Source organism: Temnothorax nylanderi, unplaced genomic scaffold (genome assembly GCF_030848795.1).
Source record: "Temnothorax nylanderi isolate EJ_2023f unplaced genomic scaffold, tnyl_v1.0 TNYL_tig0372_pilon, whole genome shotgun sequence".
Taxonomy (NCBI): Eukaryota; Metazoa; Arthropoda; class Insecta; order Hymenoptera; family Formicidae; genus Temnothorax; species Temnothorax nylanderi.
Window position 1 is genome coordinate 598 of NW_027249434.1, and position 72089 is coordinate 72686.

General features: G+C 36.8%; 5 protein-coding genes, 1 long non-coding RNA gene and 2 pseudogenes across 6 annotated transcripts in view; 4 read left to right on the top strand and 4 right to left on the bottom strand.

Moving 5' to 3' along the window:
- Positions 1 to 15922: 15922 nt before the first annotated feature.
- LOC139781892 (uncharacterized) lies at positions 15923 to 20271 on the top strand. Its single transcript, XR_011720723.1, has 2 exons — positions 15923 to 19251; positions 19382 to 20271. It is a non-coding gene; the product is annotated as an uncharacterized lncRNA (long non-coding RNA).
- Positions 20272 to 20929: 658 nt separating this feature from the next.
- LOC139781885 (uncharacterized) lies at positions 20930 to 25982 on the bottom strand (annotated as a pseudogene).
- A 94-nt stretch (positions 25983 to 26076) lies between these two features.
- LOC139781886 (uncharacterized) lies at positions 26077 to 27486 on the bottom strand. The gene has a single exon (XM_071720775.1). It carries the CDS (start codon positions 27484 to 27486, stop codon positions 26077 to 26079), a length of 1410 nt encoding a protein of 469 aa, XP_071576876.1.
- LOC139781887 (uncharacterized) lies at positions 27196 to 30296 on the bottom strand. Its single transcript, XM_071720776.1, has 5 exons — positions 30176 to 30296; positions 29773 to 29850; positions 28880 to 29260; positions 28285 to 28437; positions 27196 to 28215 (listed from the first exon to the last, which is right to left on the bottom strand). Exons 1-5 carry the CDS (start codon positions 30294 to 30296, stop codon positions 27872 to 27874), a joined length of 1077 nt encoding a protein of 358 aa, XP_071576877.1. The 3' UTR covers positions 27196 to 27871.
- A 733-nt stretch (positions 30297 to 31029) lies between these two features.
- LOC139781891 (uncharacterized) lies at positions 31030 to 34842 on the top strand. Its single transcript, XM_071720779.1, has 5 exons — positions 31030 to 32107; positions 32191 to 32457; positions 32722 to 32887; positions 33123 to 33274; positions 33354 to 34842. Exons 2-5 carry the CDS (start codon positions 32310 to 32312, stop codon positions 33749 to 33751), a joined length of 864 nt encoding a protein of 287 aa, XP_071576880.1. The 5' UTR covers positions 31030 to 32107; positions 32191 to 32309; the 3' UTR covers positions 33752 to 34842.
- A 3733-nt stretch (positions 34843 to 38575) lies between these two features.
- Positions 38576 to 42887, top strand: LOC139781896 (uncharacterized). The gene is made up of 4 exons (XM_071720783.1): positions 38576 to 38963; positions 39475 to 39855; positions 40298 to 40450; positions 40520 to 42887. The coding sequence occupies exons 1-4, from the start codon at positions 38684 to 38686 to the stop codon at positions 40861 to 40863; spliced, it is 1158 nt and encodes a 385-aa protein (XP_071576884.1). The 5' UTR covers positions 38576 to 38683; the 3' UTR covers positions 40864 to 42887.
- A 13165-nt stretch (positions 42888 to 56052) lies between these two features.
- LOC139781888 (UBX domain-containing protein 7-like) lies at positions 56053 to 56968 on the top strand (annotated as a pseudogene).
- Positions 56969 to 67651: 10683 nt separating this feature from the next.
- Positions 67652 to 72089, bottom strand: part of LOC139781895 (uncharacterized) — a 6495-nt gene continuing 2057 nt past the window's right edge. Inside the window, exons 1-6 of the mRNA XM_071720782.1 lie at positions 69399 to 72089; positions 69254 to 69295; positions 69036 to 69180; positions 68775 to 68940; positions 68492 to 68713; positions 67652 to 68225 (exon numbers count right to left, since the gene is read on the bottom strand). The exon at positions 69399 to 72089 is cut by the window's right edge and continues 2057 nt beyond it. Of these exons, the coding sequence (XP_071576883.1) occupies positions 71809 to 72089 (281 nt within the window). The 3' untranslated portion in view covers positions 67652 to 68225; positions 68492 to 68713; positions 68775 to 68940; ... (1 more) ...; positions 69254 to 69295; positions 69399 to 71808. The remainder of the gene's footprint in view (positions 68226 to 68491; positions 68714 to 68774; positions 68941 to 69035; positions 69181 to 69253; positions 69296 to 69398) is intronic.

Genomic DNA, 72089 nt, shown 5'->3' on the forward strand with positions numbered 1-72089 from the left:
TTTGTATTCAGCGACCCCAAAACCCTCAAGTAACAAATTTAGGGCGAATCTGGTCAATTTTCAAAAACTCATCGGGTATACTGGATCTGCCATTTTGAATTTTAGAAAACTGACATCAGATTCGTACTCAGCGACCACAAAAACCCCCGAGTACCAAGTTTCAAGCGAATCGGATCAATTTAAAAAAACATCCGCCATATTGGGTCCGCCATATTGGATCTGTCATTTTTTATTAAAAAATCTAGTCAATTGTTATGTAATTCAAGCTTTTGAATCCGAATCCACGGTCAGAATTTCGAAACTAGCTCGCGCTTTTTCATTACGGCTCAAAATGTACTAAAAAAGTAGGGGAGACCGGGGCTAAGCCGACACTATTTTTTCAAAGGCAATTTTTAATATTTAATTAAAATTTTTAGGCAAATTCAATGGTACATATTTAAAGAGTGTTTCTTCAGGTACAAAATTGATTCAGGAAGTTTTGCTGTACGTCGCTTTGTTTTGCCGCCAGGAAAGAAAAAGTGACGCGAAGACAAATTTTCGAATTGAAAAATGCCGGGGCAAACTCGACACCCCGCCGGGGCAAACTCAACACTTTGTCTGATCGACACAATTTGATCTGGAACTTATTTTTTACTGTCTGAAAATGAAAATACATTGTTTATTGTGTATTTAAAAAGTACAAAAATTCGGAATAAAGTAGCTAGAACAATCATTTGAAATAATGAGAACAAAAATTGTTGAACTTTCAATTATCTTCATCTAAACTCATGTCTGAAAAACAATTAATGCAGGTAAACTCGCGATCGGACGTGCGCATACATTTGTCATGAGCCATACGGCTGCATGACAAGCATCGTTTGTTACTGGGAGCCGACGAAACGGCGTGGTGTTGACTTTGCCCCGGACGTCGTTTTTCACTTTTGTCACTTCAAAAACATGAAAATTTTGAAAATATGCAAAAACGATTATCGGATTCATATAGAGCATCAAATTTCCCATCAAAATCACTTACCGGTAGATTCGCAAGAGTAAAGCTCGATGAAAGAGTAGACATTTTCGAGAGATCAGAAAAATTACTTTTCACTATCAAAAACGCTTATGTCGCGTTAAAAATTACACTATAACTCAGAATGTTACCAAATTCCGTTGATAATACTGGCACATAAAGACGCATTTACAGTAGGAAAGGCAAGTTTCTACGATAGATTTAAATTGGCAAAAAGCCTAGTGTCAAGTTTGCCCCGTTGTCGGCTTAGCCCCGGTCTCCCCTATGTTTTTTGAGATTAGAAAAAAAACACAAACCAACTTTTGAATTCTGACCTCGGATTCGGATTCAGCGACCCAAAATACGTAAGAATTTACTAGTCCGGTCCGCCGGACAAAAAAAAATTTTTTTTTTGTGGGGCTGTGTAGTATTATGATATAATTTTTTACGTCTTACAAGTAATACGTAATAAATATTACGAGTTTCAGTAGTATGAATGTATTGTAAGTTTGGCATATAAATGAAATTTTATTTTAAAGAATATTCCATTAATTTCTTTTTGATCTTTAAATATGTTTGTAATGTAAATTTAGGATTACCCATGACCTAAAACATACTAGTAACACGTGCAAAGATTGTTTAATTTATCTTGGCACTTTTATATGCATGATGTCACTAATATTTTACGTCAATACTTAAAAGAGCAAATCCAGCAGATTAATCATTTCTTGCAAAAAGATATTTCGAAAAACTATTAGTTATTATAACATTCAATTATTAATAATTATAATATATTATATATTATAATGTAGTAATTATAATATGTTATATCATAATATATAACTGTTAGTTATTATAATATCAGTCACAGTTAAAGGAATTATCTTATATTCTTTGTAATTAGTTATTGTAACATGGAAATTATTTGTGGAGGAAGATTGTTCGAGTAACTATGAATCTTACATGAAGAGATTCCTGTGGTATCATGGTATGAATCGTACATCCCACATTGCTTTATATGTATAGAGAACATTGCATATATGGAGAGGTCTGTATAAAGACCGAGGTAACTCCTGTTTTTTTTCCATGAATTACATTTAACTTAATCTTTGAAACAAATTTATTTTTTATTTTTAAAATCGTGAATAACATTCATATAAAAATATATTAAACTTTTGGCAAAATTGATGATATTTTCTTAAAAAAGAAAGAGAATATCACATTAATAGAAATCACAGAAATAGAATAACAAGAACAAAATCACAACTATAATGTCTATATAACATCTATATAACAAGATACAATAAACTTAAAGAATATATTTGGGAGTTGTTTTTATGTTTCATAAATTGATATATAATATACAGAACGTATTAAGTTATTTATTAATGTAATTTCCTAAAAATTGACAGTTTTGTGGGATACAGTTCATCCAGGACTGCAGATCTGTAATACAACATTTCTTAATTTTTTGAAAAGGTTTTTGAAGCTGGTTTCATTATGTTATTAAATATCTTTCTGTGATTAAGTACATTTTCTTTCTTTTACTTATGTTGTAGATAACACAGGCACACAAATAAAAAAAGTGGTCTGTTCTTTGACCAGACCCACCTATCTTTATGTATTTTGACGCGCTGAATCCGAATCTGAAGTCCGTTTAGCCCAAACACCCTCAAAATTTCGAGTAAATCGCAAAAAAATAGCTAAAAATTGCGAAAAATCACGTTAACGAGTGCGAGAAAATTCGGAAAAATTTTTTCTGACCTGGATCAAGTGTGTTTCTTTTGTATTTTGACGCGCTGAATCCGAATCTGAAGTCCGTTTAGGAGCCCAAACACCCTCAAAATTTCGAGTAAATCGCAAAAAATAGCTAAAAATGGCGAAAAAATCACGTTAACGAGTGCGAGAAAAAATTCGGAAAAATTTATTCTGACCTGGATCAAGTGTGTTTCTTTTGTATTTTAATGCGCTGATTCCGAATCTGAAGTCTGTTGAGCTCCATTACTAAAAAAATTTGGCAAAATCACAAATTAAAAAAAAATGAAATCGTGAATAGTAAAAAATCCAGAAAAAAAATGTCATGGATATGATTACTTCAGAACAAATTGTACGGAATCAGGTTTACTTTGATGTTCTTCTTATACTGTTTTTCTCCTGTAGCGAACTCTTTTCTCTTCGAATGACCTATGCAGTGGGTTTCTCTTTCTCTTCCTCCCATCTGATTCGTTTCTCTCTTTAGTGTCCAACAGTAATCTGCCATCATGTTGATATCCCATCTTCCTTGGTATTGAAATTCCATTTCACGTATATCTTGATGGAATCGTTCTCCTTGTTCTTCACTGTAGTCTCCAAGGTTTTCAGGAAAGTAGTTAAGATAAGAATGTAGGAAGTGCAATTTGAGATTCATCAAGCAACCTAACTTTTTAAAATTTTTCAACAACTCTTCAACCAAAATCTGGTAATCCTCACTCCTCTCATTTCCTAAAAAGTTCTGAGACACATTCCTGAAACTTTGCGACGCTGCTTTTTCAGTGTCATTCATCTGTGTAATGAAATTTTCGTCTCGAAAAAGAGTTCGAATTTGAGGACCATCAAAGATACCCTCTTTCAATTTCGCATCACTTATCGCGGGAAACTTCTTTCCTAAGTATTGAAAACAGTCACTATCTTTATTCAAAGCTTTGACAAACTGCTTCATGAGACCAAGCTTGATATGAAGAGGTGGTAGCAGAATTTTCGAAGGATCAATCAATTGTCTGCGTTTAATGTTCTTTGATCCTGGATGAAACTTCGTTCTCTTTGGCCATTCTTTCTGAATATAGTGATTTATCCTATCCCTACTATCCCATAAACATAAGAAGCAGGGATTTTTTGTGAAACCTGATTGTTGGCCTAGGATCATAGTTAAAATTTTCAGATCACCGCAAACTTTCCATTGATGTTCCAAATACTTTATTTTCTCCAATACTATCTGCAAATTCTCGTAAGTCTCTTTGAGCTTCGTTGAGTGACCTATTGGAATAGATGTACCAGTGATTGCTTGTACCTGTAACCAGGGCACCTCCACGTGGTGACGGTGGGCAACAGATACACCTGGCAGAGTCCCTGGGTTAACGGCGTGCATGCCGTCATGGCAGGTACAACTATGATCCTAGGCCAACAATCAGGTTTCACAAAAAATCCCTGCTTCTTATGTTTATGGGATAGTAGGGACAGGATAAATCACTATATTCAGAAAGAATGGCCAAAGAGAACGGAGTTTCATCCAGGATCAAGGAACATTAAACGCAGACCATTGATTGATTCTTCGAAAATTCTGCTACCACCTCTTCATATCAAGCTTGGTCTCATGAAGCAGTTTGTCAAAGCTTTGAATAAAGATAGTCACTGTTTTCAATACTTAGGAAAGAAGTTTCCCGCGATAAGTGATGCGAAATTGAAAAAGGGTACCTTTGATGGTCCTCAAATTCGAACTCTTTTTCGAGACGAAAATTTCATTACACAGATGAATGACACTGAAAAAGCAGCGTCGCAAAGTTTCAGGAATGTATCTCAGAACTTTTTAGGAAATGAGAGGAGTGAGGATTACCAGATTTTGGTTGAAGAGTTGTTGAAAAATTTTAAAAAGTTAGGTTGCTTGATGAATCTCAAATTGCACTTCCTACATTCTCATCTTAACTACCTTCCTGAAAACCTTGGAGACTACAGTGAAGAACAAGGAGAACGATTCCATCAAGATATACGTGAAATGGAATTTCGATACCAAGGAAGATGGGATATCAACATGATGGCAGATTACTCTTAGACACTAAAGAGAGAAACGAATCAGAATGGGAAGAAGAGAAAGAGAAACCCACTGCATAGGTCATTCGAAGAGAAAAGAGTTCGCTACAGGAGAAAAACAGTATAAGAAGAACATCAAAGTAAACCTGATTTCGTACAATTTGTTCTGAAGTAATTTATATCCATGACATTTTTTTCTGGATTTTTTACTATTCACGATTTTCATTTTTTTTTAATTTGTGATTTTGCCAAATTTTTTTAGTAATGGAGCTCAACAAACTTCAGATTCGGAATCAGCGCATTAAAATACAAAAGAAACACACTTGATCCAGGTCAGAATAAATTTTTCCGAATTTTCTCGATCTCGTTAACGTGATTTTTCGCCATTTTTAGCTATTTTTTGCGATTTACTCGAAATTTTGAGGGTGTTTGGGCTAAACGGACTTCAGATTCGGATTCAGCGCGTCAAAATACATAAAGATAGGTGGGTCTGGTCAAAAGAACAGACCACTTTTTTTATTTTGTGTGCCTGTGTAATTTATAAAAAAGACTTCTTTCGTCAAGTTTACTTAATCTAAAATATTGGTGCAACTGAGCTATAATATTAAAGCACAATAAGATTCCAGCTTATTGACAAGTTATCGATTTTCTAGAAAATTTGAAGTTATTTTATATAACAAGGAGAAGGCAAGTTATTTGTAAATTATATTTAGTAATGGTAGATCTATCAATATTATTTTAATAAATTTTAAACTCCACCAGTATCTCGAAATACTAAGGGAACTCCAACAAAATCTATGTACCAATGTCAGGATGTGTATGGATATCAGGATTTAGTGCAAACTGTATATCTCTTAAACTTGGCGACATAGAAAAAAATGTTTCAGATAAAAGTTTATGGTTTAAGGATAGGATATGATTGCGTTAATGGTTTAACCTGTTTTAAATGAAATTATATGATTCCTTTACATAATTATGTAAAATTATATACATAATTATGTAAAAAATATGAAATTGCATATTGCACAACTTTTTAAATAGCAACTATGTATTTTCTTTTTATCAATTAATTAATAAATGGTACGAAAAGTATTAAGGTACAAAGGTACAAAAAAATGTGTGAATACTTTACAAAATTTTTACGATTTTATATAAAAATGCTAGAATAAAATATAAAGTATCTCATAAACTATTGACTTTTAATCATTTTACCTGAACACTTTTATATGCAGAATAACTAGAGAAATCGTATTAATACGATTTTCTATACGATTCTCTATTAATACGATAATTTCGTAAAGTATTAACACATTTTTTTATATCTTTGTACGTTTATACCTTAATACTTTTCGTACCTTTTATTAACTAATTGATAAAATAAAAATACATAGTTGCTATTTAAAAAGTTATGCAACATACGATTTCATATATTTTTTTAACAATTACATATTTTCTTTACACCTTCTTATTTTATGCATAAAAGTATTACGATCATTAAAATATGAATAGTTTATGAGATATTTTACATTTTATATTTATAAAATATGCTACAATAAAGTATCTATAAAATATCTGGTAAATTATTAATTTTTGGACAACTACACGGTAATTATGCATATTAAGACCCCACTCGCCAATGACCTTGACATATGTTGTCAAGGTCATGACCCTGAGTAACCTTGACCTTGAAAAAGTGGCGGTCACGATCCGTTCAAAAGTTACGAAACATTAAAGTTCTCGCTTTGCAAAATTAGTTGTATATCGCCACAAATATTCACACAGATGATCGACTAACTCATCTTGTTTAATACCATCTCTACTTAAACGAGCTCGTAAAGCACGCTACGAACTCATATGACAACTCGTTTCGTGTGGAAAGTATATGCGTGGAGGCAGTAGGTTCCGCCCCCTGCGGTCACATGGGTTCGTGGCGTGCTTTACGAGCTCGTTTATTGTATATCGCCACAAATATTCACACAGATGATCGACTAACTTATCTTGTTTAATACCACCTCTACTTAAACGAGCTCGTAAAGCACGCCACGAACCCATGTGACAACTCGTTTCGCGTGGAAAGTATATGCGTGGAGGCAGTAGGTTCCGCCCCTCTGCGGTCAATAATACAATAAACGTCACCATGTGACGGGATTAAGTATCTTACAAGTACGTTCGAATCTGTTGGCGTAGTTTTGAACTCTCTATAATTACTTCGAAAAATAAAAACAGTACGCTCAAGTACACTCAAATCTGGACGATGGGTTCGAACTCTCTAAGGGTCACTTCGACCAACGCCGATTAACTTTAATCGACGATTAACTCAATCAGCAGTGTCGCCAACAGCAAGATATTTGTCGTTGTGTATGTCGTTCTTAAGGGTCGGCAGGAGACACGGTGGAGACCTCTGTCGGGTTGGCTTAGCTGCGACTCGCTGCGAGTCCGTATTTTATTTATTATAAATTTTTAAGAGCAAAAATGCAAAATCGGGCTCTGTAGCGGACTGCATTATTATATAAAGAGTATATGAAAAAAAAATTCACGAATCTATGTAACTTATTTTATGAGAAATCTTGTTATTACGAATTACGTATTCGTAATAACAAGATTTCTCATAAAATAAGTTACATAGATTCGTGAATTTTTTTTTATATACTCTTTATATAATAATGCAGTCCGCTACAGAGCCCGATTTTGCATTTTTGCTCTTAAAAATTTATAATAAATAAAATACGGAGTTAAAGTGCAGTTTAACGTGCACTTAGTGCATAAAGTGCACCTGAGTGCACCTGAGTTTGCCTGGGTCTCCTGCCGACCCTTAACCAATCTTTTCAAAATAATATACTACTTTTCTTTAATTTGAATAAAGCTGTTTCGATTTTTATTTAAAATATCTATCTCGAAAACGTGTTTATGTAACATGGATAGAATTATTAATTTTTTATTATTTGATGATGAATACGAGGGTTATGATCTTCCAATAAGAAGATCAATTTCGAATTCCAGTGATATATATGACACATAATTTACTGCCATTTGATTGGTAGTGAAGTATGCATGTGCTTTATAATTTTCACACTACTGTGTCTCTTTATTTTAATTGACAAAAACCACGTATAATCAAGCCACGTATAAATTATTTAGAAATTTTTGATGATTATATATAATATAATAAACAAGACAAAATAAATTTATTATAAAAAAGTAAAACGTTAAAAAATTTTATACATACTATGGGAATACATATATGTATTCTGTCAGTTTATTTTAATTTATTTTAATCAATATTCTCTCAGTTCTGTGAATAGTATATTATATATTATAACAACACAAATGTCGATACAAATTAGATTATTAACACACACAGACATATGTATATAATTAAATAGATAAATAAATAAATAAATATATGGGGCATTCTTTCTCAACGAGAGACCCCCCGCCCCCAAAGTTGGTTTTGACGTAAAGAGTTCTAATATGGCTTAAAATTTAGGTAATTATATCTACTTTTAAATGCAAAGTGGCAAAATAAAAAATTCAAGATGGCCGATCCAATATGGCGGACAATGTACATAAAATTGCTTAAATTCGCTTGAAACTCGTTACTCGGGGGTTTTTGGTGTCGCTGAACACGAATCTGACATTAGATTTTCAAAATTTAAAATGGCGGATCCAATATGGTGGACGATTTTTTAAAATTATATCGAATTCACATGAAAATTTTTACACGGGGGTTTTAAGGTGATTGAATAGAAATGTGACATAAGATATTCAAAATTGAAACAAAGGCGGATCCAACACAATGTTCCCAAAGCATAATAAATAGCAAGACAAGTTTTCAGTCCAATAAGCAAAGGCAAAGCAATATGAAAGTTCAGCCAGTGAAGGCAAGACTAGTTAAGGTTCCAACTAGTAAAAGTAAGACACGTTGCTGGTCCAACCAGCAAAGTAATGACTAGTTAAGGGCTCAATCAGTAAAGGCAAGACAATACCATAATCCAACCAGCAAAGGTAAGACTACTGAAGTTCAATCCTGTAAAAGTAAGAGTAGTCGGTTGTCCAACCAGAGAAGGCAAGATGATGATTAACTCTAAAGCACAAGTCAAAATGACAATAACTATTTTAATATCAAAGTTAATAGGTCAAAACATTAAAAAAAAAATTATTATAAAAAAAATTATTATAAAAAAATTATTATAAAAATAATGCGTAAAATAAATATGCTAAACTATGTTATTGTCTTGCCTTTGCTGGTTGGACCAGCAACGTGTCTTACTTTTACTAGTTGAAACCTTAACTAGTCTTGCCTTCACTGCCTGAACTTTCATATTGCTTTGCCTTTGCTTATTGGACTGAAAACTTGTCTTGCTATTTATTATGCTTTGGGAACATTGTGTTGGATCCGCCTTTGTTTCAATTTTGAATATCTTATGTCACATTTCTATTCAATCACCTTAAAACCCCCGTGTAAAAATTTTTATGTGAATTCGATATAATTTTAAAAAATCGTCCACCATATTGGATCCGCCATTTTGAATTTTGAAAATCTAATGTCAGATTCGTGTTCAGCGACACCAAAAACCCCCGAGTAACGAGTTTCAAGCGAATTTAAGCAATTTTATGTACATTGTCCGCCATATTGGATCGGCCATCTTGAATTTTTTATTTTGCCACTTTGCATTTAAAAGTAGATATAATTACCTAAATTTTAAGCCATATTAGAACTCTTTACGTCAAAACCAACTTTGGGGGCGGGGGGTCTCTCGTTGAGAAAGAATGCCCCATATACAGGGTGTCACTGAATGTTTGGTACTTTTCTCATATTTAGATAGAGCGAGCCAAACTGAGTCGAAAAGTCATGTACCATTTTGCAATTTTCGCGATAGTTGATGAGTTATTAATGATTAAAAATCGCCGTATTGGCCCGCCCACCGCCAAATCCAAGCGCGCGGTGAGATGCGGCCGCCCCGCGGTCGGCGTGCGGGCAGTTGTTTACTACAAGCGGCGATGATGACACGGCGCGACGCACGAGCGGCGCGTAACGCCGGGCCCCCGTCCTGAGCGATGATAGTTTCTCGCCTTTTTTAAACAGAAATAAAATTTTCTAACATAGAAAAATTTTTTGTGCGTACGTATGTACATACGTGTGTACATGCATACACACAGGAACATATCAATTGTACTGCTTAAAAAAGCGATTACTCAATTTACTTTTTTTCTTTTAGTAAGTAACGGTTGTCTTTAAGAAAGAATATTTTCTTGATGATAGTCTTAAAATGTACAAATTTTAGAAAGAGTCTTTATCATGTACTCGAAAGAAGAATTTATACTCCTTCAAAGAACATAATAAAATTTTATCAAAGAAAAGTCAAAATAATAAATAAAGTAATATGAGGACCCTCGAGATTAAAATAGGAGAAGTCAAGGCTATGAGGGTCAGACGCAGATCACAGTGCGTAATATCAGAAATAACTGATTTATTCGTCGTTTTGATACATTACATCGATCCGTACGTTTCGGCTCAGTTTTGAGCCATCTTCAGCGGTAGTTACAGAAATTAAGTTACACGTTCTCCGTACCGTATGGTGAGTATACTGATTCAAAGTATCAGAAAAATAGACCAATTGATCCATATCTGTAAATTTGTTCAATTAATGTTGAGATATTAAAAAGATCCCTTAGGAAACTCACCATTCGGTCTGAAAAACGTGGAATACAGAGCCATATACATAATGAATACTCTCTGCGAGAAGACTTGACGATCTTATCGACACGACACATGCACAGCAATGATATGAAAGGTCTTGCAAGAAGAGGCATGTCGTAGGTCAACACACCGGCGAGGATTATAACAAAGCACGATTTGACACCGTCTCAAAATGACACGGATTTTTTGCATCATGCATATGTCACGGTTTTGAGCAAATTGTAATCCATGCTCATGAACTTTGGTCGTTGGCAAATCGGGGTTTTACTATTGGTACATGTAATATTGTGACGGTGTCAAATCGTGCTTTGTTATAATCCTCGCCGGTGTGTTGACCTACGACATGCCTCATCTTGCAAGACCTTTCATATCATTGTGTGTCGTGTCGACAAGATCGTCAAGTCTTCTCGCAGAGAGTATTCATTATGTAAATGGCTCTGTATTCCACGTTTTTCAGACCGAATGGTGAGTTTTCTAAGGGATCTTTTTAATATCTCAATATTAATTGAACAAATTTAAAGATATGGATCAATTGGTCAATGTTTCTGATACTTTGAATCAGTAAACTACTCACCATACGGTACGGAGAACGTGTAACTTAACTTATTCTGTAACTACTGCTGAAGATGGCTCAAAGCTGAGCCGAAACGTACGGATCGATGTAATGTATCAAAACAACGAATAAATCAGTTATTTCTGATATTACGCACTGTGATCTGCGTCTGACCCTCATAGCCTTGACTTCTCCTATCAAAATAATTAGCAAATCGAATTTTTGTTTTAATTTTATATTCTTAACTGAAGAACTGAATAATTAGAATTTAGAATATTATTTATTTTAAGTAATATTATCAAGAAAACATTTTTTGTAAAGATCATCGTTACTTAAAAGAAGAGAAAACTGAGTAATTGGTTTTCTTAGCACTAGAATGATATTTTTTTGCGTGTGCGTATACGGCATGCCATTTTACTATTTAATACCATCATAAAAATTCTACCAAATTAAATTGATACTCAAAGAAAAGAAATTATTATTGTGTCTAGACATACTTATAATTTATCGAATTATTGTTAAGCTATAATTGAAAATGCAGAATTACAATTATGTCTAGACAAAATATTAATTCTGAATTTATTTTACGTTATGACATAAAAAATTTTCGGGAATTAAAATTATGTACATAATTGTAATTCCCGAATTTTACTTATGTACGGAATTTAAATACTTGAATTTCTATTATGTACACAATTGTAATTCTGGAATTACTTTTTTTCTTTTGGTAAGTAACGGGGTTCTTTAAGAAAGAATATTTTCTTGATAATAATCTTAAAATGTATTCATCACAAATAGAAAAAGTCTTTATCATGTACTGGAAAAAAGAATTTATACTCCTTCAAAGAACATTATAAAATTTTATCAAAGAAAAGTCAAAATAATAATAAGCAAATCGAATTTTTGTTTTATCTTTATAATCTTAATTGAAGAATTAAACAATTTGAATTCAGAATATTACTTGTTTTAAGTAAAGAGAGTAAACAGTTACTTAAAAAAAGAGAACTAAAATAGAGAAATTGGTTTTCTTAGCACTAGAATAATATTTTTTGCGTGTGAATTTTGCGGACATAAATAGCAATCGCGATATAAGATCGCGAGCCAAAAAATAATTATTTTTTCTTTCTGTGGCAAGAAAATGATAGAGCGCTATCATTTCCACACACTACCTTGCGGCAGATAGCATGGTGTATTTTTTTAAGTGGTATTCTTAGTAGGTCTAATCCACTTTGTATTAAAATATTCTCATATTTTAATGAAAGAACTGTTCGAAGTGCCTTCCTCGTTCTCGTATACAGAGTTCGGCCCTTCGATTAATATTGCGCGTCGCGCGGTGCGCCATTTCCGGCGTGATGGTATCGAAAGCTGCGAGAATTTCTTCTCGTACCTCAGTTTCTGTACCACCACGCCGGTGTACTCGACTAAATCTTTCATGTAACCCCAAACGAAATAGTCGAGCACGTTAATATCCGGCGACCGCGCCGGCCAAATGATTGTGCCACTTCGACCCATCCATCTGTCCAGATATCGCGCGTCTAAAACATTTCGCGCCTGTCGCGAAAAATGCGCATTTTCCAGTACGATGGGGCTCCTGCGGATTTTTCGCGAAAGGCGCGAAATGTTTTAGACGCGCGATATCCAGACAGATGGATGGGTCGAGGTGGCCTAATCATTTGGAAAAAGGCACTTCAAACAGTTCTTGCATTAAAATATGAGAATATTTTAATGCAAAGTGGATTAGACCTACTGGGGGTACCATTGCACTTAAAAAAATGCGCCATGCTATCTGCCGCAAGGTGGTGTGTGGAAATAATAGCGCTCTATCATTTTCTTGCCACAGAAAGAAAAAATAATTATTTTTTTTTCTCTTCCTTTTTTTAAGCATAACATAAAATAAATTCGGAATTAATATTTTGTCTAGACATAATTTTAATTCTGCATTTTCAATTATAGCTTATTAATAATTCGATGAATTATAAGTATGTCTAGACATAATAATAATTTTTTTTCTTTGAGTATCAATTTAATTTGGTAGAATTTTTATGATGGTATTAAATAGCAAAACGGCGTGCCGTATACGCACACGCAAAAAATTATCATTCTAGTGCTAAGAAAACCAATTACTCAGTTTTCTCTTCTTTTAAGTAACGATGATCTTTACAAAGAATGTTTTCTTGATAATATTACTTAAAATAAATAATATTCTAAATTCTAATTATTCAGTTCTTCAGTTAAGCATATAAAATTAAAACAAAAATTTGATTTGCTAATTATTTTGATAGGAGAAGTCAAGGCTATGAGGGTCAGACGCAGATCACAGTGCGTAATATCAGAAATAACTGATTTATTCGTCGTTTTGATACATTACATCGATCCGTACGTTTCGGCTCAGCTTTGAGCCATCTTCAGCGGTAGTTACAGAAGTTAAGTTACACGTTCTCCGTACCGTATGGTGAGTAGTTTACTGATTCAAAGTATCAGAAACATTGACCAATTGATCCATATCTTTAAATTTGTTCAATTAATATTGAGATATTAAAAAGATCCCTTAGAAAACTCACCATTCGGTCTGAAAAACGTGGAATACAGAGCCATTTACATAATGAATACTCTCTGCGAGAAGACTTGACGATCTTGTCGACACGACACACAATGATATGAAAGGTCTTGCAAGAAGAGGCATGTCGTAGGTCAACACACCGGCGAGGATTATAACAAAGCACGATTTGACACCGTCACAATATTACATGTACCAATAGTAAAACCCCGATTTGCCAACGACCAAAGTTCATGAGCATGGATTACAATTTGCTCAAAACCGTGACATATGCATGATGCAAAAAATCCGTGTCATTTTGAGACGGTGTCAAATCGTGCTTTGTTATAATCCTCGCCGGTGTGTTGACCTACGACATGCCTCTTCTTGCAAGACCTTTCATATCATTGCTGTGCATGTGTCGTGTCGATAAGATCGTCAAGTCTTCTCGCAGAGAGTATTTATTATGTACATGGCTCTGTATTCCACGTTTTTCAGACCGAATGGTGAGTTTCCTAAGGGATCTTTTTAATATCTCAACATTAATTGAACAAATTTACAGGTATGGATCAATTGGTCTATTTTTCTGATACTTTGAATCAGTATACTCACCATACGGTACGGAGAACGTGTAACTTAATTTCTGTAACTGCCGCTGAAGATGGCTCAAAACTGAGCCGAAACGTACGGATCGATGTAATGTATCAAAACGACGAATAAATCAGTTATTTCTGATATTACGCACTGTGATCTGCCTCTGACCCTCATAGCCTTGACTTCTCCTATTTTAATCTCGAGGGTCCTCATATTACTTTATTTATTATTTTGACTTTTCTTTCATAAAATTTTATTATGTTCTTTGAAGGAGTATAAATCCTTCTTTCGAGTACATGATAAAGACTTTTTCTAAAATTTGTACATTTTAAGACTATTATCAAGAAAATATTCTTTCTTAAAGACAACCGTTACTTACTAAAAGAAAAAAAGTAAATTGAGTAATCGCTTTTTTAAGCAGTACAATTGATATTTCCCTGTGTATGCATGTACACACGTATGTACATACGTACGCATAAAAAATTTTTCTATGTTAGAAAATTTTATTTCTATTTAAAAAAGGCGAGAAACTATCATCGCTCAGGACGGGGGCCCGGCGTTACGCGCCGCTCGTGCGTAATCATCGCCGCTTGTAGAAAACAACTGCCCGCGCGCCGACCGCGGGGCGGCCGCATCTCGCCGCGCGCTTGGATATGGCGGTGGACCGGGCTAATACGGCGATTTTTAATCATTAATAACTCATCAACTATTGCGAAAATTGCAAAATGGTACATGACTTTTCGACTCAGTTTGGCTCGCTCTATCTAAATATGAGAAAAGTACCAAACATTCAGTGACACCCTGTATATATATATATATATATATATATATATATATATATATATATATATATATATTTATGGAGGGGTAATTATCGGGTCCATTTCGGGGGTCTAGGAGTTAATATGGGGACATTTGGCACATTTGAGGTCCGGACCCGGTATTGTTCTAGATGAAAGGGATGATGTAGGTACCGGTCCCTATAATTCGCTCTATATTCAACGGATGATATCGGGACCTGGTTTTCCAGGATTCAGCGGTTGATATGAGGACCGAATTCACTCGCGATTATTAGAACTAAATGCTAAATATAATGATAAATATTGAGTCTATCTAATATACCGTAACGCTAATAATGCGAGGGAAATGTTAGAGAGATCAACACACTTCTATCGTATATCTATAAAATCTTCCCAACCATTTTCTGCGATGTAAGGTTCCATCTGAGGACCGCAAACAAAGAGCTACAGGAATTTTTTGGGACCATACTGCAAAAATATAATTATTGACTTATATTTATAGAAAGAATTGTAATGTAGATTTCTTTTATTGGTTATACATCATTTAATTTGTCTTAGTAAACGATGTTGTCAGAATCATTGTATCAAATATAAATTAAAAAACGTTCTTGCCACGGAGGCAGGTCGTACTTGTGTTCTGTCGAAAATATATACGTACGAAAGTATAAACTACTGATAGCAACTAAATGATGTAATCACCGTTTTAATCAGGTTGAAACAATTTTATGTATAATGACGGTCCTCTTTATCATGACTTAAATGACGGTACCCATAATATCTTTTATAAAACAGAAAAGCTCCCACTATATACTAACTCAACCCAAGTGACATATATTTTTCAAAAAATGTATAAAATTTTTAAATTGTGCCGCAAATCAGAAAAACATTTGATTAATAATAAAAATATTATTATGAAAAAAGATATCAATAACAAATAAAAAATTGTCATTACTAATAAGAGATGGTTAAATATCTTGCTAATAAATTAAAACTGATGAATTAATTAAGATGTAATATAATAAGAGAAAATTCTTACATAACAGCGCTTTTTGCATTAAATTTTCTTCGCAATCAAATTTTTTAAAAATTAAATTGCATAATTTTTTATCGGGTTTTCTAACTCCAATTAAATATATCACATATTACTTGAGTTAGGTAACGCATTTTTGTAACATTATTTTTTTATAATTCAGATCCAAGTCATCGATTGAGCCTACTCAAAACTTGATTGCTTCAGCCATTATTGAAATCCGATAATCTCAAGTAAACGCAACTAACGGCTCAAGTAAAGACTCGGAGGTCTCGCACTGCGTCGCGCTACGCATGCACTTGGTGTGAGACACTACCGTATACCGTATCTCTTGATTTGCAACGATCAGACTTTACAAGTGTTTGCTTTAGGCACAGAATAACATCCCAACTGCATGGTCCCAAGAAATACCGTTAGTACTCCATAATCGGTCCTCTTATGTACCCTTACAGGAAACAATATTGTCTTTTAATTACTACGTAAACAGAAGAAGTTTTTCAATTTTTGTCGATTACCGTCGATTCCAATTTACCAGCGTAAATACATTTACGAACTGGCTGACACCGAGTAATCGTGCTAATATTATTTCCAGTTAGAACTCCGGAATCACCCTTACAACACAGTACCTGATACCGACAACTACCGTTACAATGCAGAATTAAAAAAAAAAGTTTACAGATAAACCATAAGTATTCCCATTCGCGATACAAATTTTGATGGGACATACGCTATTATATGGGAATATGTATTTGCCAAAATTCGGACACTGACTAATTTTGAAAAGATTGTTCCCATCTGCGGTCTCAGTAAATACCCTTACAACACATAGTACCCATAAGTACCGTTACAATAAATAATCGAAAATTAAAATATCATTGATAACTGGCCATAATGTTATATTTTTTAAAAAATTGACGCATATCGTAACGCTATTATTTGCGGATTTACATTTAGCGACACGCGCAAACGTTGGCATTCCTATTAAAAATTATGATATCAGGATTTAATCTTATAACTCAGTAAGCCTACATCCCTAAGTATTGCTACAATGCGAAACGAAAAATTAATATCTACTGATAAACTATGAGGAGAACGATTTCTGTTATAAAGACGTTGAGATCATACGCAATCTGTAAAAAGAAAAAATAAAATAGCACTCTGTTAACATCTCAATGTAGGACAGCATTGAAGCAAATTCTAATTGAATATAATAATATATAATTATTTGATGACTCTCTAATAATTTTGACTCTACTTAACTTGATATATTGGGGGAGAGAAATCTACTGTAACAAATGACACCAACTTTTACATTAAAGAGGACGCAAATTCGAGTCAAAACGTCAGTAAGTACGTAATTTTGTGTAATTATTGTTGAACAATATATTAATTGCACAACAACAACCGCGTCGACTCTCAACGGCAGTCTTATTTTCTTTCTTATTTATTAGTACAGAGCCTCAGGTTAACTTTAAATATCAAAGAATGGCGAGTATAAATCAAGTAATCACTATTTACAACGTTGAGGCTTTATTAACAATTGCTTTGACCATAGAATAATATTTTAACCGAATGGTCCCAAGAAGTACCGCTTGTCGTCTGAAAGCGATCCTCGTATATACCTTTACAAGAAACAATATTGTCTTTTAATTAGTACGTAAACTGAAGAAATTTTCAATTTTTATCGATTACTGTCGATTCCAATTTACCAGCGCAGACACATTTACAAGCCGGCTGACACCGAGTAATCGTGCTAACATTATTTCTAGTTAGGATCCCGGAATCACCCTTACAACACAGTACTTGATACCGAAAACTACCGTTACAATGCAGAATAAAAAAGGAAAGTTTACAGATAAACCATAAGCATTCCCATTCGCGATACAAATTCTGATGGGACATACGCTATTATGTGGGAATATGTATTTGCCAAAATTCGGACACTGACTAATTTTGAAAAAAATTGTTCCCATCTGCGGTCTCAATAAATACCCTTACAACACATAGTACCGATAAGTACCGTTACAATGAATAATCGAAAATTAAAATATCATTGATAACTAGCCATAGTGTTATATTTCTTTAAAAATCGACACATATTATTTGCAAATTTACATTTAGCGATACGCGCAAACATTGGCATTCCTATTAAAAATTATGATCCCAGGAATCACTCTTATAACTCAGTAAATCTACATCCCTAAGTACTGTTACAATGCGAAACGAAAAATTAATATCTACTAATAAACTATACATAGAACAATTTTTCTGTTATAAAGACGTTGAGGTCATACGCAATCTATAAGAAGAAAAAAGAAAATAGCACCCTGTTAGCATCCCAATGTAGGACAGCATTACAGCAAATTTTATTGTTAACTGTTGCCAAGACCATTAACGATTCTGTGACATCGATATCATTGTTTACAAAAATTGAGTAGAAAAAAAGAACCATTCACACGAGATTCAACTTCTTTCTATTACGTGTAAGTGACGGGAAAAATTAACGGAGCCGGCCGGGACTCGAACTCAAGACCCTTCGTTCACACGTGTAGTACTTAAGCCGGGATTACGATGAACTTAACGTAACGGGACGCGACGGGACGCGAAGTAACGTAAAACCTAAACACATTGTTTTTATATGCGGCTGATTACGATCGACTTTACGTAACGTGACGTGAAGTATCAGAACTCAACGCGACTGAAAGCTTGCCAATGTCAAGCTTCACGTCGCGTTTCGTCGAATCGGGCTGTTCACGTGACTCTTTCAACCAATCAACGTTCTCGACTCTCGACTGTCGACGCGCGGCTGCATTCAAGTTCAAGTGTGACATTTGACATTGTGTTGCGCATTCGGAAATAGCGGAGCAATATTTAATATTGAATATGTCGATCAACGACACTTTATTAGTAGAGTGTGTGCGGGCGCATCCCGAAATATATGATAAGGCACATGCAGGATTCAAGAATGCCGGAATAAAAGACTCTGCATGGAAGAGTGTGGCCGAAACAGTGAATGGTAAGTTGTTGCAGTTATGTTGCATTTTTCTTGATTGGAAACAGTTTATATATGTTTCCTATATCTTTTGTGTCATGATTTTAGCATCGGTCACAGATTGTACGGCCAGGTGGCATACTCTTCGTGAGAGGTTCGCGAAGGAGAAGCGTATTCTTGAGCAGGAGGGGAGGTCTGGAGCAGCGGCCTCAACCCGTCCAGAATGGCCCCTATACATTGTCATGTCGTTTCTGACACCTCACATTAGGAAAAGAAAGTAAGTTTAGTATATGGTGATTTGTGAATTCCCGGGAAAAAAGATTATATATAATTATATATAATCTTTTTTTCTCGGGTTATTCTACGTATTTTCGAGTAATTGGGTAATTTTTTTATTTCCGGTGCAGATCTGTGAATAATTTCCCACCAAAGGCGTCGGTGTCCGCAGCCACATCTTCACCAACTTTGTCGCCAACAGATGAAGAGCTGTCGCTTCCGCCGTCATTGGCATCTTCAGGCAGCATAGAAACAATATTGAGCGAGCAGACTGGATGATGTTAGTGCTCCATTCAGAGTGATTGCTACCTGCTCTCCTCTCTCGTCACCTTCACCTGGGTGTAGCTCATCATTAGCTGCTGCAAGTTTGCCCTACTTAGGACCTACAGGTCGGTGCAAGAAGTCAAAGGTGGACGAAACGGCTGAAATGTTCAAAGAGACTCTCGTCAATCTGAACAAATCCATGGCTACATCTAATACTGCTGCTCCATCACTACCACCTTTAATTGACATTAATGATCCAGATATCTTGATCGGCAAAAGTGTTGAATCTTGCCTCAAGAGTCTAACAAACATGGGTTTGAAACTGAAGTACAGGAGGAAATTTAGGTCTGTCATTCAAGATTGTGAAGAGGAAGCTGAAGATTTGAAAGTAGTGCCACAAACGATAACGACGTGAAACGTATATAATTCCGTTCGTCACGACGGCGTTATCGACGAAAAACTTTCCGTTTGTTAAACATTTGTTAGTTAATTGTTTGATAATGTTGGTTTTTTTATAACACGTATTCTGTGCAACAAAAGCCAAATGCGAAGAATTTACTTCGATGTGTAATGTGTGTTTTTGCAATTTTTTCTATCTTAATTAGCAGTCTAAAAATACAACTTTACCTTCCCTTTATACATAATTCTAATATTCTACAATACAAATGATATGTTTCTTTCAATTAAGTTAATTAGCATACTGTTTATTATCACATAAAGTTTGAAATAAAGGCAAATCTTTATTATTATTATATTAGTAGATAATTTATATTATATTAGTAAAGTCTTAGGTAGCGTCGTATCTTGAATCAAAATGAAAATTATATTGTTTAGAGAAATGAAAGATTTCTACACACATAAAAATATCATTCTACAGCCAAGAAAAGTTTTATTTTATTCGTCTTAAGTTATACTTTTCTTCAACAGAGAATATTTTCTTAATAATAGTTTTAAGATGTACTTGGTACAAGTCTTAGAAAAGCGCAACTTTCACGCAAAACAAGAATTTTCTTCTTTCAAGAATATTATTGTAAGTATATGCTTCTCTTCCGTAGACTCTATGTAGTAAATAAACCGAATCCCTGTATATTAATTAAATATTCTTCTTTGAAGTACTAAACTTGCTAAGATAAGAATATGTTTTGAGTAAATGTAATCTGTGTGTATAAAAATGTTTTTGATGACTTTATACGGTAGATTTGCTGATATATAAACTTATCAAATACTTAAAACAAATAATATTTACTTGCAGGTAGAGTATGTACTTTTCTGTGTGTATAAATATGGATTAAGAATTTTGTGTAATATCTTAAAAATAGCGAACGCAACTGAACAACTCTTGATCAATAAAAGCGAGAAACAACATGACGCACCATAATAATAAATTACACTAGACAAATTATCCGAATCTACAGCTACTGAAGGGAGATAATTCCTTGCCGGATCCTCACAATATTGTCTTGATGGCGCATAGCCCCAGGCCCATTTACAAACTCTTTCAGTGTATCTCTCTGTTGTAAAACTCGAAGAGCAGCATTTCTTGCTCCCATCCGTGGACCATCAATGATGGCTCCATTCTCCCCAGCGACAATGTCATGCCATTCTCCCTCTACCAGTTCGCCAGTTGGCAATTCCTGGTCTACAAAAGAAGGGGGGCAATATTGTAGGTTGAGTTTCCTATCGCCTGTCTTGCGGATGAAATTGTGGAGGCAAACAGCACATTCAATGATGCTTTCCACATTGTCTTCTGTAGCAATAATGGGGTGACAGAAAATCCTCCAACGAGCCGCTAAAATGCCAAAGGCATTTTCAATTACTCTCCTTGCTCTGCTCAACCTGAAGTTGTACACAGACTTGTCATGGGGTATGTTGCGCTCGCTATAGGGTTTTATCAGGAAAGGTTTCAAAGGAAAAGCTGCATCTCCTACAAGGAAGTAGGGCATGTCAACATTAGTTCCTGGTAGGTGACTTGAATTCGGCAAGTTAAGGGATCCATCATTCAATCGCCGACCTATTTCAGACGATTGAAAAACTCCGCCATTACTTTATGAGCCTTCTGCTCCTACATCCAGCATGATGAAATTGTAGTGTGCATCACAAACTGCCAATAGAACCATGCTAAATGTCTTCTTGTAATTAAAATAAACACTTTGGGAAGCTTGTGGGGCCTGTATTTGAACGTGCTTCCCATCGATAGCCCCCACACAATGAGGAAACTGCCATTCTTCCCAAAATCCACCACTCACCTCACGCCACTCCGCTTCATTTGCTGGAGGGTTCACTAATACACTCTTTAATACACTGACAAGTGCTCGAGTGGTTTCGGCCAGGATCTGAGAGACAGTGCTCTGACCACATCGATAGGAAAAGCTCAGAGTATGCTGACTGTCTCCTGCTGCCAAGAATCTGCAAAACAAATTTACACATTGAATCGACTCCTGAGAAATTGATAAGATAAGCAAACATTGATGATCTTACCTCAATGTCATAGCAAGCCTCTGAGTGGGTGAAAGAGCAGTGTACATTTCTCGCTTCTTTATCAGTGGACCAACCAAGCTCAGGAGATACTCGAATCTAAGAAAACAAACATATAATTTATAAAAATAAACTCTATACCAGAAAACTATTTATCTTTCACGTTTCTTTATCAGTAGACCAAGCAAGATCAAGAGGTACCAGAATGTAGGAAAGCAGACATTAATTTGTAAAAATAATTATATTTTGTACTAGACAATCATTAAATCTTACCTTTCGACATTCATCCTTGTGTAATTAAAAAAAAGAAATGGGCACAGTAACAACTGTGCCGCAAGCAACACGTAGAACTACGTCAACTGTCATTATTTCATGTTAAAGTATTCGTGATCAAGAGAGGCCAAGTTCCACACAGGGCTGTAGCGCTGAATTCATCATTATTGATAGTTGACGTAGTTCTACGTGTTGCTTGCGGCACAGTTTTTACTGTGCTCTTTTTTGTTTATTTTTTTTCTTTGTTTGTTTTTGTTTGTTTCTTTATTTTTTATATATTTATTTTATTTATATGTTACTTATTTATTTATTTATTTTGTTTAAATTTGTTTGTATTTAGCTTTCATCGAGAGCTTTAGCAACAACGTGTGTATATGTGTGTTGTGTGTGGTGTGTGTGTGTGTGGTGTGTGTGGTGATTTCTAACGCTGCTGTATCGAAGAGGTAAGAAATAAAGGGTTCCGACTTATCTTATCATAAATGGGACTTCTTAAGCTTTAAAATGAGATATTATTTATTATTCTACGATTATTAGTTTCGAAGATACAAACGTTCAAAGTATAACATATTTTCGTTGCATCGACAAAAAATTTAGTTAAACTTTCTAACGCTGCTGTATCGAAGAGGTAAGAAATAAAGGGTTCCGACTTGTCTTATCATAAATGGGACTTCTTAAGCTTTAAAATGAGATATTATTTATTATTCTACGATTATTAGTTTCGAAGATACAAACGTTCAAAGTGTGACGTTCAAAGTGTGACAAGGGCGATATAGGCAATGCATTCATTCATTTATTTATTAAATCCATTCATCCATTCACCCATTCATCCATTCACCCATTCATCCATTCATCCATTCATTTATTCATTCATTCATTCATCCATTCATCCATTCATCCATTTATCCATTCATCCATTTATCCATTCATCCATTCATCCATTCATCCATTCATCCATTCATCCATTCATCCATTCATCCATTCATCCATTCATTCATTTATTTATTAAATCCATTCATCCATTTACCCATTCATCCATTCATCCATTCATCCATTCATTTATTCATTCATTCATTCATCCATTCATCCATTCATCCATTTATCCATTCATCCATTCATCCATTCATTCATTTATTTATTAAATCCATTCATCCATTTACCCATTCATCCATTCACCCATTCATCCATTCATTCATTCATCCATTCATTTATTCATTCATTCATTCATTTATTTATTTATTTATTAAATCCATTCACCCATTCATCCATTCATCCATTCACCCATTTATTAATTCATTTATTTATTTATTTATTAAATCTATTTATCCATTTATTCATTCATTTATTTATTTATTAAATTGCGAAAACATTTAGCTTACATTGAGAGTTTTCAAAAACTATATAATAAAGTATATTTTCCTTTAATATTTTTCGAGAAAAATCTCTTATAATAATTCCATTTCAAGAAAATCGGTTATAAATAGAGAGTTCGGTCTTGTTTTATCATAAATGGGACTTCTTAAGCTTTAAAATGAGATGTCATTTATTAGTCTACGATTATTAGTTTCGAAGATATAAACGTTCAAAGTGTGACATGTTTTCGTTGCATCTACGAGAAATTTAGCTAAACTTTCTAACGCTACTATATCTAAACGAGAAGAAATAGAGAGTTCAGGCTGGATTTATCATAAATGGGACTTCTTAAGCTTTAAAATGAGATGTCAATGATTACTCTACGATTATTAGTTTCGAAGATACAAACGTTCAAAGTGTGACATATTTTCGTTGCATTCGTTGCAGGCTGTGCCTAGATTTACCCCCCCCTTATACCCCTCCTTACTGTCGACAAAGACGTAGTTCTACGTCAAAAAAGAGTGGATCACGGAAACGGAGTTCTTCTAGTAAATTATGTCCATCACCAAACTGGGTTCTTCTCCGAAAAATCTTTCTCACACCAACGGTTCGTACTCGTTTCTTCTTCCGCAGTTGAAGATACAAATATCCGGCCAAAATTAAGTTAAAAAACTGATAATGCCTCATAGCAGAATTCATTTGGAATTACCAAGCAGAATGACAACAAAGCTTCTATTCACACCACAACCTTTTAACAACGCTGTCAAATCATTTTTTAATGCACGCTGCTTCACGTTACGGCGATCGTAATTTCACAGATGTACTTTTGCCGTAAGTTCACGTCACGTTACTTCGCGTCCCATTACGTTAAGTTCATCGTAATCCCGGCTTTATCCCATCAATACCGGCTTTACGGCCCTAAATCTCCTACATACAGGACTTTTAATTTTAAAAACACATAGTAAGAAAGAATAATTTAGACTCATTTTTATATATTTTTACATTTATTTTTTATATTTTTACATTTATAATTATAAACAGGTTTGTCATCGGTAAGATATTTTCTCTACCTCTTTTCTTTTTTTTCTCTCTTTCCGTTGTTTTTTTTTTATTTGATTGCTGACCCATGTTTTCATTGTTGCAGTAAGGTAAACGTCCCAATAGCGGACCATTTAAGAAGCCTGGAAAATTGAAATTGAATTTTTATATATATTAACAAATCTTATTTATAAGCGGATACGACGAAACGAAAGCTTGGATTTTCTAGTTTCTGGAAACCATCCAATAATTAGTTCCATCGGTAATAGTTGATTTAATTTTTTCGGAAAATGCGAGAAAAGGAAATGTCCCAGTACCCGGCCATCAGTTTTTGGTTATGTCCCGATACCGGGCCACTCGATGTGTCCCAGTACCCGGCCATCAGTTTTTTGTTATGTCCCGATATCCGGCCACTCGATGTCCCTATTACCAACCAGTCGCAGATGAAAGCAGAGACAACTTTTTTTAGAGGTTACGTTCAAGACTTTTCCAATGTGAACAATCTGCTGACTACATAATAGCAATAACGAACTCGTTCGACGAAGCCAAATTTGTAAAATGTTAGATATCATACTTACTGCGAATAATCGCCTCAGTTTAGCGTAATTTTAAACACACTTTAAGCACACTAGTAAACAATGCCACGCGTCAATGCTGATCGTTCGTGTTAATTTCCATCAAGGTTATGGCCGCTGAGTTCGTTGCGTCCGGCAATTAGGACATTACCCGATCGCCTGGTTGTACCAGTATCCAGCCACTTGGTTCGCTATTGGTACACCATACGGTTGAAACGTCCGAGTATCCAACCATGCAAATTAACAATTTATCGGCAATTCTAACTAAATTTCGACCCTAGATTTGCATTCTCTACATCTTCCTTAATATAAAAAGCTATAACTTGTTCAATATATATAAAAGATAAAGGCGACATAGTTACAATTGAACTTCGTCAATTCTTAACAAACTGGCTTACAGATGCGCTTCGTTTCCCGGGGCAGCGCGTGCACTCTCAAGAAACTCGAAAAAATTACTACAAAGAGCGCAAGGATTATTTTAACCGTTGTCCTATGCATAGATTATAAATCGTAGAACTCAATTAAGTGGTTATTTATTTATTTTTATCGAAAAATCTCTTAATTAGGTGGAATATTCCCCTTAGTGGTTGGGAACTGGGACATGGTTGGCTATTGGGACGTTTACCTTATTTCGTTTATCAAAAACTCCTGGGTTAGCATCTTTTACATCTTGTATTTTCTGTAATGACGGCAATTTGGTTTTGGCCGTTTGGTTAATCCACGGTTCAAAAGCTTGGAATCCTATTTTTGTTTCTTTGTTATCCCAACGACAACGGCTACACTTTCCAAACGGTGAAGCTGAAAAAAAGATACATGAACTAACTAATCGGACTATAATGAATATACGAATATTATTTATGTACATACTTGATCGTTTTTTTTTGTTTTTGCGCCTTGGATTCTGCAAAAATCTCTGTATCTGATTCCTGTTCGGGTTCAGATACAGAAGCAAATGCAGTTGCAGAATTTCCATGGTCATCAATAAAAACGCTTTTATCTGGTGCAACGAAAGTAGCACCACCAGACTCATTCACACCAGTCTCATCATCGTCGTCGTCCAAATCGTCTCCAGAATCGTTCTGCTTTCCTTGTACAGCTTCTAACAATTTTGATATTTGCAGTATTTCTCTCGTTATTATTGGCTGCCTATAATGCTCTTTATGTATACGGTCGGCATGGCCCAAAAAGCTTGCAAGATCAGACACTTCATTCTCGGAAAGATTGAAGTTTACACACATCGTAGCTATGTGTTTTTGCAAAATAGTTCCTCTTAGAGTATTCGGTTTTGCAGCACCGCATTCCTCTGCAAATTTGCGCATTAAATCGCAGGCTCTGAGGTACTTATAATCTCCCGTGAATGTACCCGGAATACCGAACAAATACGGGTTGTTTTTATTTACGTTTGCCAAATGCCTGTTTTTTAAAAGAAGTTCTAAGCACATTAGAAGTTCCCTGTGCAATAACACTGGTACTGTACGGTTCAACTTTCCCCGGATTGTGAATCGCACGTATTTTTGTGCTGCTTTCTTTTCTTCGATTGAAAATTTCGTATAAGCTTCGCCAATTGTGTCTTCGTCGATTTTTTGATAATTTTTAAAATCATTAATTAATATCCGTTCGATTTCGCCTGCTCGACGTCTGTTGAATAGCTGAATAGAAATCAGACTACTGGCAGCTAAATTATTCCAAGCCTTCTTCGAAAAATGTTCTTTTAAAGCTTCACAATTCTTCCTTAATTTGTCACGGAGATACACTTGTAGTTTCTGAATATCATTTGTCGACGGAATAATTACAGTCAATTGCCTTTTTTTACGGGTTTGAGTTTCTAAAGCTGTTCGAGCAACACTTGAATTATAGTCTTCGGTCAGGAGTTTTAAAAAATCTTCAGCGTATGTTTGTTTTTCTTTATCATGTTTTTTAATCCTTTCCGAAATGCACAACCTGCAGATCTGTTTAATCAATGTACCCAAGGACGTGGCTAGAGAAGGTATTTTGAAGCCAGTTCCCGAATCGTTTAGACCAGCAAGGGATTGAACTGCAGTGATTGTGGCATCGTAATGCCTCGGATAAAAAATGCTAAAAAAGTCAGAAATTTCTGTGGCGTGATTCCTCACTTCTAGAAGAAAACGTCCAAGCTGTCGAAGTTTTTGACGAATCATGTCATAGAAGTGGGGATCCTTGTACTTTTGACATAGCTTATTGCCAAAAAGAATAATGAGTTCGTCATAGCGTATCGATTTTGCTACATTGTCGTCTTGCATCGTAGGAAAAATCCGTTTCCGAAGTATATCGCATGCTTTAGGATGAATCCGGCCGGTTAATCTCTTTGATGATACCAGAATCGATCTTCGTTTTGCAGAATTTTTTTTCGCGCATTTTCGATAATGGTGCGAAGAGAAGTTTTTGCATAATCAGCAAGGAATGATGGACACGTCGCGAAATCTGTAGCAAATTTTTTATACTTGGCATTCGGCCTTCGCGTAACTTTTCGTTCTCCAGTATTAATAGCTCTATTCGTATTAAAATAGAATTGTCCACGTTTTCGAATTTTTTCCATTATTTTCTTCCGTTCGTTAGATCCTTTCTCAAAGTTCAGAAATTGAACTACCTCCTCTTCATCTTTGTGCTTACGGATAACATGTCGGCTTAACTTCCCTTGTTCTGTCTTGCAGAAAACACTGTCTTGTTCTTTTTAATTCCAGATTCAGCGCTTTTTACGAACATTTCCACGTCGTCTGGTGCGCTGTGTCCAACTTTATTGACTGTAAGAGAAGCATCCAAATCCGTCGATATGTTTTGAGATGTCGTAGAAACATTATTCTTATTGTTATCATGCTGTTCCTTTTGTCCTATGCTATCATTCGAACTCTCAAAATCAGGCACGTACGAAAAATCGCTGGAGTTATTAGAGACGACAGAGCTGCGACTGTCATTCTCCTTATCAGAAAGATCGGGCTCGTTAGAGACCTCGCTAATCAATCGGTTAGCATCTATAATAGAAAGAAGAAGTTGTTCAAAAGCGTTGTGAAATAAAAAATATTACAGATCGGACATCTAACCTTCGCTTGTACAACAATTTGGAATCGGAAGCTCCGTGTCTCTTCTTTCGTCTACGTCATTATTTTGTTTTTGTAATGGAAGCACAGATTTGTAAACATTCAACGCAATATCATCCCAATCCCATGCGCTATTATTAAAATCGGCACTGTTATCTGCAAAAGAAACAAACCAAAAGTTAAATACATATTCATAAATTCTTCACACGCTGCAATTGTCATCAACTGGGCCACTTTATATTCATTTAATTATAACATCTTTCAGATTTATTTTACGTACACTTTACCTAAATTCGACAACGAAAAATCACCTTTCCACATATTTAGTTTCGCCAAGCAATAAGAAGTGTGCACAAAAACAAAAGGTAAAAAGTTTTAGTCGCAAAAATCATTCACAAATTTAACTTTAATTATATTATCTATTTTATCTTAGAGCAAGCGCAAAAGCGACTTTTTGTATTTTATTTTAAAAATGTTACATATACTTTTGGTTATATATACTTTTGATAATCGTACAAAACTGGAATGACACTCCGGATAATATCAATTGATGAAGAATGCCTTATTTATTTAAACCTATATTACTTAATGTACGAACCTTCCTCAGGAACTGTTAAATTTGTTAGAGAAATCGGAGTGAGGCTTAGAATAGCCGAGTTTTCAAATGCATCAGGGTTGCTTAGAATAGCCGAGTTTTCAAATGCATCAGGGTTTTGCGAAACACTTGCAGAAAGTTTCGTTGGCATAGTTTTTAATGTGGTGTTCGAGGACATCTGATCAACAAATAGGTTAGTGTGTTGATTATCAGTTGCCGGAAACATTTCGCACTCTTCAGTCTGACTGGACTCTTCACTCGCATTATTTGCCGGAAATGTTTTCGATAAATGAACAATTTCCTCGACAAGGCAGAGGGTTCCAACGTTTTCGAGAGAAGTAGGTGTCTGCGAGAGAAGCTCCGGAGAAAAGACATCATCATTTCCTGAAATTTATTCGATTTCAATAAATTAGTTGCTATGATCAAACGCAAAATTTATAAAGGTGATCCTGCAGTATCCATTGTCATTTTTTTAAAAAATAATATTGAAAGAAGAAATTTTTCACCGTTAACTGAAATACAAAAAAAAGACGCTTTTTACCGTACAGTTATTGAAGTATTTTAAATCGTCATACTGCTTAACATAGATCTATAGAGGAACAGAAGCGAGATTGTCAATGAAGTAATTTTATTAAAAAATTCATAAACTTCAGAGGGTATCCAAAACGTATCAATGAAAAGTATCTAAGGAACATTTTATTCAGCCATGATAAGATTTTATCATATAACTTGCAATATAACACGAGAGAAAAAAAATATCGGATGCAAGTCTGTGCGGCTGCACCACTTCCAACGTTATTACTCTGCATTATTCCCACGACAGTGTCTATTACAGTGTTCTCTCAAAAAGGACATCGAATACCAAAAGAGAGTAAATTTTCAGAAAGTGTGCTCACTTTTACTCTGGGCTGCTAGCTGTGGCTCGTTGGAACATGTATAATCGACAGTCGTACCAGTTAATTTGTTATTCTCTTCTGAAAGCAATTCGATCGCTTCAGCTTCTTTGAGCTCTGAATCAGTTGTAAGGGAACGGTACCAATACCCGAACACTTAAGCATAGGAAATGTACCAATACCTGAACACGTATCTGTGTCTGGATACCTTTAAAAAAATATAAATTTAGGAAAATAAACGTTTGGATATTATAACTGAAGTTTCAAACTACAAGAAAAAATACTTTTATCTTTGATTTTAATTCGCGTTATACTTATAAATAATAAAGGTGTTCGGATATAGGTACATGTTTGGGTATTGGTACCGTTCCCTTATTCGATGGCAATATCTCCGACAAACACACACTTTGGATTGCAAGACTTGACTTGTTTGAGCACGTAAGATCAACGTCTTGTCCAATTTGTTTATTATCCGCTGCTGGAGACAATGCGATCGCTTTAGCTTTTTCAAGCTCAATTTTAGCCATATTCAATGGCAAAATCCCCAACAAACAAACACTCTCAGTGACGAAGGAACGAGTTGAATCATTTTCGAGAAGAATTGGCGTCTTTGCCAAAATCTTTGGCAAATCGATTTCAACAATTGCTGTAAGAAACTCGATTTTAATAAACTATAGTTTCTCTATAAAAGTACAAAATAGTTTTTATTCGAGTAGCAAATCATCTTCGTAAAATATACGTTCGTGCATGTCCATCGTTTGCGCGATTAAAGCGTAGTTTTTTCCTCTGTACCTTCGTAGAGAGATCTGTTTTTTTATGTCCTGTAAATATATACCCTCGTGGATGAATGTAAACACACTACGACCTACACTAATATTATTTAGATATTACAAATACCTGTGTTTATTGAAGTACGAGGTCTTTTGGAAGATTTGGCCGATGAAGCGTACTCGGCAGAAGAGATTTTATGTCGAGTTCTCTTTTCGTTTCCAGTTCATTCTAAAGCAATAAGCTTTTCTTTCTCGTCTGTAAATTCGCAAATAAACTTGAACAAAAATTGAAGTAAATAAATACACATACGTCTAACGGTACTCAATTTCAATAAAAACTAAATTTTATTTCAATTTTATTTTAGAATAAAATATTTATTATCATATGTATTTCATTGTATGGGTAATTCTGGGGACCGAAAACAGAAACGGAAAAGTGCTTTCCAGGACCATATGCGAATATAATTTAAAAAAAACAGCTCTTTGTAAAAATATCCGTTTAATTAACAGTAGTTTCTATTACCGAAGAACTTATGCGTTAACAGTCAGTGGAATGTGTGTTTCAATACGATAGACATGTAAACGAAGATCTTTGCCAATATCTTTAAACTCGATCAAAGTTATTTATTTCTTACCGATTGTGAGATGCACTACGATTCGCATTAATTTTAACTTGAAATGTGACTGTACGAGCAATACATCCTCTTCTTTATCCTTAAGTAAGGATATTCTCTACATGTTATTTTCAACTCGTAATAGTAACAAATTGCAATTACAACCACCAAATATTATTACGGCAATCTATATCGCATACTGAATTGGAAGAGTAATTTCGGAGACTACGTTATATTCGACTATACAAGCACGCTATATACATTACTACAGATTTAATACTATATAATGACTATCATATATAATAAATGCGTGAATAATCCTACAATTTGATCTTTGTTTCACAATATAAAATATGAATTATATTATTATCAAGAGCTATGCATGATTTTTCCGACGTATCGTCCACTACTCTTGTATCGAATACTACATACATTTTTCTTTTTTATTACATCTCTTTCTTTGCAAATATAATACACGCCGTCTTCGAAAAGCACTAAAGCAAACATTTTCATCATTCAATATCCACGATCGCCGGCGTTTTACGGAGAGTCCTGGCGCGTTCCGTTAAGGCTGGTCTACAATGAGATGTATCGTTAGATCATAGTCGTAAGTCATAAGTCATAAGAGCGCATTCAAGCAACCAATGAGAGAACGGGCTGTTTCGGAAACTGTCAGGCATGCTCCTAGCTGACATTTGTATAGTCCATGGTATAGTTATAACCCCGTCTTAATCCCTGCCATAACTCTGTCGTAATCATCGTAAAGTCGGTGTCATAAATATTGGCATTTGGCCAATATTTATGACACCGACTTACGATGGTTACGACCAACCAATGAGAGCAAAGTTAGGCGGCGTAATAGTAGCGCGCGGAATAGTTCGGAATTTAGAATTTCTTTAAGTACGTGACATCGGCGTACGGCAAAAAATCAGTGTCGAGATCAAGATCGCCAAGGTATTCGCCCCCGCTTAGATCTAGTTCGAAATAACTTAGATTATCCCCGAGAAGAGTGTCACCACGTCGATTTTACGTTCCAGATCCAGATCTCCCTTGTCTTCTCCTCGAAGAGGATCACCTCGCTTGCGTTCGCCAAAAGCATCACCACGTAGAACACCATCTCGATTAAGATCGACGCGACTTTCTTAAATTTGACGAAATGGATCCAGATCTCGATGACCTCGAGCTCATCAAAATTGTTGAGAGACAACCATGCCTGTACAATAAGAGTACTAAGACGTACAAAGCCATGGACAAACCTGCAATATGGACTCAAATTGGTGGCTTGTTGACCCACCCAAAAACAGGTATTTTTATAGGAAATCTGATGTTATTCAAAATAATGCTTGAGTGCTACTATTAGAGTGCTATGGCTGCGGCCCACTTGACGCTACAAATGCTTCGATGCATTCCTCTTCTCCTTTCTTTTAATGAAGAAAGAAGAAGAAGAACGCTTTAAAGCATTTGTAGCGTCAAGTGGACCGCAGCTTCTTTGCAATCTCCTTGATTGTGGACCCTTTGGATAGGGTTGATAATTTGAGACCTTTCTCTAAACTCTTTCCATATTCTAGGAGAACAAGCCATGAAACGCGGGGAATTCTTGAGGACCCAGTGGAGCCGTGAGCACAAAAGAAAACGTGAATATATACCATCAGGATCAGGTGCCAGCGCAGATACTCAAGAATTTCGATTTTATGGAGAAATGAGTTTCTCAATACCGCATTATGTGCCAAGACCGTGAGTATATTTATTGCACCTCTGAATGCATAGCCTATTTCATTGTACAGTCGCGCTCAATGCCTGGACACCGAAAATTGGATGCGTTTCGGAAACTCACTCTTCGTCTCTTTCTAAGGGGGACAATTACAAAGAGACGAAGAGGGGTACTTTCCAAAACGTATCCAATTTTCGGTGTCCAGGCATTAATGAGCGCAACTGTACTTGTATGTACTAATAATTATTTCATTTTCAGTACTAGAGGCAACATGAGCAAAATAGTGGTGGGCCCCAGTAGTGGTGATAGCACCACCTCTAGCACTACTGTCGAGGTATGTGATGACTCAACATGTGATTTTGATTACTCCAGTCAGCTGTGGAACACAAATTTGGTGGATCATTCTAGTAGTAAGTATATTGCTGCCAGCACTTATTTCTGGCTGTTCTCACTTGGACGTGTTCTTAAAAGTTTGCACTTTGTTTTCAGGCGATAAGTCGCAGAGTTCACAATCTCCAGTAGGCCAAGTGTCCCCTGCAACCAGGACCGCAATGCAACCGGGGCCTGCACGGGGCAATGTGCTTCCAGCAAAAACCAAATTTAAGAGCACCGCAGGTGCAGAGGTAGTTGTGCCGCCCTCGGACAATTTTACCAAAAAGAGGAAGTCAGAAATTGACCTGAAGATGGACAAGAGTCTACAATTTATGGAGAAAGTTGCTAAAAGGATGGATAACGTATTTGAGAGGAAGGAAGAGCAATCTGCCAATCTGGAAGTTGATGCTGCGATTAACTTTATAAGAGCCTCACTGAAGAAGAGAGTGAAGACTGAAAATCAGTACAAGTGCATACGAAGAATAATGGAAGTTATTGATGGATTTTCCGAATAGTCGAATTTAATAGTCTTCCACTGTCTTCTTCCACTCATAGATTCACGGTTCCGCCTGGACATGCAAAAGGTCACGGCAGTGTTGCCCCGTGACAGAACACGACCGTTGGAATGTCCAGGCGAATGTCCCAGGACGTCACGACCTCGAAATCGACGGAAAATCTCTCAGCATCTTATTTCAGGAGCAAGAACCGTAGCGTGGATCATGGATTTACGGCACCCTTCGATTTGGACGCTCTGCGGAACAAGGTCGAAGGACGCTTCAAATCTGTGGATAAACTCTCGAAAGATTCTGATAACGAGAGTAAAGATGGCTCCTCGATACAAGAGAAAAAGCACGGCCGTGTCTCGCAGCCCATCAACACCATTGCCTACACGGTGGGTGACAGAGACACGCTTACGTCGGTAGCGGCGCGATTCGATACGACGCCGTCCGAGCTGAGCAAATTTAACAGGCTCGGAAGTACTTTCATTTATTCCGGTCAGTAGTTATGGGTGCCGGCGAAAGGAGAAGGACGCCCGGGAGGCGCATCGACCACGGATGCGCCCAGCCCTGACCCTTACCACGATCACGAGTCCCAGGATGACCTACCACCCGAAGAAAAAGAACTTCTGGATAGTTTGAGACCAGTGTCACCAAAGCCAGGCCATATAGAACGCATAAAAACACCTCTTGGAACCTTTGGCGCGACTGCAGATGATGACGAACAACCATTCAGAGAAAGTTTCTTGAAAATTAATGTCAGGCATATCACAGATGGCCAGGGTGTAGTCGGTGGGGTGCTGTTGGTCACGCCAAACGCAGTTATGTTTTGTCCAATTATTATTATTATATTATTTTACTTATTAATACCTTAAGAGCATTTTTTTTTATTTTAGTTGTAATATTAAGACCAAAAATAGTATTAGCGATAACTTTTATTTGTGCTAAAGTGAAACATTTTGTTCAATGTTTTGTCATGTTACCTGCGTGCAGATCTAAACTTGGTTATGATTCCAATTAAGAGAAATATTTGTACCTTTGATGTAGAAAACTTTATTTAGTGCAATATTGAGCAATTTGAATAAAAAAAGATTACATACCGTAACAAACTAATTTTAACACACAAAAATATTAATATATTAAACTTAGCGATACTCTGTTAATTAAACTTAGCGAAATTCTGTTATTCCGAACTATTCCGCACTATTACGTCGTTAACGTGGCCGCCTAACTCAGCCTAACTCTGCTCTCATTGGCTCTGACAGTTTCCGAAACAGCCCGTTCTCATTGGTTGACTGACTCAGCTGAATGCGCTCTTATGACTTATGACTTACGACTATGATCTAACGATACATCTCATTGTAGACCAGCCTTTAAGCCCGATCTACATAGGCCGCAGTTCGCAAAACGCAAGACACACGCACAGTCTACATGTCAATCTAACCTCTCTGTGAATAGAGGTTAGATTGACATGTAGACTGTGCGTGTGTCTTGCGTTTTGCGAACTGCGGCCTATGTAGACCGGGCTTAATGCATCACTTAAGGGTCGACAGGAGTAACACTACCGACCTCTGTCGGGTTGCTTAGCTGCGAGTCCGTATTTTATTTATTATAAATTTTTTAAGAGCCAAAATGGAAAATCCGGCTATGTACCGGGTTTAATGAGATTCGTTAATTAATTTGGCTAAAATTTGGGAAAAACCGTTTCTAAGCAGCTTTTCAGGCTTGCAAAGCTGCTTAGAAACGGTTTTTCCCAAATTTTAGCCAAATTAATTAACGAATCTCATTAAACTTATGCTCGTTTTAATCAGTAAGATCAGCCGCAACCCGGTACATAGCCGGATTTTCCATTTTGGCTCTTAAAAAATTTATAATAAATAAAATACGGACTCGCAGCTAAGCAACCCGACAGAGGTCGGTAGTGTTACTCCTGTCGACCCTTAACCTTATTTAACATTCGGTGAGCAACAAAGATAAGTCATGCGTTATGCGTGTCATGCGAGTAACGAAACGCGCCCTAGAGAATCTCTAGAAGAAAGAGGCGCCAACGGTCATGTGACCAACCCTCTGTGATTGGCTGGCAACAATATGTAGTAAGGTGGACATTGCGATATTGCGACGTCAATACAGGGCTGCGTTCGGATTCCCACCCGAGTGCTAAAAATCCTATAGTATATGTCACGTGCAATATAGATTTTCAGCACCCAGGTGGAAAATCGGAACGCACCCCAGAATGGCCGCGTTCAGGAAACACAACTGTTGAGTGAGCGCTTATTATGATTGGTTCTTACCATTAGATCCGGAGAAGAACCAAAGGTAAGAACCAATCATACTAAAAATCACTGGCAGCTCACTCAGCAGTTGTTTCCTGAACACGGCCATTGTTGCCAGCCAATCACGGAAGGCTGATCACATGACCCGTTGGCGCCGTTGGCGCCTCTCTCTGCATCACTTATCTTTGTTGCTTACCGAATGTTAAACAAGGATAAGTGATCCATCCGCATGATACGAGTAACGGAACGCGCCAGGACTCTCCGTAAAACGCCAGCGATCGTGGATATTGAATAGAAAATGTTTGCTTTAGTGCTTTTCGAAGACGGCGTGTATTATATCTGTAAAGAAAAAGATATAATAAAAAAGAAAAATGTATGTAGTATTTGATACAAGAGTAGTGGATGATACAGCGGAAAAATCATAGCTCTTGATGGTAATATAATTCATATTGTATATTGTGAAACAAAGATCAAATTGTAGGATTATTCACGCATTTATTATATAGTCATTATAGTATTAAATCTGTAGTAATGTATATGACGTGCTTGTATAGTCGAATATAACGTAGTCTCCGAAATTACTCTTCCAATTCAGTATGCGATATAGATTGCCGTAATAATATTTGGTGGTTGTAATTGCAATTTGTTACTATTACGAGTTGAAAATAACGTGCAGGGAATATCTTTACTTAAGGATAAAGAAGAGGATGTATTGCGCTCGTACAGTCACATTTCAAGTTAAAATTAATGCGAATCGTAGTGCATCTCACAATCGGTAAGAAATAAATAACTTTGATCGAGTTTAAAGATATTGGCAAAGATCTTCGTTTACATGTCTATCGTATTGAAACACACATTCCACTGACTGTTAACGCATAAGTTCTTCGGTAATAGAAACTACTGTTAATTAAACGGATATTTTTACAGAGAGCTGTTTTTTTTTAAATTATATTCGCATATGGTCCTGGAAAGCACTTTTCCGTTTCTGTTTTCGGTCCCCAGAATTACCCATACAATAAAATACATATGATAATAAATATTTTATTCTAAAATAAAATTGAAATAAAATTTAGTGTGGCGGCTGCGAGCGCCCCGAGTCCGACGACGCAACCGCCACAATACACACGCGCCTACCGAACGGCAATCCGTTCTACACGCCCCGCCAGGCAAGAGCACTGGCGGCAGGGCGAGCGCCCGCGCGCAACAAGCACGCGCTCCAGGAGTGACACCCGGGATAATAACAAACCGACACCGCTAGGCGGCTGATCTTTCTCGTAAGAGAAATTCGGCAAGCAAGGTATATAAAGGGCCAGCAGCGACGGTACCTTCGACAATCTTCACACCGCTATACTCCGGTATTAGCTACCAGAAGTGAGTCTTTTGGATAACGCTGCGTAAGTGGAATCGTACCAAGCCGCCTACTTCCCGCTCGTCGCTGCCAACGCCTCAGCCTGTGTAGCCGCAGGAATCTCATCCTGCCGCGTGGAAATTGATACGGCTCGATTCACCGCCGTGGCCGCCCACACGACCGCCGAGAGCCCACCTGACTACGTGGGACATCCGTCTCCGTCGCCGCACGTCTCCACGGTACACGGTACCACCGCTCTTGTCCCCGTTACCACCATCGCCGGGGGACCTCCGCCATCAAGGGACACAGACCGTACCGCCATCACGGGTCCACAGGGGGCTGCAGGTCCGGGCTACGACCAGTGGAGCTGAGACGCAGACCGACAGCGAGTGGGAGCCGCCGACCGAGACCAGAGGGACACAGGCGTCCCCGCCGAGCCAGTGGTCACAGGCCACGCAGACCGAAGTTCCGGACTCCGACGACCCGGAATCCTACACACCTCCCGGCACTCCACCGGCGTGGAGAAAACCCGGTCTGTGGAGTACTCGCCAGCCACTCCACCGCACGAAAACGAAGCCGTGCCTGGTCTGGGGTGAACGCCTACCACTCTCCTGAGACGTGGACAACCGGCCCTTTTCAGGGCCACCCTCAAACGCAATCGGCCCTTTTCAGGGCCCCACAACATTCAAACGGACACCTATTGTTCGCATTAACATTGGCCAACCGCCATATTTAGTTTTTATTGAAATTGAGTACCGTTAGACGTATGTGTATTTATTTACTTCAATTTTTGTTCAAGTTTATTTGCGAATTTACAGACGAGAAAGAAAAGCTTATTGCTTTAAAGAATGAACTGGAAACGAAAAGAGAACTCGACGAAGAAATCTCTTCTGCCGAGTACGCTTCATCGGCCAAATCTTCCAAAAGACCTCGTACTTCAATAAACACAGGTATTTGTAATATCTAAATAATGTTAGTGTAGGTCGTAGTGTGTTTACATTCATCCACGAAGCTATATATTTACAGGACAAAAAAAAACAGATCTCTCTACGAAGGTACAGAGGAAAAAACTACGTTTTAATCGCGCAAACGATGGACATGCACGTACGTATATTTTACGAAAATGATTTCCTACTCGAATAAAAACTATTTATTAAATTTTGTATTTTTATAGAGAAACTATAGTTTATTAAAATCGAGTTTCTTACAGCAACTGTTGAAATCGATTTGCCAAAGGTTTTGACAAAGACGCCAACTCTTCTCGAAAATGATTCAACTCGTTCCTTCGTCACTGAGAGTGTTTGTTCGTTGGGGATTTTGCCATTGAATATGGCTAAAATTGAGCTTAAAAAAGCTAAAGCGATCGCATTGTCTCCAGCAGTGGATAATAAACAAATTGGACAAGACGTTGATCTTACGTGCTCAAACAAGTCAAGTCTTGCAATCCAAAGTGTGTGTTTGTCGGAGATATTGTCATCGAATACAACTGATTCAGAGCTCAAAGAAGCTGAAGCGATCGAATTGCTTTCAGAAGAGAATAACAAATTAACTGGTACGACTGTCGATTATACATGTTCCAACGAGCCACAGCTAGCAGCCCAGAGTAAAAGTGAGCACACTTTCTGAAAATTTACTCTCTTTTGGTATTCGATGTCCTTTTTGAGAGAACACTGTAATAGACACTGTCGTGGGAATAATGCAGAGTAATAACGTTGGAAGTGGTGCAGCCGCACAGACTTGCATCCGATATTTTTTTTCTCTCGTGTTATATTGCAAGTTATATGATAAAATCTTATCATGGCTGAATAAAATGTTCCTTAGATACTTTTCATTGATACGTTTTGGATACCCTCTGAAGTTTATGAATTTTTTAATAAAATTACTTCATTGACAATCTCGCTTCTGTTCCTCTATAGATCTATGTTAAGCAGTATGACGATTTAAAATACTTCAATAACTGTACGGTAAAAAGCGTCTTTTTTTTGTATTTCAGTTAACGGTGAAAAATTTCTTCTTTCAATATTATTTTTAAAAAAATGACAATGGATACTGCAGGATCACCTTTATAAATTTTGCGTTTGATCATAGCAACTAATTTATTGAAATCGAATAAATTTCAGGAAATGATGATGTCTTTTCTCCGGAGCTTCTCTCGCAGACACCTACTTCTCTCGAAAACGTTGGAACCCTCTGCCTTGTCGAGGAAATTGTTCATTTATCGAAAACATTTCCGGCAAATAATGCGAGTGAAGAGTCCAGTCAGACTGAAGAGTGCGAAATGTTTCCGGCAACTGATAATCAACACACTAACCTATTTGTTGATCAGATGTCCTCGAACACCACATTAAAAACTATGCCAACGAAACTTTCTGCAAGTGTTTCGCAAAACCCTGATGCATTTGAAAACTCGGCTATTCTAAGCAACCCTGATGCATTTGAAAACTCGGCTATTCTAAGCCTCACTCCGATTTCTCTAACAAATTTAACAGTTCCTGAGGAAGGTTCGTACATTAAGTAATATAGGTTTAAATAAATAAGGCATTCTTCATCAATTGATATTATCCGGAGTGTCATTCCAGTTTTGTACGATTATCAAAAGTATATATAACCAAAAGTATATGTAACATTTTTAAAATAAAATACAAAAAGTCGCTTTTGCGCTTGCTCTAAGATAAAATAGATAATATAATTAAAGTTAAATTTGTGAATGATTTTTGCGACTAAAACTTTTTACCTTTTGTTTTTGTGCACACTTCTTATTGCTTGGCGAAACTAAATATGTGGAAAGGTGATTTTTCGTTGTCGAATTTAGGTAAAGTGTACGTAAAATAAATCTGAAAGATGTTATAATTAAATGAATATAAAGTGGCCCAGTTGATGACAATTGCAGCGTGTGAAGAATTTATGAATATGTATTTAACTTTTGGTTTGTTTCTTTTGCAGATAACAGTGCCGATTTTAATAATAGCGCATGGGATTGGGATGATATTGCGTTGAATGTTTACAAATCTGTGCTTCCATTACAAAAACAAAATAATGACGTAGACGAAAGAAGAGACACGGAGCTTCCGATTCCAAATTGTTGTACAAGCGAAGGTTAGATGTCCGATCTGTAATATTTTTTATTTCACAACGCTTTTGAACAACTTCTTCTTTCTATTATAGATGCTAACCGATTGATTAGCGAGGTCTCTAACGAGCCCGATCTTTCTGATAAGGAGAACGACAGTCGCAGCTCTGTCGTCTCTAATAACTCCAGCGATTTTTCGTACGTGCCTGATTTTGAGAGTTCGAATGATAGCATAGGACAAAAGGAACAGCATGATAACAATAAGAATAATGTTTCTACGACATCTCAAAACATATCGACGGATTTGGATGCTTCTCTTACAGTCAATAAAGTTGGACACAGCGCACCAGACGACGTGGAAATGTTCGTAAAAAGCGCTGAATCTGGAATTAAAAAGAACAAGACAGTGTTTTCTGCAAGACAGAACAAGGGAAGTTAAGCCGACATGTTATCCGTAAGCACAAAGATGAAGAGGAGGTAGTTCAATTTCTGAACTTTGAGAAAGGATCTAACGAACGGAAGAAAATAATGGAAAAAATTCGAAAACGTGGACAATTCTATTTTAATACGAATAGAGCTATTAATACTGGAGAACGAAAAGTTACGCGAAGGCCGAATGCCAAGTATAAAAAATTTGCTACAGATTTCGCGACGTGTCCATCATTCCTTGCTGATTATGCAAAAACTTCTCTTCGCACCATTATCGAAAATGCGCGAAAAAAAATTCTGCAAAACGAAGATCGATTCTGGTATCATCAAAGAGATTAACCGGCCGGATTCATCCTAAAGCATGCGATATACTTCGGAAACGGATTTTTCCTACGATGCAAGACGACAATGTAGCAAAATCGATACGCTATGACGAACTCATTATTCTTTTTGGCAATAAGCTATGTCAAAAGTACAAGGATCCCCACTTCTATGACATGATTCGTCAAAAACTTCGACAGCTCGGACGTTTTCTTCTAGAAGTGAGGAATCACGCCACAGAAATTTCTGACTTTTTTAGCATTTTTTATCCGAGGCATTACGATGCCACAATCACTGCAGTTCAATCCCTTGCTGGTCTAAACGATTCGGGAACTGGCTTCAAAATACCTTCTCTAGCCACGTCCTTGGGTACATTAATTAAACAGATCTGCAGGTTGTGCATTTCGGAAAGGATTAAAAAACATGATAAAGAAAAACAAACATACGCTGAAGATTTTTTAAAGCTCCTGACCGAAGACTATAATTCAAGTGTTGCTCGAACAGCTTTAGAAACTCAAACCCGTAAAAAAAGACAATCGACTGTAATTCTTCCGTCGACAAATGATATTCAGAAACTACAAGTGTATCTCCGTGACAAATTAAGGAAGAATTGTGAAGCTTTGAAAGAACATTTTTCAAAGAAGGCTTGGAATGATTTAGCTGCCAGTAGTCTCATTTCTATTCAGCTGTTCAACAGACGTCGAGCGAGCGAAATCGAACGGTATAACTTTCCCTAGATTGTGAATCGCACGTATTTTTGAGCTGCTTTCTTTTCTTCGATTGAATATGCCGACAGTATACATAAGGAGCATTATAGGCAGCCTATAATAACGAGAGAAATACTGCAGATATCAAAATTGTTAATAGTTGTACAAGGAAAGCAGAACGATTCTGGAGACGATTTGGACGACGTTTGTGAGACTGGTGTGAATGAGCCTGACAGTGCCACTTTAGATACACCAGATAAAAGCAATTAATTTATCACGGATACACTTGTAGTGTCCAAATATCATTTCGTATAAGCTTCGCCAATCGTGTTTTCATCGATTTTTTGATGATTTTGAAAATCTTTAATTAATATCCGTTCGATTTCGCCTGGTCGACGTCTGTTGAACAGCTGAATAGAAATGACAGCACTGGTAGCTAAATCATTTCAAGCCTTTTTCGAAAAATGTTCTTTCAAAGCTTCATAATTTTTTCTTAATTTGTTGCGGAGATACAATTGTAGTTTCTGAATATCATTTATCGACGGAAGAACTACAATCAATTGCTTTTTTTACGGGTTTGAGTTTCTAAAGCGATGCTAATTCTGTAGTTTTTAACCAGAATAACGCAACAATTAAAACATGTAACAAAATTTTAAAAAACGGAAAGATGTAGAGAAAATATATTGTGACAAATCTGTATGTTGAATTTACATTATAAATGTAAAAATATAAAAAAAATTAGTCTAAATTATTCTATCTTACCCTGCGTTGTGAAAATTAGAAGTCCAGTAATATTTGAAAAAGTTGAATCTCGTGTAAATCTGGTCCTTTTTCTCTACCCTATTTTTGTAAACACTAATATCGCGATGTAGGGGAGACTGGGGCTCGTTTTGGCACCGTTTTCACAATAAATAAAAACGAAAAGAGGTAGAGAAAATATGTTACCGATGACAAACCTGTTTATAATTATAAATGTAAAAATATAAAAAATAAATGTAAAAATATATAAAAATGGGTCTAAATTATTCTTTCTTACTATGTGTTTTTAAAATTAAAAGTCCTGTATGTAGGAGATTTAGGGCCGTAAAGCCGGTATTGATGGAAGATCGGAGAAATTAGCGTAGTAGTGGAGCGGTCGTGGGGTAGCAGCATATGTACTAGACGTGTGAACGAAGGATCTTGAGTTCGAGTCCCGGCCGGCTCCGTTAATTTTTCCCGTCATTTACACGTAATAGAAAAAAGTTGAATCTCGTGTGAATGGTTCTTTTTTTCTACTCAATTTTTGTAAACAATGATATCGATGTCACAGAATCGTTAATGACCTTGGGAACAGTTAACAATAGAATTTGCTGTAATGCTGTCCTACATTGGGATGCTAACAGGGTGCTATTTTCTTTTTTCTTCTTATAGATTGCGTATGACCTCAACGTCTTTATAACAGAAAAATTGTTCTATGTATAGTTTATTAGTAGATGTTAATTTTTCGTTTCGCATTGTAACAGTACTTAGGGATGTAGATTTACTGAGTTATAAAAGTGATTCCTGGGATCATAATTTTTAATAGGAATGCCAACGTTTGCGCGTATCGCTAAATGTAAATCTGCAAATAATATGTGTCGATTTTTAAAGAAATATAACACTATGGCTAGTTATCAATGATATTTTAATTTTCGATTATTCATAGTAACGGTACTTATCGGTACTATGTGTTGTAAGGGTATTTATTGAGACCGCAGATGGGAACAATTTTTTTCAAAATTAGTCAGTGTCCGAATTTTGGCAAATACATATTCCCACATAATAGCGTATGTCCCATCAGAATTTGTATCGCGAATGGGAATGCTTATGGTTTATCTGTAAACTTTCCTTTTTTATTCTTCATTGTAACGGTAGTTTTCGGTATCAAGTACTGTGTTGTAAGGGTGATTCCGGGATCCTAACTAGAAATAATGTTAGCACGATTACTCGGTGTCAGCCGGCTTGTAAATGTGTCTGCGCTGGTAAATTGGAATCGACAGTAATCGATAAAAATTGAAAATTTCTTCAGTTTACGTACTAATTAAAAGACAATATTGTTTCTTGTAAAGGTATATACGAGGACCGCTTTCAGACGACAAGCGGTACTTCTTGGGACCATTCGGTTAAAATATTATTCTATGTTCAAAGCAATTGTTAATAAAGCCTCAACGTTGTAAATAGTGATTACTTAATTTATACTCGTCATTCTTTGATATTTAAAGTTAACCTGAGGCTCTGTACTAATAAATAAGAAAGAAAATAAGACTGCCGTTGAGAGTCGACGTGGTTGTTGTTGTGCAATTAATATATTGTTCAACAATAATTACATAAAATTACGTACTTACTGACGTTTTGACTCGAATTTGACTCTTTAATGTAAAAGTTGGTGTCATTTATTACAGTAGATTTCTCTCCCCCAATATATCAAGTTAAGTAGAGTCAAAATTATTAAAGAGTCATCAAATAATTTTATATATTATTATATTCAATTAGAATTTGCTTCAATGCTGTCCTACATTGAGATGTTAACAAAGTGCTATTTTATTTTTTCTTTTTACAGATTGCGTATGATCTCAACGTCTTTATAACAGAAATCGTTCTCCTCATAGTTTATCGGTAGATATTAATTTTTCGTTTCGCATTGTAGCAATACTTAGGGATGTAGACTTACTGAGTTATAAAATTAAATCCTGAGGTCATAATTTTTAATAGGAATGCCAACGTTTGCGCGTGTCGCTAAATGTAATTTCGCAAATAATAGCGTTACGATATGCGTCAATTTTTTAAAAAATATAACACTATAATAAGGCCAGTTATCAATGATATTTTAATTTTCGATTATTTATTGTAACGGTACTTATGGGTACTATGTGTTGTAAGGGTATTTACTGAGACCGCAGATGGGAACAATTTTTTCAAAATTAGTCAGTGCCCGAATTTTGGCAAATACATATTCCCACATAATAACGTATGTCCCATCAAAATTTGTATCGCGAATGGGAATACTTATGGTTTATCTGTAAACTTTCCTTTTTTATTCTGCATTATAACGGTAGTTTTCGGTATCAGGTATTGTGTTGCAAGGGTGATTCAGATCCTAACTAGAAATAATATTAACACGATTACTCGGTGTTAGCCAGCTCGTAAATGTGTCTGCGCTGGTAAAGTGGAACAGTAATCGACAAGAATTGAAAACTTCTTCAGTTTATGTACTGATTAAAATACAATACTGTTTCTTGTAAAGGTATATACGAGGACTGTTTTGGACGACAAGCGTCTTGGGACCATTCGGTTAAAATATTATTCTGTGTTTAAAGCAATTGTTACTGAAGTTTCAACATTGTAAATAGTGATTACGTGATTTATACTTGCTATTCTTTGATATTTGAAGATAAATTGAGGCTCTGTACTAATAAATAAGAAAGAAAACAAGACAGCTATTGAGAGCCGACGCGGTTGTTGTTGCGTAAATTATATATTATTCAACAATAATTACATAGAATTACGTATTGCGCCCTTTTTAATGTAAAAGTTACTACCATTTATCACAGTAGATCCTCTTTTTCAATATGGAAGGAGGGAGGGAGAGAGGGAGGGTTTTAGGGAGGTAGAGAAGGGATCCAAGGCAATGTCGAGATGAGCCTTATGTTGATAGAACATTCAGTCACCTTCCGTTCTGACAGAAAACTTTCTGTTTTAATTAATTGATGACTCCAACAATTTTGACATCACCTAACTTGACCCGGGAAAAAAGATTATATATAATTATATATAAATATATATATGATTATAAATTTCATGTAGCGTTATATATAAAAAGCAAAATTTCCGTACTTATATGATATTATATATATAATTATATATGACTATATATAATTATACAGGCGATTAAAATATATTTAAATATATATAATGTTTCATATACAATTTGACATGATTATATATGAGTTCTTATAATTTATATATATATTCTGTAAAGAAAGCATTTATCCACATGGATTATATATAATTATATACACCATATATAAACACAACACCTGTGCATTATATATATTACACTTTTAAATTCAAATTATCCAATAGATGACATCCAATAGGATTCGTTTTTCGTATTTAAAATTTGACGAACAGTGGTATAAGGACGGTATCAAGAGACACGGCAATGTCTCACGCCAAGCAGCGCCAAGTTATAATATATGAAATAAATTATTTCACTTTGGATTCTATAGCTTTTGAAAAAATATATACTTAATTTATCAGTGCTTTATTATCGAAGTTAAATAGTCCTTTTTCAATATATATTGACTATATATGATCATATATACAGGGTATCCGAAAAATCGCCTACTCTACTTCGGGAGGTGATTCGGGACCCAAAAACAAGCAAAAAAGTTCATACAAACATAGGTTCGGAAATGAGCCGTTTCCGAGTTATAGCCACTTTTATGTTCAAAAATCGTAAATTTTTATTTTTAATTTTTTTTAATTACAATTTTTTTAGTCTTTTCCAATTTTTCAATATTACAATTACAATTACATTATTTTTAAAGTAAACATAAACAGATATTTAAATCGAATTAAATAAGGTGTTCAAAATGACCACCTTCAGCACGAATGCAGGCCCTTATTCTTCTATCAAAGGAATTCCGAACTCTTTGAAAAACATTTGGATCCCTCCTTACTTCGTCAAATTCATGAATTATTCTCTGTCTTAATTCAGCAATATTGTTTGGTGCATTTCTGTAAACAATTTATTTTACATGACCCCATAGATAAAAATCAAGTGGATTCATGTCTGGTGATCTTGGGGGCCAGGGAACCGGACCTCCACGCCCTATCCATCTCTGACCATAATTTTGATTCAAATGATCTCTGGCAACACGGCTAAAATGCGCAGGTGCACCATCATGCATGAACCACATGTTTTGTCGTATTATTAAAGGGACGTTTTCAAGAAGGTGGCCTAAGATGACCTTCTTGAAATCTGACCTCTTTGAAACCGATATCTCCAAATTTGCGGAAGTTAGAGCAACCACGGACATTTTTAAAAAAATTCAAAATTTTTTTAAAAAAGAACCCCTTTACCGATCATCGCCAAATTCAATACCAACCTTCCTTACATGATACTCTATCGATTAAAAAAAAAACATCCCGATATCTAAAAAATTACGGAAGTTAGAGCACATACAGACAACAACATACACACACATATACAGACATACATACATACATACACACGGACATTTTGTACAAAAGTAATCGACGTTTTAGAACATTCTAAACACGTTGCCAAAGATATCTAAAAAAAATTTTTTTTCACGAAAACAAAGCTTTCTCTATGAAAAAGCAAAATTGCTAATAATAAAGGGGTTATCGATTTCTGTTTAAAAAAATCTACGTGATTGCTCTAATTTCCGCAAATTTTGAGATATCAAGCTTAATTTTTTTTTATAAATAGAGTAGGGGAGACCGGGGCTAAATCGCCAACGGGGTTGAACCGCCAAATCAAATATCTCGGAACCTGTATATTGTGCGAACTCGCTATTAACATTGTAAACGCTGCTTATGGTACCCATGTGACCAACGGAGTTTCGGCAGGTTACCTGCCGTGTTATGATTTTTACGAGGGCAAACGTGTTTTCGGAAGGTGAAAGTGAAATTTTCTGCGCGTGAAAATTTTGTAATATCTGCAATAATGTTTGCTCTCCAAATCTTGAGGTACGTGATTATAAAGAGTAATGCATGCTGAACACGAATCCAGTGTAGTTTTTTCATTATCGTTGATGTCTAATATTTCGTGGGCGATCAAACCTGAAACTTATGTTTGGGGCTTATCCGCCAGTAAGCACCCGGGGCTGGTCCGCCAGTCTCGTCACTGTGGCGCGCCGGGCGCACGACTTCAGCTCACGGCGATTTCAGGTTAGGTTTCCCTCGAGCGTGATTCTGTCTTCCCTTGCACGTGCGTCAGTTTGTGTAGGAGGGAAATGATACGCACGTATCGTCGCAAAACGGTGTTTTGGCCGACCGAAAAGATGGCGGACCGTTGCTTTCGAGATCGCTCACGCTCACGGCACGTCGGCGAGGTACGGCGGGGCACGGCACGGCTCTGAGATCCCGCGATTTCCGCGCAAGAGTTGACATGCCGCGAGCGCGGTAGATCGTCCCGACTCCCGGCCGCGGTAAATCGTCGTTGTTGGTCGTTGTGTCAGTGACAGTCGCGCGTGCGACCGCATCGTCCAGCGTTCGCCGCATCGTCTCGGCGTCATTGTCGCCGCCGTTGTAGTGGTGGTGGTGTCGGTGGTGGTCATCGTCGTCGTCGTCGTCGTCGTGGTGGTCATCGTCGTCGTCGTCGTCGGCGTCGTCGTCGTGGTGGTCGTGGCCGTTGTCGTCGTGGTGGTCGTGGCCGTCGTCGTCGTGGTGGTCATGGCCGTCGTCGTCGTCGTCGTCGTCGTCGTCGGCGCGTCGAGGAATCGGCGCGAGGACGCCGTCGAGTCGGTAAAATGGTCGCGCTCCACCGCGAGCTTTTCAAACCCCCCCTGTCGCTATTTATCGCTCCCCCGCGAGAAACGCGGCTTGGTTAGGTTGCTCGAGGGTCCGCGCTGATCCTATGGCACCGGAACGCCGTCACGCGTATTCCCCGTGGTTGCCCGCGTTGACAATGTAACGTGCCGTTGGGGAGTTTACGATTTGGTTAACCTCAGTATTCACGTGCCTAAATTGTTTTATGGAATAGGTAAAACAATTATTTTTTAATAATGTTTTGCATAAAAATTTTAAATAAATTTTTATATTTTTCTCTTAAAAAACAATTATTAAAATGTATCCTATCATTTTTTAGGATTAGATGTACGTATATGTATTAAAAATGCAGTGTGGCGGATTAGCCCCGGGGGGGTGGCGGTTCAACCCCGGCATTTTTGAAATTTCAATTTTTCCACCGTTGTCGTTTTTGCACTATACCGGTTAAACAAAGCAACATAGATAAAAATTTCCTATATGAATTTTGTAGCTAAAGGTTCACTCTTTACAGTGGTATACCACATTTAACTAAAATTATTTATTTTGTTGTTAAAAATCGGCACCGAAAAAAAACTGACGGTTTAGCCCCGGTCTCCCCCTATCATTAAAGATTAATGTTGAATTTAGCAAGGATCGGTGAAGGGATTACCGATTTCTGGATATTTTTAGAAATGTCCGTGGTTTCTCTAATTTCCGTAAATTTTGAGATATCGAGCTTAATTTTTGATGGATAGAATATCATTTAAGGAAGGTATTGAATTTGGCGAGGATCGGTGAAAAAAGGAGTTACCGATTTTTGCTTAAAAAGTTACATGTATAAGTTATACATGTAATTTTATATAGAGTATTATTAAAAGAAGGTTGGTATTGAATTTGGCGATAATCGGTAAAAAGTTTCTTTCTTTATACAAAATTTTGAATTTTTGAGAAATGTCTGTGGTAGCTTTAACTTCCGCAAATTTTGAGATATTGGGTTATTTCTAATTCTATTATATTCTTCAGTCTTTTCTACCCCTATTTCATATATAATTCTTTAAGATTTGGTTGATTAGACCCAGCTTTATACGCGATCAAAGGTTTATAATATTTGGAGAAATGTCTGTGGTTGCTTTAAGGGTCCCTTCCTCTCAGTTGGGTTCAAAAAATCGAAAATTTTTTTTTGCATAATTTGATAACTCTAGGTGTGTAGAATAGTGTGTTAAAAGCGCAAATTAGCGCTGATTAGCTGTAAGTATCCAAATATATACATTTATATCAACGAAAACATAACTTGAAACTTTAAACGCGTTTTCGCGGCGGAAGTGATAACTCACGTAATTTTCAATGAAACACTTTCATTTTTTTTTTACATATATAAAACTAGTTTGTCTATAGAGTAGACTACAATCATATCGATATATGCAATATTTAATTTTTCACAAGCAAAAAAGTATCGAAAATTTACAGTAAAAATTAATTTTTCTCTTTGGACTGCCGCCATTTTATGAATTTTTATTCAAAATAATTTTTTTTAGTCTACTCTATAGGGACACTTGTACTGAACAGGAAAATCGATTGATTCGATGTTTCAGACACATTTTACGACCTGGAGGACTTCCGCCATGGAGCAACCTATTCCGCGCGTTGCCCAGTATCCCGCTTCGCCAAATTATTTAAATGGGCTGAAAAAATTTGTATAACTACTTAAAAGTATCATAAATATAATCCAAAAATATTGAATGATTTATTTTGTTTACTTTCTCCACAAAAAATTCACAAAAATCACCTATTTTTTGGACCTACTGAGGAGAAGGGACCCTTAACTTCCGCAAATTTTGAGATATCGGGTTATTTCTAATTCTGTTATATTCTTCAGTTTTTTCTTGAATTTGGCGAGGATCGGTGAAGGGATTACCGATTTCTGCTTAAAAAGTGTATAATTTGGCGATGATCGGTGAAAGGATTACCGATTTCTGCTTAAAAAGTGTATAAGATGTACATGTAATTTTATATAGATTATCATTAAAGGAAGGTTGTTTTGAATTTTGCGAGGATCGGTGAAAGGGTTACCAATTTCTGCTTAAAAAGTTACATGTATAAGTTATACATGTAATTTTATATAGAGTATCATTAAAAGAAGGTTGGTATTGAACAAAATGGAAATAAGATATATCTGCAATTAGTAGAGATCATTTTAGTAAAAACATTAATTATTTAATTGATTTTTGTAAGTGTATAACAGATATTAGTATAACAGATATTAGTATAACAGATATTAGTATAACAGATATTAGTTGCAATAAAGCCTTATCACAATAAAAAAAGTGTGCAAGTAGAAACTTGCACATTGCTTCCTCATAGTTTTTAAGTGTGCAAGTAGAAACCTGCACATTGCTTCCTCATAGTTTTTAAGTGTGCAAGTAGAAGTTAAAGTTTGCGGAAGTTAAAGCAACCACAGACATTTCTCCAAATATTATAGACCTTTGATCGTGTATAAAGCTGGGTCTAATCAACCAAATCTTAAAGAATTATATATGAAATAGGGGTAGAAAAGACTGAAGAATATAATAGAATTAGAAATAACCCAATATCTCAAAATTTGCGGAAATTAGAGCAATCACGTAGATTTTTTTAAACAGAAATCGATAACTCCTTTATTATTAGCAATTTATATTAATTCTATTATATTCTTTAGTCTTTTCTACCCCTATTCTATATATATAAAGGAAGATGTCCTGACTCATTCACTCACTCATCAACGCCCAGCCCAAACCCCTGAACCGAATTTTTACCAAAAGTATATGAAATAGGGGTAGAATTTTCCGGGGAGTGCCACTATGTGTATGGTTTTTCGTTACCGATTTTCTGGAAACCGGTTTTTCTAATTTTTCTAATTTTTCGGGAAATAATTGACCGAATCTCAAAGAATTACAGATCAAATTTTTACCAAAAGTATGTGAAATAAGGGTAGAATTTTCCGGGGAGTGCCACTATGTGTATAGTTTTTTGTTACTGATTTTTTGGAAACCGGTTTTTTTAATTTTTCGGGAAATAATTGATCGAATTTTAAAAAATTGTTTTTAAAACAGGGGTAGAATTTCCCGGGGAGTGCTATAAACTGTATAGTTTTTCGTTACCGATCTTTTTGGGAACCGGTATCTTTTTGGAAATCGGTTACGAAATTTTTCCAATTTTTTACGGAAATAATTGAGTGAATCTCAAAGAATTGTATACGATGGAATTGAATTTCAGTCGATAAAAAAGTAATATTTTTCAATTTATAGCATTCTAGAGAGAGAGAGAGAGAGAGAGAGAGAGAGAGAGAGAGAGAGGAGAGAGAGGGAGGGAGGGAGGGAGGGAGGGAGGGAGGGAGGGAGGGAGGGAGGGAGGGAGGGAGGGAGGGAGGGAGGGAGGGAGGGAGGGAGGGAGGGAGGGAGGGAGGGAGGGAGGGAGGGAGGGAGGGAGGGAGGGAGGGAGGGAGGGAGGGAGGGAGGGAGGGAGGGAGGGAGGGAGGGAGGGAGGGAGGGAGGGAGGGAGGGAGGGAGGGAGGGAGGGAGGGAGGGAGGGAGGGAGAGGGAGGAGGGAGGAGTGGAGGGAGGGAGGGAGGGAGGGAGGGAGGTGAGGGAGAGGAGGAGGAGGGAGAGGGAGGGAGAGGGAGCGGGAGAGCGGAGAGGGTGAGAGGAGAGGAAGAGGGAGGAGAGGGAGAGGAGAGGGAAGAGCGGAGAGGGACGAGGAGAGGGAGAGGGAGAGGGATGAGGAGAGGAGAGGGAGAGGAGAGGGAGAGGAGGGGAGAGAGAGAGAGGAGGGAGAGCGAGAGAGGAAGAGGGAGGAAGAGAGAGAGGGACGAGACAGGAGAGAGAGAGAGAGATAGATAGATAGATATTTATTAGCTGCAGTAGCTACATATAGTAGTATCACATAAACATCACATAGTAATAATCACATAGTTTCATACATTGCAACTTAATACCGTTTTCTTATTTATACTATACCCCCCGCTCCCTTCCCCTAATATGTTTTACTAATGCTCCTTTAAATCCCTTCAAGGTTTGCTCATCTTTCACCTCGTTCGGCAAATCACTGTACATTTTAAATCCGTCGTGCAACAACATTTTTTGTTCCTCTCTAGTCTTACATCTAGTAATACACAGATTTTTACCCTTTCTCGTGTCTCTATTGCTTCTTGTTTGCACCATTTCTATATCTCTACTTAAGTATTTCGGACACAATTCATTCACTATCTTATACACTAGTATACAAACATTATACTCGATTCTTTCTTTAACATACATAAACTTTAACTCTTCTATCATATTCCTAATTTTCTCCTTCCTATCTCTCCTTAGAATAATTCTCATCCCCTGATTTTGCAGTTTTTGCAAACGCTGCACATTAGTTTCACTTAATCCTACCAGAATCGACGCACAATATTCAAACAGCGGCGCTACAACTGTATTATATATCCTACATCTCATGTCCCGCGACATATCCTCACTAACTCTGCGCAAAACTCCAAGCTTAGCCCCTGCTTTTCTACTAATATAATCCGCATGAGCCGAGAAATTTAGATTTTTATGTATTATTATTCCTAAGTATTTTATTTCATTTACCATTTCTAGTATTTCCCCTTTTAATTTGATTACCACATTACTTTCAACGACTGTTTTTCTAACACCTCTAATTATCATAACTTTAGTTTTATTTACATTTACAACTAATCTATTTTTATCTAACCATTCCTCTATTTTTACCATTTGTTCATTTAAATTATCATTAATTTCTTGACTCGAGAACCCCGTGGTATATATCACAGCATCATCGGCAAACAATCTTACAACACAATTATCATTAATAACCTCCGCAATATCGTTTATGTATAACAAAAATAACAATGGTCCTAAAACAGATCCTTGCGGTACTCCCAAATCCACACCAATGGGATTTGACAATAATCCATTAAATTTGACCCTTTGCGTTCGTTTTCTTAAATAGCTCTTGAACCACTTTAATACTGTTCCTTTAATCCCAAATGCTTTAAGTTTTTTTAACAAAATTTTTCTATCCACAACCTCAAACGCTCTTTTTAAATCTAAGAAGATTACTCCTATCATCTTTCTCTCTCCAATTGTTTTTTTCCAACTTGATATCACCCATTGCAACGCTGTTTCGCACGAATGCTTAGCTCTAAATCCCGATTGACTTTCATTAATTAATTCATTCTTATCTAAATATTCCACTATCTGTCTATGAGCCAATATCTCCAGTACTTTTTCATACACCGGTAATTTGTTTATCGGCCTGAATTCCTCAATCTTTATCGTTCCTCCAATTTTCGGCACAGGAACAACAACCGACTCCTTCCATTCGTCCGGAAATATTCCCTGTTCAAGTGACTTATTGAATATATGCGCTATTTTGTGGCCAGCTACTTCCATTACAAATTTCATTACTTCTACTGTAATTCCTTCTTCCGTACCTGACTTATTAGGTAACTTCCTAACAATACTTTTTAAACTTTCATCTTCTATTTTTTGAAATACCTCCATAGTACTATCTGTATATATCACATGGTCTACTTCATCCTCACTGCAACCGTGTGTTTGCATTTTGCACTCATCCCTGCTTTGCAACTACATTTTGCGGATGATATTTTCCCTGGTTTCAATATCACTATGTTTATTTCGTGAGGTGCACCTTTAACATCTGACATTTGAAGGCAATATGCAGTTAAATGCCATTTGTCATCATCTTGAGAGGTTATCCCGCATGTTAATAAATGTCCAAAGCACAACAAAATTTTCTCCTTCCATGAAATTCCTTGAGGAAGGGGTGCACTGTGCAAATGCACATATTTCTGTTATATTTAAGTACATATTTTTATCACACGCGTTTAAAAGGCACGATAAACCACCTCAGATTATATGTTTGCGTACAATTTTCAGGAATAGGCCAGCCATCTTGGCCTTGTGACGTCACGGCTACGTCACGAGTGAAAATCTCAATATTAGAAACCTCCATAAATCCTTTTGCAACGAGATCCGGTGTTCTTAGAGGCAATCGATACAAATTTTAGTCATAAGTCGGCCATCTTGGATCGCCATTACGTGAATTGCAACCTATCACACCAGATTTGAGATAAGTGACCTTAAAAATCCCTGTCGATCCATTTTCAAACAAATCTGGTGTTTTTTAAGGCTTTTACATCAAATTTTGACGAAAAGTCGGCCATCTTGGATCCGCCATTTTGTGATTTGGAACCTATCACACCAGATTTGAGAGAAGTGACGTTCAAAATCCCTGTCGATAAATTTTCAAACAAATCTGGTGTTTTTAAAGGCATTGACATCAAATTTTGACGAAAAGTCGGCCATCTTGGACCCGGCATCTTGATTTTTGCAAATGTGCATACGGCTTTTAAAAGTTTTCAGTTCGAGCTTCAAAATAAGCCCTTATACGAATTTATTTGTCGCTGAACATTTTGGCGGCAGCACTGAGCCGGTTGATTGATCAAAAATTTTGAGTTTATGGCCGCCATATTGACGTCGCCATCTTGATTTTTGCTAAGGCGCATATGGTTTTTTGTAGCTCTTTGTTCAAGCTTTAAATTGAGACCTCATACGTATTTTTTCGTCGCTTTAAATTTTGGCCGCAGCACTGATCCGGTTGACGTGGAACGTCCCATATGCACATTATTCATTGAAATACAAATATAAATACACATTGTTCTTTGAAATTCGCGTGGAAAGTGTATGCGTGGAGGCAGTAGGTTCCGCCCCCCTGCGGGGGGCTCCACTACTTTTAAACTAGACACATAGTGTGCCTTACAAAGTACATGTGAACTTTTCACGCGTGGAAAGTTACCCACACAGCACACTGTATCCTGAGGATATCCCAAATTGGTCCAGATTTCCAAATACGATCCCACAGATATCACAGCAGGTGATCCCGGGATATTCCAATAGGATATCGTGAGATATCCTATTATGATCTCACGATATCTAAATATTCTGCCATATCCGTTGGCTTTGCATAAGATATCTTACGAGATCTTCTGAAGGATATATATCCTTTAGGATATATGTATACATTATTTTTTGTAAATTTTCAGGATGTACTTGTAATATCTCACAGTAGTATATTATTTTTCGTAAATTCTCGTATATACTACTCAGAATATATAAATTAATACGGATCAGAAGATAAAGTCCGCTCGCGGCGTGTTGCTTTCACCGACGACGCCGAATCGGCTAAGTCCGAAGGCGGCGTGTTGATGCGCGCGCATAGGCGAGCCGAAGTCGCCCCGATGAGAGTCGATCGGGCACGAAGCGCACAAAGCTACGAACACGAAGTCGGACGTCGGCGGTCGGACATCTTGTCAATGTGCACGTTAACAACGAGTAATCGCGACACGAGTTATTTTCCTTCAGTGTTCAAAGTCAACGATCGGCATTCATCTTGCGCGGTATCGCCGCCCAATCATCCAAGTGATCGAGGTGACGGGTAAGTGTTACATCGTCCGTGCGTCAGCGCGAGAATTATCGTTCAGGTTAAATAGCGCGACTCAGACAGCATCGCGAATACGAGTGCCACAGTGCTTTTCTTCGAGTCCGTGTGTGAATCGCGACAATGCCGAGGGTGTAAATGTTAGGCACATTATGCTGTTCCGACGTACCCGAGCGTTTTTCATGTTTGTGTCCTCTGGTTTAGGCGAGAGTGAGGCGACGGCCCAGCAGTACCTGACGTTGGCCGATGGAAACGTGGAGATGGCAATTAGCCTGATGTTCGAGGGTGGCAGACCGCCGGAGACCGAGAACGCGGATCCCGATCCGCCCGTGAGGGCTCCTATATTACCCACGCGTGAGACGCCAGTGCCTCCGGAGCCGATATTGTTCATTGCCACAATTGTCGAACAACGTGTATGACAGATTCCGTGATTTTGCGGCAGAAACCCGTACGCATTTTGTCCTAGAACTTATATCAATTAGAATATGTATACGTACTGGACAATTAAGAATAGGTGTATTAAGTGGGATGGTTGCATGGATGGTATGAGGATGTTAAGTTTTTAAACCAAGTTTCTTCAAATCTACTTCTTGGCATGTAAGTTGAAGTTAATGAGTTATTATTATTATTATTACATGCTGGTAATTAATGTAGGACGACAAGAGGAAGAGATGACTCGCAGAGTAACTGGCACAAAGCACATATCTCAAAAGAAAACGAAGCGACTGGAAGATCTATTTAGACCACCATGCGATATTTTCTTCTTAGGCTCCTTCATGGAAGCACGGGACCACGCAAAAACTTTAAATCGTTGGCTGCTCGTCAATGTTAGGATCCACAGGAATTTTGTTGTCAGATTCTCAATAGAGACGTGTGGTCCAACGAGCATATCCAAGAAATTGTGAAGGATCACTTTATCTTGTGGCAAGTATGTCATGTCACCTGAATATCATGTCACTTTCTATAGTTGACGTTCTGATTCATCGAGTTACATTTGTTGCTTTTAATTTTAGGTCTTGTCACTTCGGACGGGAAACGTTATATAGATTTTTACAAAGTGATGGCATAACCTTATTTGGTGATTGTAGATCCTAGAACGGGAGAATGTATGAAAACTTACAAAAATATTACTGTGGACAGTCTGATATCTGATTTAAATGATGCATTAAGCACACATGCATCTCCCGAAAGTTCACAAGTTACATCTGACTCTTCCAAGGATTGGAATAGTTTTCCTACGAAAACGCCGCCAAAACGAAATAATATAGCTGATCAAATAAAATTAGAGAAAGTTTTAGTATTTAAATTTTACATTTTGAAATATGGTTTAGCGTAATGCAAAAAGAAACCAAAAATCTTTAATTTTAGTGTTATATGTAGATAATCGCGTTAGCAAAATATTAAGTATTATTTCGGATAGGTATTATTCTCGTAAGGAAAGTTTCATATTAGGAAATAAGAACCTTTAGTTAAGTGTATGTCACACGCAATCAATTTTACAGTGACCGTTGAACGCCTATTTTTCTTTTGTCTTACGTTTTTTAGCTAATGCACAACGAGCTGATATACTTACATTTAGAATTACTCACATTTAGATTATCGGAGCATTTAAAACGTTGTGTCTGGAGGAGCAGCTTATTTGTTTACTTTTCTAAACGCGAGATGCATTCTAACAAAATTTATAAAGTCTATTTTAATTATCTTCTATCCGAAATATCGAGATTACTGTCTGACATAACTTACAAGATAATTGCATGTTCGCACTGTAAAAATTGTTTGTCTTAATGTATTATTCAATTGAAAATGTATTCACGAGATGTTTGAACGATTGCAGTGTTCTCGAATTTTAAATCACGCTTAATTTGTAAGTACATTTTTCTGTGCAAACGATAACTTACGAGTGAGGACTCAGATTTTTAAATCTTTCCAACAAGTCGTGTGACTATAATACATTTTCCTATCCTTTTGTTCTAAATAAGCGTCATTAGATACACGACATGTAAAAAATGCATACTTTCCTATTTCTTTTTTGTTTACTTATGTGCAATCCTTTTTAAGAAAACGATTATTTTCGCTAGTTTTAAATATGTACTTCATATGTACTCAAATCACTATGTGATTTAAAGTTCGAGAACACTGCAATATTCTATAAGGAAATCGTATGTGACATAAAACAGGCAGTAATCTATTATTCTATAGCAATTCTCTCTATCACGTATGACACTCGAAGTAACAAGCATTAAACTGGGCGTTATCCAATGCTATGTATGTGTTACCGCAATGTCCTTTTATTTTTATTTTTTTTATTTTTTATTATCGTGCTCGGCGTCAGCGCAACGTTTATCGCATAATAGTGCGGGAAAACTGACTGTTTTCGTGGAAACGAATGACCGACCGTGCGTTCTATATCATTATTTCCCTTTTACGAACGGGAGAAAGAGAGAGGTGTGCTCACTTTGTAACCCTTTTCGCCGCGTTTATTTTTACCGTCGCTGCTTCCGGTAACATCAAGCGCACAAAAAAGGCGAATATTATGTATGTGCGAGCGTACACGTGGGCGAGCTCATCATTCTACAAATATGTTTCAACCCGCAATTAAGCGCCGACAATAAGAAACCACTAGGCTTCCCCCCGATGCCGCTATTGTTATAACCGGTATATTAATACATTTTTAATTGTAGCGCGATAGAAAACATACGGTCTCGGGCGGAGGAGAGAAAAACCAAGTGTTCCTTCATAAAAATTTTAATAGCGCCTTTTCTAACGTTCTTTTTTTCTTTCTTGAACAAGACCACCCTTGTTGCATAATTAAATATTTTCCCCACGTAAAAGTATACTTTGTTTCGACATATCTGTGTAATGTAAAAAAAAGGACTTAGTCACTTGTGAAAAAGCCGAGACCGTATGTTTCCTGTGGTAATCAGCAACATTACATTTATTGCTGTTATTTTTTTACAAAAAGTGTTAAAATTTAAAAGTACTTTATATATGTACCTCTATTATTGTACGGTGTACAAAATGTTTTTCACAACACCTCCACGGAAAAATGTTCGACTTCCATCCCTGTAGAGAGAGGCGAAAGTGGCCAATTTCACGCCAGGGCTTACTTTCCGCCCGCTATACCGGGTGAAAAGTATAAATTTTCTTCCCTAGGGAGGAAAGTAAGCCCTGGCGTGAAATTGGCCACTCTCGCTCCTTTCTACAGGCTTGGAAGTCGAACATTTCCGTAAAGGTGTTGTGAAAAATATCGTGTGCACCTCGGGTCGAAAGCTTTTTCAGACTCGTGTAATATGTATTTTTATTTTTACTGATGTATTTTTTTTTTAAATTAGAGGTACTTTGTTTAAAAACTATATTCTTTTAATAAATAAAGATTTAATATGCAATGTACAATATACTTATTTTTTCATGTACATCGTGGACAGAAATATTGTTTCTCTTTTGTGATAAATTTCGGAATGTGTTTATTTAATTTTACAATTTATTTTCCAATGAAAGAATTCTTTTATTAAACAAGACGAATGCACATTCCAAAATTTATCACAAAAGAGAAACAATATTTCTGTCCACGATTGTACGATTATCCCCTTTCTGGTTAATCAGTAATTTCATTGTATATAAAATTTCCATACGATATCCATACGATATCGCGAGTGTATTGTTGCACCCGTGATGGAACACCCGTTGCGCGCGGAACTTCGCTCACGAGAAGCCTGAACTTTGCTCGAATAGCTTCAAGCCGAAGCACGTCCCTTGACAACGGGACTCTTTGATTGATTTATTGATTTAATGAAACAGCTGATGATTTGTTCTGGAGCTGCTGGACCGAACGGACGTGTGTCCACGCTCTCTTGTATCGCGCCTTGTTTTAATAAACGCTAACCGAGTTCCTTTTGTAAAACGGTGTTCCCTTTATTTCCGCGGGTCACGGGAGTGAGTGCGCGTGAGAGTGCGAGCGTGAGAGAGTGCTTCGCGACGAGCGCAACATTTTGAGCAAAGTTCAGGCTTCTCGTGAGCGAAGTTCCGCGCGCAACGGGTGTTCCATCACGGGTGCAACAGTATAATTAATATCTTGCGATATTTTTCGATCTGCCTTGGATATCCTGTGGACCGTCATCTAAGATGTCTGCAAGATCTAAATAGCCGGACACTTGTGCATCCACTGGATATCCACCGGATATCTGAGACCATTTTGGGATGTCCTACGGTTATTGAGATATCCCAAAATGATGTCTGTAGGACGTCCCTCAGATAAAGTGTGCTGTGTGGGGAAACTCTACCCCGAATCCTCCTCCCCGATATCCGATGGACGTCCTATGGACATGATAAAAGGAAACATCCAGAATTGTAATTTACATTAAAAGGGTAAAAACAATTAAATGTATAAATATTTTAAAATAATATATTTATTTTAAAAATTATATAAAATATATACATATATGTATGTATATATGTATGTGTTTGAAACTAAGATAGAATATTCAAAGATAAAGTAGGACGCTTAAAGAGATTGTGTATTCGTCGATAACATAGATCGCAAAAGTTGGTAAGGATGGCGACAGTGGTAGCGACCGCTACTACTTCGTACGAGTTAGTGTATTACTACGCGCGAGCGGCGCATGCCGCGTGGAAACCGGAAACCGAGACGGTTCGAGAGAGCGTAACAGCGCATGCGTTAGCAAGGCGTGCGTGCCAGCGGCGAGGCGAGTCGCATTCGTGTCCGGTCCGTCCTACTAAGCACCTCGTAACGTGGTCGAGATTGTTCGCTAAGTTTATACGAATCGCATTACCATTAAGAAATCCTGCTTTCATTGTCAGGCGGTTACATACAATAAACGATTGTATTTTACGGACGGATCGCTTTACATCTCAACAAGACTATTGGATTCGACACGCTTGATCAAGCGTCGAGAGAGAGAGAGATAGATATCATCGTCACTGCAACTACGTCGATGTTCGAGACGAAGGACGACGGCCATTATACTACGTCGATGTTCGAGACAAAGGACGACGGCCATTGTACGTAACTTGAGAATGATCGTTCCATATCTATCAATCCGACGATATGGGACTATTGTGATTTGGTCGGACTGACCATCATTTGGAGAACATAATCTATACGATTTGGATGATTAAGGTAACATTTATCTTTTCTTCTCATATTGAGATCTGGGCATTCGGCCAAGTCAAAGATTGCTAGAATTACGTCTAGCATGGGAAAAAGGACTCAAAATCCTTTCCCTCATTTCAGATTCACGAGTTAACAAGACGTGTACTCGTCTTTAAAGAGTCAGGCCTACTACTATTATTATTTTCATGAGAAAGCATATTGATAAAGATACTGAGCTCAGATTAACGTAATTTATTGTCATTATGGTGAGATTGCAATCCACATTATTATTCATGATTTATATACCGAATCATTTTACTGATCGAGTCAAAGCGTTTAACACTAAGTTTATGAAACATGTCAAATGAATCTGTGCTATTCTAACAATTATATGCGTGACAAATTAGAGATATTCCGTCTACGTTCATGTATGTTTCTAATAATTCTCTGCGTTCATTAGAGTTATTCGGATTTGCGCTGTCATTTCGTCTATCAAGCGAGTCGTATTACATTCCTTATTTAATAGAAGTAAATCATACAATCGAGGCATTACCTGCTTCGTCTCTTGTCTTTAAAATATTTGAGTTATAAACGTATACATTGCGTTACGTATTAATCACTTTACGAGTATAAGTTCAATTGCGTTTTCTTCTAACATACATTCGAAATTAGTCATTACCGTATATTATTAATCTATTCTTTGCGATATAATTCTTTCTATATTTTGTGTTCTTTGAATTGAATTGATGAGTCAATTATTATTTACAAGAGCTATTCTATCAGAGTTAATTAATACTTAATAGCTCATCATTTTACATACTGCTTAAACGCACGGATTAGAGTCTAAAGGAATTAATCAATTGATTAAGAAGTTCTTCATATAACTTATAACAGAGTGAACGAGTTGACCCATTAGTTTAATACTGAACATTGTTTGCTATATATGTGTATATTTATGCCTATGTATTATCTTCTCTTGATTGTGTTGGCAAAATGAGGATTCTTTCTTTGATAACGATTTGAAACTAGTTATATTGACTTACGCCAATACTTTTCAGAAAGGATAAACTGAGATAAGTAATGTTCTTACAGGATTGTTCATAAATAAGAAAAGGATATTTACTACTTTTACTAAGTATTGAATAAGAATAACAGACTCATTGAAAGGATCTTTCGACCTTAATTATTTCTTTGCTTTGTATTCATTCACAGCTCGTATTTATGTTCAACATTCGGACAAATAACATACACTTTGAATTGTAAAACCACTATACATCATCTTGTGAACTTGGTTCGAATACACAATCTCACCTACAGTCCATCAATTTAGTTTTGTTTAAGGCTTCCTTCACTAAATCATAAGACCTGGCTTCTGCGCGAGCTAGTGCACTAAACAGTATGTATCCACACACACATACACGTATTGTTAAACGTATTGCACACGCGTATTGCAAATTAATTAAAGAAAACAGCAATTTGTACAAAATAGTTATAAAAACTAATGTTGAAATTTCAATAAGGGTGTTTACTCAAATTTTGTAAAAAAATTCTCAGATTTTCTAGAAATTTTACTCCAAATTCACACTTTTGCATTGTTTAAAAACAATAATTCAAAATGAGCAAAAATGAAATAAATTCACAAATTGCATGTGCAAATGCAAATGTTCACAATAAAGAATATGTTTTTTTTTATTTTGCTTCTTTCCCTGCCCTTTCTTTTGCACGTCTCAGCCAAGTTTTAATGGCTTGCTCAAATTCTTTTCAATTTTCCGCTGCTTTACACAGTAGAGCACTTTCTAAATAGAAAAAAAAACATAATATAGACATAATTATATATTTGAAATATAACTATAGTTATAGTTATTATATAGGGTATCTCTAAAGTCTGACCCAGTCCCCTGGAGCTCAGGAACAGCTTTAGATATAGAAAAATATTTTAGATAAAAGTTGTAGGATATTAAAGGGTACAGATGATAAAAATATGGAATTAACTTTGAGCGATTTTTTCAAGGCCAGGTCAATGTGATCCTTGTTTTCTTAAATAGTGTCAGAGTGACAGGCTCGTTGTTACAATGCGATATCCTGGTCTGCAATTGCTCCGTAAGTAAATTCATTAGTCATTTGATTATATCACGGTTTAATAGCGTCCTTACAACATTGCGACTCTGTTTGATGGTACAGGTAGGGCATTCGAATCTTCCCTACCTACCTGGTCTTCCAACCTGGCTAGTTTATTTTTAAGATGCGATGGATATGGAGCAGGTGCATACCGACTTATCTGGACTTTCGACGACGTTACATCCGTATGAGTCTAATTTATTGTATTTTACTTATTGACTACGCCTTCTTATACACTACTTTGTCTCGATTTTTCATGTAAATTTTTATTTTATGTAACTTCTTTACGCTGAGGATGACACAAAAAAGTGTCGAAACGTTCGTTTTTAATATATTTATTTATTATTACAATTTGTCTGCGCATTGACTACCGCGCTTGGCTCCGATTGCCTCACCTATTTCCTTTGATTTAGTCTAGAGAGCCTATACTTCGTTTAATTTTTCTTAAATAGAATAACCCATTTTTTATTGCATATTCTTGCCCTTGTCAAGACGTTTTTAAAACACTATAATGAAGCTCTCTTTTATTAAGAATTTCCTCAGATATTTTAAATTTTGTTATGATATTTTTAATATAAAATATAAAATATCTCGTAAAGTATTCACTTTTCGATGACTTTATATTTTTATACACAGAATAAGAAAAGGAATCGATTTTTGTAAACAAATTATTTGATTGTATTTTGTAGAAATATTTAATTTTGCAATATTGCAAAATGTAAAAATTAATATTATTATTCGATTCTTTTCATTATTCTATGTAAAAAAATATTAAGGTGAAGTCATCGAAAAATGAATATTTTTTACGAGATATTTCATATTTTATATTAATAGTAGCATAACAAAATTTAAAATATCTCAGGAAGTCCTTAATAAAAGAGAGCTTCATTATAGTGTTTTAAAAACGTCTCGACAAGGGCTACAAGAACATGTAAAAAAAGGGTTCCATTTAAAAAAACTTTGATCACATTGACTTGGCCTTGAAAAGGTCATTCGAGGTCAAGTCCATATTTTCATCATCTGCCCCCTTTTATATCCTACAACTTTTATCTGAAACATTTTTCCATATCTAAAGCCATTTCCGAGATCCAGGGCGCTGGGTCAGACTTTAGAGATACCCTGTATAAAGCACCGACAATACACATAAAAATTTACAAATATAAATCAATTTTCAGACAAATTTAGACTACTTATGCATTTTAATATATATTTGATGTTGTTCAGCAAGAGAGCAACACAGATGTTGTGGTACAAAATATTTCTAACTGAACTGCGAAATTTACTACGTTTAGGTTAGGTTGTAGCCGGACGGGACTACAGGGGCCACGAATCACGATGAATGTCCTATATTCAACGGTCGCCACTCGGTTTAACCTCGGATAACCGAGAAGGTAGGTACTTATGTTTCCTCGAATTGTCAGTTTAAGAACAACTATCACGCGTCATCGAATTAATCCTTCTTTCTTTTCAGGTTCCCACCACGGATGGACGATCTCCAGCATCAATCCTCGGATCACCGATCTCAATCGCCGCTCTGAATCAACGTGGGACCAAGATGGCGGACCACCGCCTCGCCGGGTAAGTATCAGTACAGTGGTTAATTAACTTAATTAATTTATTATTTTTTCAGGTTCTCGCAACGGATGACTCATCTGCGCCGCCGTCCCGTGGATCATGGATGTTATTCACCGACCAGGATCAACGCACAAACAAGATGGCTGACCATCACGTGCCTCAGGTAAGTACACGTATCGTGGTAAATTAACTTAATTAATACTGCACTTTTTCAGGTTTCCGTTACGGATGGCTCCTCTCCGTCACCAACTAATGAATCACCGATGATAATCTTCGATCCGGATCAACGACTGTCCAAGATGGCTGACATCCGCTTGATCAGGTAAGTAGAAGGTAAGTAACCGATCACTCCGTATATATTTTCACAAATAATTATTCCATTTATTCGTAGGCTTCGTTTTACACAGATGGATGTTTATTATTGTTCAAATTGCACAATTTGTTGGTCACAAGTTACGCTGGGCACAAGCGCCCTTTCGCCTAACGGCGGACAATTATCCCTGGCAATGCAATGCCGTTCGCTATTATATTAACGAAAGTTAACGCGTTTCGCGGGCGTTCCCGGTTGTTAAGGATGTTGAAAATTTATTAACTGCGCACTTCGATAATGTTCGCGGGACTTAGCGCGACAACGAGAGTAACTGCGTATTACGTGTGGTTTCTCCAACGATCCCCGAGAGACTGCCTCGAGCGCCGTAGCTCGCGGTGGCTCCCCACTTCTGACCGTTACCCCCACTACCGCGTCACGGCCGCTTTCTCTTTTCTGGAACGTTCGCCGCGTCGCAATAACATGTTGTTTACCGCTTGCGAACGCTCCAGCTGTTTCCCGTGGAAAATTCCATCGGCCCCGCCTTCCGGACGATGCGCTTTCTTCTCGCCCGGGTAGTGGTTTTCCACCCCTTTTGATTTTCTAGTTTTCACGGCGCCGACCCGCGCGCACGGTCTCTATTACTCTCCTATATACGTTTCTGGACAGACTTCCTGGAGAAGATGTCCAGGTATACCTCGCGGTACCCGCCGTTGACGCCGACCCCCTATGATCGCTTCGGGTGACCTATTTCGCCCGATTCCACGCCCTCTCCTCGGAGATGACGTCTAGATCGAGAGATCTCAGGACGTCCCTGGATTTCGCCTCCGGGTTATCGGATCTTGTCGCCGACCCCCCTGACCGTGTACCAGGTCCTTACGGTGCGTCATGGGTAGTTCCCCCTTGGGGATGACGCTCGGGTCGCGAGATCACGGACCGTCCCCGGATTTCGCCTCCCGGTCATCGGACTTCACCGCTGACCAGCTATGATCGTATGCTATGATTCCTTTATGAGTCAGGGATGGTCCTTTCGCGTGTCTGGCTAACTCGCGAACCTTTTGTCGGACATCGCCGCCGACCTCATATGTACTTACACATTGACCCCGGCATGAGTCAGGGATGACTCTTTCGCGTGTCCCGCTAACTCGCGAACTCTTTGTCGGACATCGCCGCCGACCTCATATGGACTTATACTTTGACCCCGGCATGAGTCAGGGATGACTCTTTTGCGTGTCCCGCTAATTCGCGAACCTTTTGTCGGACATCGCCGCCGACCCCATATGAAGATTGCGTGTGGCTCTCGCTCGTGTCATGCGTTTGTTGCACCGAGTCACGCATGCCAAAATAAAAGGAAAATATGCTAAGGCTTAAGCCGTTGAATAATGGAACAAAATGGATTGATTCGGCGGTAAAATTTGTCTTAACCTAGTTGAGCCGCTGCTCGGCGATCTTCGTCGCCCCGCTTACATGCTCGACCCCTCCGGTCGTTCGCTCTGTGCCCCTGGATGGCCTGCGGGAGGCATCCGGCTGCAAGGTTAGGTAACGTGATAGCGTTACTTCTGTAGTAATTTACTCATTTACCCGGAGTGAATTATAAGTTTACTACAAAACCCCGTTTACGCAGAGAAATTATCGTAAGTTACTACAGAAGTAACGCTCGTGTAAACATATATAGTAATTAATTGTTTCATGCCATGATTGAGGTTATTCGATTTTGATTGTGGAAACTGCATATATATAAATTTTAATAGGTTAAAAGGATCTAACTCTTATATATCATTATAATGATATAAAGCCAATGGCACACAATACGATTTTTAGATGTAAAAGAAGAAAAAGGATTACCTTTGATATAAATAACGTATAATTTTCGACGTGATCGACATGAAATCCCGGCCTGCCCGGCCATAGAAGGAAACAGAAAGAGATCAGGATCGGAATTACATGCAGATGGCGTTGGCATAGAAGGATAGCATATGGATATATAAACATGTCCATTTTGGGATATTCCTACAGTGTCCACACATGCCCAGTCAGCCAAACCTGCAGATCAGATTTTGTCAGATGCATGCTACAAATTTTTATCGGCAGATACGATACAAATTTGACGCAAAATCTGTCATATCTAATGATGTTGACAGATCATCACCAGAAAAGCAACAAGATCTACTGATAGAATGTAACGCAGATTGTTGCAAAAAACCGAGCAAGTCAACTGACATAATCTGTCGACAGATTGGAGGCAGAAATCGAGCAGGATCTGCGTAATGCGGTCTGGCGGCAGATAGGCAGCAAAAACCGAGCAGGATCTGCGTAATGCTATCTAACGGCAGATAGGCAGCAAAAACCGAGTAGATCTGCGTAATGCAATCCGACGGCAGATAGGCAGCAAAAACTGAGCAGGATCTGCGTAATGTAATCTGGTGGCAAATAAGCACCAAAACCCGAATAGAATCTGTTGTTTTAGCGGATCCTATAATAAAATATCTCGGCTGCTATTATATATATATATATTATAAATTAAATTTCTTAATTAATTAATGAATTATTATTATTAATGAGGCAAATCAATAAAAGAAAAATTAAAAAACATTTTATTTGGAAATATAAGGAACGGTGCAAAAAATTTATAAAATTTACACACATTTAAATACTATAAAATTATTGAAATATAATACATTTTAGTAGAAAGTAATAAAATACAAAATAACTATACATAAAAATTCAATATACAAATTAAATATAATAATTAAAATGATGGAAAATTGACCCGTGCGTTTCTCTCCACGAATTATTACTTTTCTTCGTTACTTCTCATCGTATGTAAGTTGACCTAAACAGACAAGAATAACACAAAATTAAGAAACAGAAACAACTACGTGCAACATATTTTTATTGCGCATCGCAATATATTTGAAAAAAAGATATTGCAATACGCGATACCAAACACGCGCGCTGGCACTTTTGGTACCATACGATTATAAAGTATTATAGCACTGAAAAGTGCCGATTTATGATTGCGGACAGAGAGTTCCTGTTTGATAATTAAAAAATGGGCGCTGAAAAGTGCCGTTTTCTTTTCCTTCTTCAGGAAAAATATTATCGATCCCTGGTGTACGTGTAGGAACTTCCTGATGTGTACGATCCTCCGGATGTGTGTAGGATCCTCCTGGTCTTCAGTCGTAGTAGTGACGTCGTCGCTGTTGTACCTAAAACTGTAAGTAAAAATGCGTCATATTACAACAAAATCACAAGAAAAATATACACACATATATAAGGAGCATGGTATATATAGAGAAACTTCAGCAGCAAGACTGAAACAGTGAGTGAATCGACCTACCATATATAGTTCTTGATAATCCTACATTAATTATCTATTAATCGATTCGCTTATTGTTAAATTCGCAAGTCTTTTACTGCTTCAATTTCTTTACGTGTCATGTGGCTCTAAGAAAGCAAAACAAAGTTGCTGCGTACACACCTATCCGTTTGTTGACTCGCTCGTATTAGTGGTGTCGTCTTCTGCTCGTCGCTCGTCGCCTCACAGATCGCGGCGATCCGGCTACCGTAGCACCGCGTCGATCGCGTGGACCGCGTGTTTTGGTTCTGTGTCTCTCCTTGGCCGTTCGAAGAGCCTCTCGCATGCACAACTGGAATTCCGAGCGCGTCGGTCTGTCAAAATGCCGGTTATTACATACCGCTTCTGAAAAAGGAACACATTGCAGTTGCATTAACGTTATCAACAAATAAAAAAGTTATCGTACCGTAGATTGCCATAACAAGACGAGTGCTATAAAGCGGTCGTTGTCCTTCTTCGCGACCCCACCAAGTAAATGAAGGCGTTACGGCATCCGTATAAAGTCATTCCTTGAAGCACAGATTGACTGCTTCTTTTAAATTGAAACCGCCGACGTAACGGAAATAATGCACCTGTAACAAAAGTATGAACAATTAAACATATTGAACACGTATCATAATGTATAACATGTACGTACAAAAAACGCATAATTTTTCTTTTAACTTACGATTTCGAAGTAATCGTTGTCATCGATATTTTCAAATGTATCCAGCTCTGTCAAAGACGAAACGGGAAGAATGGTTGGTTTACGAGTCGGGCGTTGGCGATCTTGAACGATTTTTTAAATGTTTTCCAGTAAGGTGTTTGTTTTTCTGTATAAATAAAACGTTAACAAATATTAATATTATAGAAGTGCATCAATAAGTACAATATATTAATACTTACTTCATCTGTAACTCGATGCGATTCAAACGCTCGTGTACACTTCTACAAATATTAATTAACATTAACAGATAGGTAATGCTTTTACAAATACATTTCAATATACATTTTTTTCATTCGTAGAACAAATAAACATGTATAAGCTTACCGATTGTCCGTTGAGATTCCTGACCGCCAATTTTCTGGATGAATCAATCCTGGCTGTTGTGAAGGATAGAAGTTTTCCTCTCCCACAGATCTGGTATTCTGAAACTCAGGAATTGTGTTTCTACAAGTTGCTCTTTCCTGTATCACTTGCGCTGTATTGGTAACAGTGTTATTATGAGGTGTGTATGACTGAACGTTTGCATATGATTGAATGTCTCTGTGTGAATATTCGCGTTCATTGATTGCTCGTATGAGGTAGAATGTACGTGTGTGATTGAACATTCGCGTGAGATTGAGTGCTCGTATGAGGTTGAATGTTCGTATGTGTTTGAAAATTCGCGTGAGATTGAGTGCTTGTAGGAGGTTGAATGTTCGCGTGTGGTTGAAGATTCGTATCGTATGATTGAACAATTGTGTGTGGCTTAATATTTGTTTGAGTTTCATTGCGTGTGTGCGGTGATAAATATGTATGTATGTCATTATTATTTAACAAATGTAAGCTCTTATTCGAATCGGTATCCTCGTCCAGAGTATCCCTTATGTCGATATCATCGTCTATTTAATTCTTTATCAGTGATAGGCCTTGTAGTCGTCCCCTTCCGTTTTGTATCGTCTGAAGAAATGATTATACATATATTGCCACGGTTCCGTGAAATTGCGTTCCGGCTGCTCCATCTCTATCTGTAAATGCAAACATTAATATAGTATGTAATGAATGTATTTTATATTGCCTGCAGCTAGACGACTTTCTGAGAAACATTGTAATTCTAAGAGAAAAAAAGCCTAAATATGAAATAAATTTAATTAAGTAGTGCAGAAGATAAGTGAAATTATTAACAATGTTATGGCATATATTATTATCTATATTTCTCAAAGAAGTAATAAAATATATTTCATAACATAGATTATGTATATATATGTGCAAAACGCGCGATGTAGACAACTATATAAATAACTTAGTAATATTACAAGAGAAATACCTCATGCAACAATTTTTCTGTCGGATTCATCCATCATAATATATTATACATATCCTTTTCCCGAGAAAAAGAGAGAGCTGATCATAGTGATCATGTTACGCTATGATATAACCTACGGCTCCTAAGTATAAAACATTATAAAGTGTAATTATAAGAAAGTATTTGAATCGCACGAGGAAGGAAGATATTAATGAGATTGACGAGAAACGTGCAAATAGAGTACACATTACTTAGGATAAACAGTACAAGAAGAAATTGTAACAAGTGATTTTTCAAATTTCTTAAAAAGTGAAGAGAAGACAGAAAATAACGCACAACGGCAATGTCTGTATGAATAATATTATAGTATAATATTATATGTATATATATACCCTATATCTAATAACGTAGGGGAGACCGGGGCTAAACAGTCCGTTTTTTTTCGGTGCCGATTTTTAACAACAAAATAAATAATTGTAGTTAAATGTGGTATACCACTGTAAAGAGTGAACCTTTAGCTACAAAATTTATATAGGAAATTTTTGTCTACGTCGCTTTGTTTAACCGGTATAGAGCAAAAACGACAACGGTGGAAAAATTGAAATCTCAAAAATGCCGGGGTATAACAGTCTGCACTGCATTTTCAATACATATATGTACATCCAATTCTAAAAAATAATAGGATACATGCAATAATTGTTTTTTAAAAGAAAAATATAAAAATTTATTTAAAATTTTTATGCGAAACATTATTAAAAAATAGTTACGAGGGTTCCTCTTTCCGCAGAAGTCGCTCGCCCGACTTGTTTCACTCCTCGACGTCCGATGACTCTATCGGTGTCTGAACGGTTGTAATTCTCGTCTCATCCATATTCCATATGCAGTGAGACCGAAAATGCCTTGGAAATGTACCCGGACTGCTTACTGACCGATTAGCCCCAAACACAAGTTTCAGGTTTGATCGCCCACGAAATATTAGACATCAACGATAATGAAAAAACTACACTGGATTCGTATTCAGCATGCATTACTCTTTATAATCACGTACCTCGAGATTTGGAGAGCAAATATTATTGCAGATATTACAAAATTTCCACGCGCAGAAAATGTAACTTTCACCTTTCGAAAATACGTTTGCCCTTGTAAAAATCATAACACGGCAGGTAACCTGCCGAAACTCCGTTGGTCACATGGGTACTATAAGCAGCGTTTACAATGTTAATAGCGAGTTCGCACAATATACAGGTTCCGAGATATTTGATTAGACGTATTTACCCCGTAGACGTTTTAGCCCCGGTCTCCCCTACTTTCGTCAATTTCTTGAATAGAAAAATAATATGTTAAACATTGTATAAAGCATATTTTAGATGATGCAAGACACACGAACATCAAACTATACCATTCACAATTCCTATGAAAATACAATGTAAAATATTTATACTAATACGGTTTTTATATCTTCTCGGTGTGTGTAATAGCGACTACCAGGTATTGAGATATTTCCGGATGGTTTTCTTCATCGCTACTGCTGTCGTTCGCCGATGTAGAATTCCAAAGAGGCATTCTGTAACATTTCGCGGAAACTTCTTCCAAACGAACATGGAACATATCATTACTCAATGTGTAACATTTGTACACTTGGAGAGCAGAAGACAAAATGCCGATATCATAAAAATCACCAGTGTCTATAAATTTTTTTACTACTAGAAAGTACACATTATTGTCCCTAACAA

Coding starts and splice junctions, on each gene's coding strand:
- LOC139781896 (XM_071720783.1), top strand. CDS start 38,684: ATGGCTAAAATTGAGCTTAAAAAAGCTAAAGCGATCGCATTGTCTCCA. Junction 38,964..39,474: donor GCTAGCAGCCCAGAGTAAAA/GTGAGCACACTT, acceptor AATAAATTTCAG/GAAATGATGATGTCTTTTCT. Junction 40,451..40,519: donor AAATTGTTGTACAAGCGAAG/GTTAGATGTCCG, acceptor TTTCTATTATAG/ATGCTAACCGATTGATTAGC.
- LOC139781887 (XM_071720776.1), bottom strand. CDS start 30,296: ATGGCTAAAATTGAGCTTGAAAAAGCTAAAGCGATCGCATTGTCTCCA. Junction 29,851..30,175: donor GTCAAGTCTTGCAATCCAAA/GTGTGTGTTTGT, acceptor AATTGCTTTCAG/AAGAGAATAACAAATTAACT. Junction 28,216..28,284: donor AAATTGTTGTACAAGCGAAG/GTTAGATGTCCG, acceptor TTTCTATTATAG/ATGCTAACCGATTGATTAGC.
- LOC139781886 (XM_071720775.1), bottom strand. CDS start 27,486: ATGCAAGACGACAATGTAGCAAAATCGATACGCTATGACGAACTCATT.
- LOC139781891 (XM_071720779.1), top strand. CDS start 32,310: ATGGATCCAGATCTCGATGACCTCGAGCTCATCAAAATTGTTGAGAGA. Junction 32,458..32,721: donor GTTGACCCACCCAAAAACAG/GTATTTTTATAG, acceptor TCCATATTCTAG/GAGAACAAGCCATGAAACGC. Junction 33,275..33,353: donor TTTGGTGGATCATTCTAGTA/GTAAGTATATTG, acceptor CTTTGTTTTCAG/GCGATAAGTCGCAGAGTTCA.